Source organism: Netta rufina (assembly GCF_964035555.1).
Source record: "Netta rufina genome assembly, chromosome: Z".
NCBI classification, from domain to species: Eukaryota; Metazoa; Chordata; class Aves; order Anseriformes; family Anatidae; genus Netta; species Netta rufina.
The window spans coordinates 12345525-12417613 of record NC_140126.1 but is presented as its reverse complement, the minus strand read 5'-3'; the positions used below and the strand labels follow the sequence as shown (position 1 = coordinate 12417613).

Below are 72089 nucleotides of genomic sequence, written 5' to 3'. Positions count from 1 at the left end.
CTGAAGTACATAAAACTTGCTATGGAATTCACGATAAAACTTAGGCTGAGAGAGGATTATAATACATCTTGGATATTTACAGGAGTTTACAAAGATGCAGCAGGATCACTTAATGACTTTTCTTCTGCAGTCCTGGAGCCCTCTTATGCAATGTACCAAGGGATACATTAAACATACATGCAGTACTTATAAAACAGAATTATGTAACTGTATACTGGTTAAACTCTCAGGTCTTGATCATTTCAATCCTGTGTGTGAGAAAAGCTATGCAAGTCAACAGACATTTCTTTCTGAATAAAACTGTTATGGTCAGTCTCTGTAATACCCATTCTCAAGCCTAAGGAAAGCTAAGGTGGAGGAACAGTCATAAGTCATACTCCAGTTGCTGAATTCTAGCAGACATACACATGAAAAAAAAAAAAAAAAAATATATATATATATATATATATATATATTTCAGATTAAAATTCCAAATATCACAAGAGAAGGCACAGAGGGAAGCAAATAGGAAGCAGAGGGGGAAGTGAAAGCATCACAGCTTTTTTAAAACTCAATATATTCCCTTGGTGCCAGCTCTGCTTGGCACTAGAATTGCTTTTGAGAATCTTGGTGTAAACCTGCAGAGTGTGGGGAGGTTATGCAGGGACTCTTGTCAAATTAGACTTCTCTTGCTGAACCTAGGCTGGCTTCAGTCAGCCCTTAAAAAAATAAAAATAAATAAATAAAAATGTTCCTGACACAACTGTTTATTTTGGCAACCTTTCTCAAATACATATAATGTATTTGAAGAAATTTGTTGTGACTTCAGTGGGAAAACTGCACTTTCGGTGTAGTTGCCTGGGAGTTCCCATCCCAGCACACTATGCTTCCTAGCTAACTGCAGTACTGAAAAAAAAATAAAAAATAATAATAAATAATAATAATAATAAGAAGAAGACCAAACATACATGTTCTGCAACAACAGAGTTATATTAATGACCACAGATCGGTAGCATTACCAGTGAAATATTCTATCTCACATATCACCACACCAACTGCTCTCAGCCTCACACATGCTTATCTGCAGTAATTGAGGAATGGAAGTAAAGCACCTTCTTTTCTCACATGCATTAAAGCCACAGGAAGTGATCTCCACCTGATCTAGTGGGTGGCATCCCTGCCTATGGCAGGGGGATTGGAACGAGGTGATCTTAAATGTCCCTTCCAGCCCAAGCCATTCTATGATTCTAAATATAAGAAAAAAGCAGAAGCATTCCTGAGAAAGGTACTTTCTTTATCACACCTTGTTTCAAAATGCAGGGCAACTGGCAGAAGGGAGTCTGACACTGCTTTTCTTCCTGGATAGGCAGGTGTTGCTCTTTCATTATAGATTAAGAAATGATTCCTGAAGCCAGAATTCCATGTACCTTTACTAGGAATTTTTATATTTTCAAAATTAATATTTCAACAATGATCTGTTTTGAGCCTTTGAATCTGAATCATCCTCATTGTCTCCACTGTGGAGTTCAAGAAGCCTGGGCATAAAATGAGCCTACCTTAAAAATAATACAATATAACCTACATGTGCATATGTTAGATTAAGACAATAGTGCAATATGTTGAATTCTTATCAGTATTTCCAGTTTATTTTTTTTAAAAAAAGGGGGGGGGGGGGGGGGGGGGAGGAGGAGGAGGAAACAAAAGGGAAGAAAAAGAAAAAAAAAGAGAGAGAAATATTTTGCCAGGAAAGGATTACAGACCAATCTAGATGCATACTCACCTCCAAATTAATACGAAAAGTAAAGGAAGAGCAGAAAAGGAATGAGGAAAGGCACTAACTAGCATCCTGGAGACAACAATTTTCAAGGGATACTTTCTCTGAAGGCAAATAGTGCAAAATAAAGGTATTCTGAATATAATGCAAAAAGAAAAAAAAAATAACTTAAACTGAATTAGGTTTCTAAAAGAAAGGTAATCATGAATTCAATAACTGTCAACTGCTGAGATAATATTTGATTGGTTTCTGAAAGGGATCCATGCTACCTGCAGTAGCAGAGTGAACTCAATGACCTCGAAGAACTGTTTCAGCCCCATGTTTCTTCATAAGCAGATATTGTATGACAACGATAATGGCCAGGAAATTGTAAAGAATGAATGTTGTTAAAAGAATGCTGCTATTGAAGAATTAAGGAATTAAAGGAGGTAAACACTTGTGTACAGGGACTTGAGCTTGTTCGGTTGCCATGGCAGACACAGTAGGAAACACATGTCAAAGTTTAGAAAATACTGACTGAGAAAAAGTAAAAGCAATCAAAACAAGACACACTTTTCTGAATTTGAAATCAAGTGATTAACTGGAAAAAAAAAAAAAAATCTTTCTTTTCTTTTGTTCAGTTGTAACAGAGTTGCACTGACTGCTACACTGAAAAAGTAAAGGTTCCTATGATAGAATCACAGAATATCCCACGTTGGAAGGGACCCACAATGATCAACAAGTCCACATTCCGGGTTCCCAAAGGACCACCCAATAAATCAGACCATGCATGTGAAAGCTTCCAAACACTTTTGGAATACTGGCAGTCTCGGTGCCATGGCCACTTCCACTAACCACAAGTTAAAGCAGGGCTGATCTCATGTACCAAAGAATCAGCTCAGTCATTCAGTCTCCATTCTTCAAGAGTGCACTGTCCTGTTCTCCTTCCCCTTTCTATTGCATTTCAGTGTAACATATATGGAACTGACTGTGCATGCAGAATAGAAGGTTAAGAACATTGGCTGTTACATAATTTGAGTAATGAAGGCTTGAATAACTTGTATCCATAAAAACTGCTCACACAGCAAACTTTAACAAAGTTACACAGGAACCTAGGATGATTAACAATATTCCCCCACTGCAAGATTTTGTATAAAAAATCCCATTCCAAAAAAATGCATCTTACAAGACAACACTCTTTCCAAGGGGAATTCAGAACACATTGTTGCTGCTGACTCATTACATTCTCTGTTCTTGCAAAACAAAATGTTGCTTTGGTCACCTTCAGCATCAGAGGTTATAGTGCAGCCCAGTATGGACAAACTTTGTTTGCTTTAAATTAGCTAGTTCAAATAATGATGGAGCTTTTGATGGCAGGCTGCAGCTCCATGCAAACTAATGGCATAGGTGTTTATCTTACTTCTCAACTGAATTCTGCAGACCTGTTAAGCTCTGTGTTCTTCTGTTGATGTTGCTCAGGTACCATGGCTAAACAGTTTAAAGTCAGTTCAGGTATATACCTTTATTCATTTTAAATTGTAAATCATGTCTGCTGTGTTAAATATTCTAGAAAAAGTATTCAGAAAGACATTTCTGAGCAAAAAGTAATAGTTGTCATAGTAAATAAGCATATGCATATATGTGTTCAAATTAAGTTAGAGTTCAAAGGGGAGACAGTCTCTCTCAGAAGTTGCTTGCAATCTGCAAAAATAGTTTTGAAATTACAGAATTGCAACATTTAAAAAAAAATCAAATATATGAGTACATTCCCCTTTATTAGTCCTACAAATTTAAATGAGTACAAGAATCTTTTATTCACGATTATTATTTTATTATAATTGCTTTTTTTTTATTTTGCAAAGTTTAGCAAACTTCAGATGCCCTATGTACTCTGATTGCTACAATTGTTTCTGAAAACAGTCATCTATTTTATTTAAAGAAGTTTAAATGTGAAAATGTGAGTAAACAGGCCTCTGATACTTTCCATATACAGTACTGTATGTACTGTACATACTTTGAATTTTGTAGAAAATTCTAAGTCTTAGCACAACACACATGAACAAAAATTAATGGGAATATAAGCCCAGAATGCCTTGCTCTTTTTACATAGGAAACATAGTTACTGTTGTGATCTTCTGTGCAACTAAAGTATTTCTAGATGGGAAGCAAACTCCAGTGGTTTCAACATTTGACAGCATCACCTTGAACCCCATACAGGCCCAAAACTCTTTATTAAGGTTTTATAGCTAAAATAAAAGAGGGAGTAGAGAAATAGATAATGGCCATGTAGTAAGCTAGCAGGCTTTAGTATATACAGTACATATATCTGAAGGAAATAAAAATGTCCAATGTCGTGTTAGACATTTATTAGACAATGAACAACCAGTAACAGAATGCTGGATAACATCTCTGATACTGTTTAAAGGTGTGTCAATAACACTTGGATGACATTTTTTTGGCTGTTTATTCAACAATATACAGCATTATGTTTGTGATTTTCTATATCACCTAATATATATAAATAAATAATAAATCTGATCTTAAACTACGTTTGTTCTTAAAATACTTTGTCATTAGTTATGGTCCTGTCCAGAATGGAAGCATGATGATCAGAGCAGTCATAAGCTATTCTTATGAGAGCTGAGACCGGGTGGCAGCCCTCGGCATGCCAACTGTAGGGGTTGAGAAAGATAGAATCTGGACAACTGGGCGCTGGGTAAGTTTGGGTCATATCCTGCTCAGCCCTTTTTACAGCATTGATGCAAGTCCTTAGTCATAGATACCATCAACAAAATAGACGTATGCATTTATGGTGAAAACGGATGAATAAATTCATGGTGAAGACGGATGTATAAATTCATGATGAAATCTTAATTTCTTGGTTGACTTCTAGTCTCTGTATATCTATACCCAACTGCAAAGACAAACAACATGCCCACCTCAAAGACTTTGCAACATTTTCCAATACTCTGAAAATAAAGATTAACTAAAGGAACTTAGTACAAAAAATATAGAGTTTATATATTTATATTTGTATTAACAAAATGTTGTTTCACTAAATTTCCCTGATTGTAGGTTTGTGAACTAAAAATTATCTTCTATGAATCTAGAAAAAATATTGCTTTAGAGTTTATTGAGTAGCTGTTCACTGAAATAGCTTCAGTATACCCATGTATTTTATTTTTGTTTAGGAATTCCAAAACAAAACAAAACAAAACAAAGAAAAACACACGTAATCATCTGGCCTTCTAGTGGGAGAAAGCAACAGGCTAGATCTATGAAATGATATTGGGTTTTGGTGCATATGTAATCTGTCCTTCCCATTACTATGAAGTTTCTATAAGGACAAGTACGCACAGTATGTTTGTGTGTTGCCACAAATAGGGTTAATTTTTACTTAATATAATTACTATTTAATAAGATAGTTTCTTGGGAATCATTTTTGGTTTGAATTGACCATAATATAGTAAATTGAGAACAAAACAAAACAAAAAAATCTTCCTGAAGAATTCTAAAAATAACAAAGAATGTACTAAACCCTGAGAAGTCCCTACGACCTAAAGGAGATATGTTAGAATAACATAATAAGGGACTTTAACTGGCAGAATAACCTACTACCAGGACTAAAATTTGTTCTTTTTACCATGGTTAATATACTTCCTTCCCTCCTCCCTCCTGAAATACACTTTCCTTTGCCCCACTCCTGCACTTACAGGAGAGCACCTTCCCTAAGTTTGTTCCAGTCAGATTGTGTTTTCTATATAACTCACCTGGGAACATGGGATTCTATGAACTATTCTGGTTCTCTGATGTATCTAAATCAGACACAGTCTCAGAAAGTTGATGATAGATTTAGCTTCTGCAAACACTTCATTTTTCAAAAGTGACAGTTAATTTGACCACGTTAAACAAATATATATGCGTGTGTGTGTACATTGGCCTTGTAGCTGCACAGCTTAAATGTAAGCACAGGATTAACTATTTTCAGAGCTTGTCCTTAAATTAGTGAAATTTCTTTGTTCTATAAATAAAAATAAAATTTAAAAAAACAAGTAACACATTTCCAAGAAGATCCTTTGGATCTCCAAGAATTCCCCTATACAGGGAAGAGATTAACTGGATATAATAATATAAAATAAATTATACCAGTTAATTCCATTAGAAGCATAAAGGTTACAACATCTGTCATGTGCTTGTTAGTAGCCCAAAAGAGTGCAAAGAAACAACAGCATCTGCTGCTATAATTCCTTCCAGCTACTTGTTTGCAAGTGAGAATTGCTAGATAGAAGCATGCAACCAATGATTTTAGTACTGTAAAAGTTAGTTAGACATGCCTCTTTCCTCTGCTTTTTGTATGTATGCAAAAATGCAAGTGATTGTTGTTCTTATTTATACAATACAGAAGGCTATGAATATTTCAGTATGCAGCCAAATTAACATCATACCACAATTACAGATTCCTCTCCAAATGCAGTCTATTTTGGACCAATTTCCTTTTCAAAAGTGGCTAATAAGTACTTTTTTTCAAGGAGTTACCTTTCCAGAATTCAATGTTCTTTACCTAGGAATCCAGGAAAAAAAATGCATCTAAACACAGTGTACAAAAGAGAATTTCTCTAGTTGTACAGTTGTACTTGAAACATTAGTTGTCAGGTGCATACCTACTTGAAAAAATAGCATGTCATTTAAACAAAATCACCAGAAAATAAAGAAACATAATGCAAGTGAAGAAAGTTATCAAAAATGAAAGTTTCAACAAATTTTCAGGTCTGAAAAAACATACAGAAATAGGTTGTTTGGAGGATTCCTGGACATTTGTCTTTTTTTCATTAAAGGTATATTATGCAAAGACTATTTTTCTCTTAGGAGACAGGTATGTAAGATTTAATCACTTCTTTATTAAAGTTACTGGCTCTAAAACACACAAGGCTCAAGATCAATTACAGATCTGCAACATAAGTATTTACGTACAATATATCTGGGACCATTCAGTGATAGGTATGTCCTTGATGATGAAATCACTGGAATTAATGAGTGACATAAAGAAGCAATGAAATCAATATCCTCAATACAATGAAGAGATACAGACTTTTTCACTTTTATAGTTCTTTTGTTTTTGTTTGTGTAGACAGCTGGATTTTTTGTGTTTTTCTTTTCTAGTTTGTGCCAGAGTGTGATTCAGTTGAGCTTTGCAATATTTTTGCCTGGACCTTGTGTTTAGAAGACTCAGAGTACTTATTAAATAATGTAATGGGCACTAGTGTTAACCATGTTAAAATGTCCATAACTTCTATGTGTATTTTAATTTCTACAGCTTGGTTTCATATGGGAGCAAGACTTATGCAACTACTTTGTGTGTTATTCTAGTCCCCATCCTCCCCACATGATGTTTGAAACCCCTGGCCAGTTTCACCTGAAGCTGCTGGAGTCAATGAAGTCTCAAGGTTAATTAAGCTCCTAGTGGCCTTGTAAGACCGGATAGATTCAAAATTACTAACTTTTGATTTTACAGGTCTACTGCTACAGCTAAAATCAGCAACACTGACAGAGGTAAGTGGGGCTATGCTCTCAAAGGGAAAGTAATAAGTAAATATAAGTACAACACAGAATCTTGCTATAATTTAAATCAGTAACTGATTAATGAACAGTCACCAAGGAAAACCAGCTTTCCCTGTTTCTGGCATTCATGTATCTCGTTTATTTATTTGGGTCAGTAATGAATTCCCATGAGCAAAAACAGTATTAGTTTTAGATTGGAAGCATTCAGACCTGCACACTGGAATGTGCTTAACTGAAATGCATGTTCACATCCCCTTTAGTCCAAAATTAACCGTGTCCCCAAGTCACTGTAATCAGCTCTCTGAGCATAAATGTACCATCACCCTCTGCTGGAAAGACTTTAACCTACACTTAGAGATGAGTGAAAATGCTAAATCCAGAACACAACATGGGAACTCACTGGCACACAAGGCTAAATGTTGCAACACCTGATTTTTTGGATAATTATCACCTACAATGGGATGCAGATCAGTGCACTGGTTACATAGACTTCCTACCTAGCACCAAGGCAATGTTGGGCATATCAGAACAGGAATTGTAACCAACACTCCTCAGAGGAAATTAACTAGAAATGATAATGACAGAGACATGTTTTCAGTCTGTCTTCACAACATTTATGTGTGTGTGTGTGTGTGTGTGTGTGTGAGAGAGAGAGAGAGAGAGAGAGTTTTTTTTTGTTTGTTTGTTTGTTTATATTATTTATTTATTATTAGTGGTGGTGGTGATGATTTGGGGGTTTACTGATGTTAGAAAGAAAGAGTGGAGATCCAAAGATCTTGATTTTGTGAATGAAGAACCAAATTTTAATTCTGCTGATAGTGCAATATTTAAGAGCTCCACTCTGCGCAGCATAACATGAGTTCTAAGAGCCAGTGATGTGTTCTACCATCTCTTTAGCTTCCTGTGTATCATAAGAAATAACAGGCAAAAATCCTAGTGAAATCCTTTTGGGCTAGGAAAATCTGCAGGATCATGCTACATGTTTTGGATATCATTTTGTTATTTGTTAATACGAAAAATCTGTTAAAGAATTCTCACCTAGTAGTAATTTTACAAATATTTCACCTCAGTCACAATTAAGCAAGATCCTCTGTCCTTAAAGAACATGTAAAGGGCTTCCACTTCCTTGGAAATCAAATATTTGAGTTCCTATTTCTTTCCTTATACATGTTATTGGTTTGTTTAAATATAAATAGAGCTAAATTAATATGTTTACTTCCCTAGTGATTAATTGCCATAGTAAGCACAGAATTCTTAATGATTCTAATGCAACTACCAAAAAGAAAAAAATAAATCACTTACACATTAGGAAAAAAAAAAAAAAAAAAAAAGCCAGATGCTCAAATACCAAGGTCAAAAGAGCTAAATGAATAACAGATGGTACAGACTACCTTTGGCCATCTAAATCAAGCCCAACCAATATACTGTCTAGTTGTGCAGAAGAGTGGAAATGCAGATAGATTCATGTGAAGGGAGCACATAATGGCTGGTGGGTTCTAGCAATGAACTTCTTTTAGTTAAGTAATGTTATTGGACCACCACCTCCATCACTGTGAATCTTTTGTTTCAGACCCATAAGCAATAAAAGTTGTCCACTCTCTGGAAAAATAAATAAATAAATAAATAAGCAAGATAAAATGAGAAAACAGTTACATTTCTGCTGCTAAAAATCATAGTGATTATGTGTCTTCACATGGAAAAATGCATGCATATCTTGTCACTCTCTCAGGATGTACTAACTGTACTAACTGCATGGATTCAGAGGTATGACAAAAAGATACTGAGAGCACAATCAGCATAGTATAAGAAAAAAAAATAAAAGAAAAAAAAAAAAAGAAAAAAAAAAGAAAAAGAAAAAAAAAGTTATTTTTAATGGCATCTTTTAACCTGAGCCATTCCATGATTCTGTGATTCTTTGATAAGATCAGACTACTCTCTTTGATAAGAGGCAGACTACGAGGCTAGACTAGTCTTTCCCTTGATTAGATATAGTACCTTGCTTTCTAAAATCAGTCCAATAATGTTTGCTCCTTGCTCAGACTCTGTCTAGTTCTTCTGGTGCTCAGAATTTACCATAGCTTTTGTAAAATTTCCTACATATCTAAATGTCATCTTCTGCACAGACAGTTATGAGTCTTGACAACACCATGCAACACATCCGTATCCTTTCTTCCCTCCCTCCACCATCTGATTCTCACTCAGAGCACAACCTAGAGGGACCAGGCGTCAGTAGTTGATTGTAACACCATCCTATCTCACAAGCTCTCATATATTCAGGAGTCCAGTGGCAAGAGATCAACAAGATCACCACTCACCAAGACAGAGAAGGCAGAATAAAGTTTTATTCCTGGCCTTGTCGAGTAAAGGTTGAAACATAACCACTAGAAGGAGCATGAAGCTCTCTTCATTATCATAGAACCATAGAATCATAGAATGGCTTGGGCTGGAAGGGACTTTAAATATCACCCAGTTCCAACCCCCCTGCCATGGGCAGGGATGTCACCCACTAGATTGGGTTGCTCAGGGCCTCATCCAATCTGGTCTTGAACACCTCCAGGGATGGGTCATCCACAACTTCTCTGGGCAACCTGTTCCAGTGCCTCACCATCCTATGAGTGAAGAATTTCCTTCTAACCTCTGAGAACATAAATCTCACCACTTTAAGTTTAAAATAATTCCCCCTTCTATTGTCATTATCTGACTGAGCAAAAAGTCACTCTCCATCTTTTTTATAACCCCCCTTTTAAGTATTTAATAGGTGCAATAAGGTCACCCTGGAGCCTTCTCTTCTTCAGACTGAACAGGCCCAGATTTCTCAGCCTGTCTTGGTAGGAGAGGTGCTCCAGCCCTCTGAACATTTTTGTGTCCCTCCTCTGGACCTGCTTTAACATGCCCCCCCCCCCATCCTTCTTGTGCTGGGGGCCCCAGGACGCAGCACTCCAGGTGGTGCCTCACAAGGCAGAGCAGAGGGGCACAATCCCCTCCCTCCACCTGCTGCCCACCCCTCTGTTGGTGCAGCCCAGGACGCAGTTGGCCTTCTGGGCTGCAGGCACACACTGCTGGCTCGTGTCAAGCTTTTCATCCACCAGAATCCCCAAGTCCTTCTCTGCAGAGCTGTTCTCAGTGGGTTCTTCTCCCAATCTATGCTCATGTTGGGGATTGCCACAACCTAGGTGCAGTACCTTGCACTTGGACTTGTTGAACCTAATCAGGTTCAAAATTCTCAAGCTTGTCCAGGTCCCTCTGGATGGCACCCCTTCCTTCTGTTGTATCAACTGCACTGCTCACCTTGGTATCATCTGCAAACTTGGTGAGGGTGCAGCAAATTTATCGCATCCCCTTCCCTTCCCTTCCCTTCCCTTCCCTTCCCTTCCCTTCCCTTCCCTTCCCTTCCCTTCCCTTCCCTTCCCTTCCCTTCCCTTCCCTTCCCTTCCCTTCCCTTCCCTTCCCTTCCCTTCCCTTCCCTTCCCTTCCCTTCCCTTCCCTTCCCTTCCCTTCCCTTCCCTTCCCTTCGATTTTTCTTTGTCATGTCTCCAATAGAGTAGACTTAAAATTCACTGTTTAAAATAACCTGGTTCATTCTGACTGCAACAAAATGAAATACTATAGCAGCCTTCAGCCACCATAATTTTGTGAGGCAAACTTTCACAAAAGAGGTGGTCTGGGGACAGATAGCAGTATTTTCTTCAGTCAGCACAAATGCATCTGGAAAAGGACACATGCCACAGTCAAAATGAGAGATGAAATAACGAAACTACCAGACGGGATGAAGAATTGAGCAATAATAATTTAAAAAAAAAAAAAAAAAAAAAAGTTCGCTTTCAGAATATTAGGTTTGAACTGAGAAAAGGACATCCAGAAAGACAGGCTGAAATGTGAAACTAAATTGAGAGAGACAGAATGGGGTGAAGAGGTAGGCTTGGGAGCTGTCTGCAGAGAGAAGCTAGCAAAAGCCCTCACAATGTTTTATATCTTTCAAATACTAAGAGTAGAGATGGAAAGGAGAGGGAAAACAGGACCCCTGAATGTATGTGTAAGTGTTTAAATAAGGAAGAGAAAATGTTAAAGGAGATTCTTATGTAGCAGCCAGGACAAAAAAAAAGAAAAAAAAAAGGTACAGATTTATTAAAACAATGAAGAGGAGGAATATGCAAAAACGACAGCATTATCTGTGCCAGAAGAAATTGATTGACTAAATATGATGTGTCCATTTAATTTTTGCATTCATTATACTTTTTTTTTTTTTTTTTTTTTTGACCATGTCAATGAAGTTAAAAACAAACAAACTATGATTATTAGAAGGCCTGGAGAAGTCCTACTAGATGTTGTCTTGCACTTTCAAAGGAAAGTACTGATGAATTATTTATTTATTTTGGTGTCTTCCAGAAATCTGGATGGCTCATGTCTACATATATGCGTACGTTTTATACTTCATTACAGGACCCCAGTATACCATACTACCTCTCAACTCAAATCCTGGCTATACTGAGTTCTAGCTATTATTTAACTATACATTTATAATTTTGCAGTTTTCCTTTCATATTTTTTTTCTGCAAAAGCCTGTTTCATATATAAATAAGGTCACTTCAGGTTCAACTTCAACAAATTAGTAGTTGTTATGCCACTATTAGTCATTGACAAACCCAGGCTCTTCCCTCATCAAATTACACTGCTTCCAATTCCATTTCCTGGATTTTCTTTTCAACCAGTGCAAGCATCTCAGGGAAATTTCCTCTTCTTTTCTCCTAGAGACCTACTGATACTGCATCACATCCCTTTGACCTTAGAAAATGATGAATAATCACTGATCAACAATACAGATGCATTTCAGCATAAACGAAATGCCTGTCTCAGGGTCCATATTACTAACAGATCACAGCTAGGACATTACAACATAGCTTTTAACAGAAATGGAGTGGAAAAATATTGCTATTTCCATTTTTTTCCCTAGTTAAGTCCTGCCTACCAACATAAAAATAGTATATCAGCCTACATAATCCTGCATCAGAAATTCATATTAAGACGTAATAAATTGAGACAGAAAGTCTATATATAACTCAGACCAACCACATATTAAAACAAAATTAATGTGTTAGAATTCAGACTGCTTTAAGATAGATCTTTTACTTGTACAATTAATATCCTATCCAGACAACTTACATACCACTTAAGCTCCCATTCTTAATTAACACGGACAGTTAAAAGCAACATTTACTTTGTAATAGCCTAATTCTCAAGTACTATCTGGAAGCCTATCTGCATCATTTTTACTAATACTAACCTAAGTTTTGCAATTCCTACACTAATCTCCTTCTCCTCTTGTTTAAGTAATAGCATCATAGCTGTTACTATATCAAACACCAAAAAAATGTGGGCAAGCTCCTTGTTTATCAGCGAATCATTTAAACAGGAAAAACATTAAGCTAGTGAGATGTGATTTATCTTTTGGTAAATAAAATTGGGTGAATTATGATATATGTTCATCAATCACTATTTACTTCATTTTTTTAATTTTTTTTTAAAACTTAGCATTGGAATAATATTACAAGACTGTAATCACCTAAACCCTTTCTTCTCCCTTCCCTTTTATCTGGAAACTCTGTTTTTCAATCCTTAGAGGCTAAACTAAACTAGTGTTTCTGCAAAAAATTCCAATATCCCTCATCTTTGTGGAAAGAAGCTAACCAAGCTCCCTCCTTCCTCTCTGGCAGTTAAATATTTTTTCTCATCACGTTCTGATACAGTCCATGTCCTCTTCTATGTCCTTAAAAGTTTTTTCTTCATTTTAACATTTGTTCAAATTACTTCGTGGAAGAAAAGCTATCGGTTTACCTTTTTCTGTCCTGAGTATCTTTAGCCTTGGCCCAGTTGTCCTCCTCAATACCTTCACTTGCTCTTCTCTTGTTGCCTTTTCATATATATATGAAAAGAAAATACTATTTGCTTTAGTTTTCTTTGTAAGGTTAAACTCATCTTGACTTATAATAGCAATCTCATTTTATCCCTGACCTATCTATGATGTAACTTTCTTTACCTATCAGATTCTTTTTCCATTTCTCTATTTGATTCTTTTCAGGACATAATTCAAGGAAGCTGGACCTGCTTGGCTTCTCACAGGCAGCACTCAGTATAAATCATATCCTGCAATGGAATAAGTTGGCCTAAATTTACTGCATAAATGAAGACTTCAGCTGAAACCAATGTTCTTGATGCATCAAAGAAATCATGTTCTGAAAATCTTTTCCAATAAAGGCAAAAAATCATGAACTGATTTTAGAAATAAAATTTCCTCACAATGTGGAAGAAAGTTATGTTATAAATAATCCTGCTTCTCCTCAGAGTGTACTTCCTTACTGTAAATAAGACTGTCAGTTCTTTAACAAATGAACATACGGAGATATATTCAATCACTTATTAGCATCTCTTACAAGTAGAGAAGTAGAGAAGTAGAGAAGTAGAGAAGTAGAGAAGTAGAGAAGTAGAGGAGAAGTACATCAGTCCTCAGAAGATCAGAGTCCCAAAGAAGCTGAGATTTATCAAGGTGCTGTGACTACATACTTGTATTCAAAACGTCACAGAATCACAGAATAACAGAATTTCTAGGTTGGAAGAGACCTCAAGATCATCGAGTCCAACCTCTGACCTAACACTAGCAGTCCCCACTAAACCACATCCCTAAGCTCTACATCTAAACGTCTTTTAAAGACTACCAGGGATGGTGACTCCACCACTTCCCTGGGCAGCCTGTTCCAATGTCTAACAACCCCTTCAGTAAAGAAGTTCTTCCTAACATCCAACCTAAAACTCCCCTGGCTCAACTTAAGCCCATTCCCCCTCGTCCTGTCACCAGGCACATGGGAGAACAGACCAACCCCCACCTCGCTACAGCCTCCCTTGAGGTACCTGTAGAGAGCGATAAGGTCGCCCCTGAGCCTCCTCTTCTCCAGGCTGAACAAGCCCAGCTCCCTCAGCAGCTCCTCGTAGGACTTGTTCTCCAGGCCCCTCACCAGCTTCGTCGCCCTTCTCTGCACCCGCTCAAGCACCTCCATGTCCTTCTTGTAGCGAGGGGCCCAAAACTGAACACAGTCCTCGAGGTGCGGCCTCACCAGAGCTGAGTACAGGGGGACGATCACCTCCCTAGCCCTGCTGGTCACACTGTTCCTGATACAAGCCAGGATGCCGTTGGCCTTCTTGGCCACCTGAGCACACTGCTGGCTCATATTCAGCTGACTATCCACCATCACTCCCAGGTCCTTCTCTGCCTGGCAGTTCTCCAACCACTCATCTCCCAGCCTGTAGCTCTGCTTGGGGTTATTGCGCCCCAGGTGCAGGACCCAGCACTTGGCCTTGTTGAACTTCATGCAGTTGACCTCAGCCCATCGGTGCAGCCTATCCAGATCCTCCTGCAGAGCTTTCCTACCCTCAAGCAGATCGACACACGCACCTAACTTGGTGTCATCTGCAAACTTACTGAGGGTGCACTCAATGCCCTCGTCCAGATCATCGATGAAGATATTAAAGAGGACCGGCCCCAGCACCGAGCCCTGGGGAACGCCACTAATGACTGGCCTCCAACTGGACTTGGCTCCTTTTACCACGACTCTTTGGGCCCGGCTATCCAGCCAGTTTCTAACCCAATAAAGTGTGCGCCAGTCCAAGCCAAGAGCAGCCAGTTTCTTGAGGAGAATGCTGTGGGAAACAGTGTCAAAAGCCTTGCTGAAGTCAAGGTAGACCACATCCACAGCCTTTCCCTCATCCACCCAGCGCGTCACTTTGTCATAGAAGGAGATCAGGTTCGTCAGGCAGGATCTGCCTTTCATACACCCATGCTGACTAGGCCTGATCGCCTGCTTGCCCTGCAAGTGCTGCATGACAACTCTCAAGATAATCTGCTCCATGAGCTTCCCTGGCACTGAGGTCAAACTGACAGGCCTGTAGTTTCCCGTGTCAGTCCTCCGGCCCTTCTTGTAGATGGCACAGGATTTGCACATCTTCACATCAGAAAAGACTACAGCAATTGCTTTTTATATAATTTATATATCTGGCCATAAAGAAAAAAAAATTGATTATTATGCATAGTCACCAACTCAGATCTTTGTGTTCACCCTGTCCGTTCCATAAAAAGGTAAGTAAATTGAATACAGCGTGGTGTGTATAAGCATGGCTTATACGATGTGCTACATATCCTCAATTATCATACTGTGGCCTCATTGGGAAAAAAATGGGTTTGAGCAATTGTCTAGACCAAGTCTTCACACTTGCATCTCTGAAATTTGTTACTGTTTAGCATTTCCAATCAAAGAGAGCTCTGAGACAAGGAACATGTATGTCATTTGCTTACAGACAAAAAATGTATACAAGACTGTATAAATAACAGAGCTGAAAATAAGTTTATTTTACATGAGTATAAGACACATTCAAGTACCACTTTAAAAGCACACATTATGTTGGAGTGCTGCTTTAAAAAGAAATTACTTCAAATCCCCAAATCCTTTGGAATTCATACATATATCTAGCTGAGTTTGGGTACAGATATATCAAATTATATTTAATAGGCTTACTATTGATAGTTAATAAAGTAAAGGTAAAAGAATAAAAATTCAGACTCGAACTTTCATTACTTCCCCCTTCACATATTCAGACAGCAATACAGGAGTTGACTGATTTATTAAGGATGACAGAGAAGATGCGAGAAATCCTTCTTTGAGTGCTGAATGGTCAGAGTTCTTTCTCTGCAGTTTTGATTTTGATTCTTCTTTCAGAGACAAAAAATGAGCAGTGTTACGCGTAAAAAAAAAAAAAAAAAAAAAAAAAAAAAGTGATGATTGTTTGCACCTTTATCTAGAACCATGAAAGCAAGCTGTAAATTGCAGGCAGCAATACAGCAATAAGAACACCTTGTTCTTAGATAACAGAAATGGCTGCACTTGGTATAACAACTGTAAAAAATACCAGCTTTTAAATGTGCAATTATATTTAAAAGCCATGCCAAAAATATGTATATATATATATTCAGAAAAAGGAGAAGAGAGGGAGAGGGAGAGGGAAAGGGAAAGAGAGAGGGAGAGGGACAGAGGTTGGGAGAGGGAGAGGGAGAGAGAGGGAGAGGGACAGAGGTTGGGAGAGGGAGAGGGAGAGAGAGGGAGAGGGGAGAGGGAGAGGGAGAGGGAGAGGGAGAGGGAGAGGGAGAGGGAGAGGGAGAGGGAGAGGGAGAGGGAGAGGGAGAGGGAGAGGGAGAGGGAGAGGGAGAGGGAGAGGGAGAGGGAGAGGGAGAGGAAAGAATTCCTTGAGAATCTCAACTATCAATGCTTATTACAGATTATGGATTTTGATTCACTGATGACTGATTTAGGTGTCTAAGATATATTCATTAAAGATTTGTGGATATTCCAAATGCTGGTCTTTCTAACAATAAACCAATCCTGAAAGTTTTTCATTTGGTTCTTGCATTTTTTGTCTCTCTGTCCTCTGCTGAACTTCCTATTTCACAGAAGTTGAACTTTATTGTCTAATTTATTTCAATCCTTTCATACCCATGTTATTTTGACATGCATACTTATTGTGATCACATAAACCTAGTTTCTACAGGGAAGAAACATATTTCAGGATGTCTTCCTTTCTTAAATCCAGAAGCTAACCATTTTAGAGCCAGGAACAGAAAGAAAGGAAGGTGAGACCTGCTTCAACCTAAGCTTTTTAAAACTACTACTGTTTTTAAGTGTTTTATTCCTAACTGCACAATTACAAAGATTAAGTTTCTGTCAAGTCATATACAACTAAAACCTGATATTCTGAAGTCTTTCCTTTCAATCCATTTTTTCTATACAGCTATGATCATTCTTAACATTTTCTAACCCCAATTTTAGTATATCTTTAGCTTGCTGTTTTTACTGGTATATATAATTTCTTCTGAGAAATCAGAAAAGGGAAAAAAAAAAAAAAAAAAGAAAAAGAAAGAGAGAAAAGAAAAAAAAAAGAAGAAAAAGAAAAGTACTTTATGTTTTCATCAGTACTAGTGCAGGCAAGTTGAACTGATATTTTCTCACAGCATGTGAGTCAGATGCAATTAAAAAGCTATTGTATATTTTTTAAAGATTTCAGAGAACAGTTAGGAGTCATGAATGCTTGAAAATATCTATAACGGTGAAAATGTTGGTGTTTGATACCGATAAACTATATAGGTGGATGGACTTTGTAGATTTGCTCAGAAGACATATCTATAAAGGTATGGATGTGGTATTAGTGGATCTGATTTATTGTATCAGAGAAAGATTGTTTTTTTGCAGAGGGAAGGGTGAAAGGGAGGGGGGGGGGGAGGGAGGGAGGGAGGGACATTTTTTTTTTGTTTGGAAGGGGAAGTTAAGGAATGCTCTTACCAAGCTAACCCAAAATATAGCCCATGAGAAGACTTCACCAGTGCAATGTGACATTTTAAACAATAGAGAATTCTAAGATTTGCTCCTGGATAAAATGAATTCTCTTCTCAAAGTCAACACAGTACATTAGCATCTGGAAGATCAGACTGCATGATACTGCATATTTATCTCAGCTTCTAAATATTTTGCTTTCCCACTTTTGATTTGAAAACAAAACAAAACAAAACAAAACAAAATAAAATAAAATAATAAAATAAAATAAAATCCAAGTGTCCATTTAAGAAAATGTGAGTTATATTTTATGAGTTTAGGACAATCATTAAGTATTTATATGTTACAGAAACAGAGAATCACAGAATGTTTGAGGTTGGAAAGAACCTGTGAAGATCACCTAGTCCAACCCCCCTGCCAAGCAGGATTACCTAGAGCATATTGCAAGTTTTACATATATCCAGAGCAGGAGACTCCACAGCCTCCCTGGGCAACCTGTTCAGTACTCTTTCACCCTCACAGAAAACACAGAAGAGTTTTCTCATGTTCTAAGGCCTTCTTTCAACTCATGCATTATCTTTAACTGGATGAGCTTAAGAAACTTATAGTTTCACTGGAAGCTTATTTAATGACAGAAAAACTGTCTCTCCCTTGTGTTATCACAGTGTAAAATATCACTACACTCTAATGTAAAACCAATAAAAATGAAATATCTCATTTTTGGAAAGAATTACTTTTCTAAAAACATTTCCTGTTCCTTAACCAAGGATAAAAGGCATAAAAAGAGCCCAATAAATGCATCTGCCCTACGGCCTTCAGGAAGGTATCCAAAACCATCCTATGCTTCCTAACCCAGTGAGGGATCTTCAGCGTGAGGATAGGAGAAGCTTGCTAGCAAGGAGGGTCCACAAGGCTCTGTGCTGGGAGGGCTGCAGGCAGTGTCACATGCAGGAGGGCCTGGCTTGGGAGAGCCTTCTCTGCAAGGGATGGTGCCTGCAGGACCAGGCCACCTGCAACACTTCTGTTCTCCTCACTCACTCTGGCCCACAGCATGCCTCAGCTGGCCCTTGAGGGAATGCACTGCAGTCTTCTTCTGTTTATGTACATTCAATAAGTAATTAGAAACTCTTTTTAATTCATCACTATCAAAATATCTCCCTCTTCAAACAGGGGAATAGAGAACAGCACATCCAGACAGACACGCAAAATAAGATGAGCTGTTCCAGCTTTCCAGCAGTGAGTCTGTCAGGCATGACTTCTGCATCTCTGACAAATAATAACTTGAAGCACTTGAGAAAATTACTCCTGACTATTACTGTCAGCAGTGACTTTAAGAGGTACCTATTATTTTCAGTCACTGAAAATATGTCTATAATATGTTCTTTGAAGACCTCTGGTGGCAAAGCCTGGGCACTGACCTTCTCTCTCTAATTTGAGCACAAACATGAAATCCCCACTGGAGAGAGCCTCATGCAGTGATTTTGAATAGTAATCCTATGCACCTTTGCACATCTTGTACAGTGGTTGACTCCAATTTTGCGGTAGGACACCGAATTCCTGGAACTAATGTGTTTCTGCAGTCACAATATCCAGCATCACGAACAATTGCATAACAAGAGCTGAACAAATAATTTCTTTTGATTCTTTTTATGCTGCATGGAGTTATCTATAAACTGTAACTACTGTAAACAATGTTAGAGGAAAAAAATGAAATGAAGTGATTAGCAAATTACAGTGTATGTGCCCATAGCACTTTTATCAAAGTGAGTCAATGGGGAAGAGTTGTAGAGGACTATTTCAGATAGAGTTAAGTGGCTGAGCTGAAGCACAAATTGAGTGTGGTTTTTTGTTTGTTTGTTTGTTTGTTTGTTGTTTGTTTGTTTTTCCCCTGGATATGAGGAAGATCTTCATTTGTCTTTATTCTTGACTTTTCTAAAGAGGCAAAAGCAAGAATATGATCACAGATGGGTTTAGAATGAAGTCTTTATCTACAGTATTATGTGGAAAGAGTAACAAGAGCTGGGGGTGTTTAAGGAAAGGTTGGATATGGTACTTCGGGACATGGTTTAGTAGGTAATATTAGTAGGGGGACAGTTGGACCAGATGATCTTGAAGGTCTTTTCCAACCTTAATGATTCTATAATTCTATATAGAGTAAGAACATCCAAATATTAATCGTGATTTCAGCTTCTTTTGCCTTCCTACCTTCTGAGCTACAGGGCTAAAGCCAGAAAGGATGAATTTTTCTTACTTTTCTACTTCTCCAGCCCTCTAAGAAAAATAAAAATTAATATTCTGTTTTCCTTTTGTTTTCTCTTTCTCCTGTTGATGTGGTCAAAATAATTGAAACTACTTTAAGCAGTTGTACCTGGTTGTAGATTATTCTGGACACTATACACTAATTAACTACATATTACTTTCCAAAATGTAAAACTGCCTCTCTGAATGTCCCAATTTCATATAAGAGCTCTTCTTTTATAAATTAGTTTGTTATCTTACAGTTAACACTTGTCCAAAACAGTTTTATTTCTTGCACTTTCCCTAAATTGGGACATTAACATCTACAAAAAAAAAAAAAAAAAAACAAACAAACACAATATTAATGTCATTAATGGTTAAATTGGCATCTTAGCATTTTCAGCTGTTTAAAAATAAATTTCAGTACAGTTAATTCTCCCAGACAGTAACAACCATATACCATGAAGAAAAATATGTCCCAAGTAAAAGGAAAGATTGTCTCAATTTGAAGCTGGATTTCACAAGAGAAATAAAAATTAAAAGTTAAATTTAAATTTAAAAAAAGATAGGTCATATTTACTTCTGAAATTATATAAAAGTTCACCAAAAAAAGGCAGTCCTATTGCCTTTAACAGCAAATTATGTCCATTAACTGGAGCATTCACAAGCTAAAAGGAGTTGTGCCAAATTCTACTTGAATATGAAAATAGGGAACTCCACTTACTCAAGATTTTTACTACCTTTCAGTGCTCAAACACTATATTGTAACATTGGTAGGCAGAGATGGAAAGATTTCCTTCTTTATACGTTTCTTCATTCATTGGCCTCGGCCTCAAAGGAAAACATATTTTTAACTTTTAGGCAACTACAGATCTGGCTGTAATATAACATACAGACCCCAACAAAAAGCTGTAAGGAGGACTTGGAGAACTATAGGCCAGTAGTTCTGTATTCAGTACCAGGGAAGGTTATGGAGTATATCATCTCTAGTGCCACCATACAGCACATACAGGACAAACAGATGAACAGGCCCAGTTTGTGTTTGCCAGAGAATCATAGAATCAGGTTGGAAAACACCTTCAAGATCATCTGGTCCAACCATCACCCTACTGCCAATGTCACTAAACCACATCCCTAAGCACCATGTCCAACATTTCCTTGAACACCCCCAGGAAAGGTGACTCCACCACCTCCCTGGGCAACCCATGCCAATGCTTGACTACTCTTTCTGAAAAGAAATGTCTCCTCATTTCCAACGTGAATCTCTCCTGGTGCAACTTGGGGCCATTCCCTCTAGTCCCGTCACTAGTTATCTGCAAGATGAGGCCGACCCCCAGCTCCCCACACCTTTCTTTCAGGTAGTTGTAGAGAGCAATAAGGTCTCCCCTGAGCCTCCTCTTCCCCAGACTAAACAACCCCAGTTCCCTCAGCCGCTCCTCATAGGACTTGTGCTCCAGGCCCTATGAGGATTGGCTGAAGGAACTAGGGCTGTTTAGGCAGATTCTGCTTAACTGATCTGATCCCCTTCTGTGACAATGTGGCCCTCTTAGTAGATTAGGAAAAGGCTGTGGATGCAGTCTACCAAGTAAAGATTTTTACACTGTTTCACACAGAATTCTTCTGGAGAAACTGAGTGCTCATGACTTTGACCGGCGTATGCTTTGCTAGGTAAAATTTACTGGGTGGCTGGGTCCAAAGAGCTGTGGTGAATGGAATTGGAGGATGATCATTAGTGTCCCCCAGGGCTCAGTACTGTGGCCAGTCCTCTTAAATGTTTTTCTCAGTGATCTAGATGAGGAGATCAAGTGCACCCTCAGTAAGTTTGCAGATGACAACAAGTTAGGCATGAGTGTTGATCTGGTTAAAGGTAAGAAAGCTCTTCAGAGGCATCTGGATGGGCTGGAATGACTGGCGGAGCCCATGTGTATGAGTTTCAACAAGACCAAATGTCGGGTCCCAAACTTGGGGCACAACAACCCCATGCAATGCTATGGGCTGGGGGAAGGGATGCTGGAAAGCTGACCAGAGGAATGGGAAGGAATGGGACCTGGGGGTATTGGTCGATGGCTGGCTGCATATGAGCCAGCAGTGTGCTCTGGTGGCCAAGAAGGCCAACAGCATCCTGGTTTGGATCAGGAACAGCATGGCCAGCAGCACTAGGGAAGTGATTGTCCCCCTGAATTTGGCTTTGGGGGGACCACACCTCAAATACTGTGTTCAGTTTTTGGCCCCTCCTTACAAGAAGGACATCAAGTTATTGGACAGTGTCCAAAGAAGGGCAATGAAGCTGGTGAAGGGCCTAGAGAACAAGTCTTACGGAAGGGTGGCTGAGGGAACCGGGGTTGCTAAGTTTAGAGAAAAGGAGGCCCAGGGGAGACCTAATCACTCTCTACAACAAACTCAAAGGAGGTTATAGTGGGGTGGGGTTTGGTCTCTTCTCCCAAGCAACAAGCAATATGACAAGAGGAAGTGGACTCAAGTCACAGCAGGGGAGATTTAGGTTGGCTATTAGGAAAAAAATCTTCACTGAAAGGGTGGTGAGATATTGGAACAGGCTGTCCAGGGAAGTGCTTGAGTCACCATCCAAATAGTCACCAGACAAAATAATTCTGCTCCGTATTCACCCATTGTGGTCCATGCAATTTTATACAAACTATATAATGTAAGTAATAGGTTTTGGTTGGTTGGTTGGTTGGTTGGTTTTGTTTGTTTGTTTACTTGCTTTTACCTTTGCTTCATCAGTAATCATGAAAACTGCTCATTTGGATTCTTCAAATACTTTCAATACCCTGGCATAAATCCAAAAAATAAATAAATAATAGTGGCCTAAAACAAATATTTCCTTTGAATAATTTATAGTACTAGTTACAAACATATTACAGACTAGCTTATTTTCTTTCAAAAAAAAAACATGGTTATAATATTATGAAGAGTTCAGGTTATAACTCCAAGCATTGTATTATGCTACTGTTCTGTGGTGTTTTTTTGTTTTGTTTTGTTTTGTTTTTTGTTTTTTACAGATATAAATGCAATTGCACAAGCCTATAACATACATTATATTTAAATGAACTTACATATATTTAAATGCTGTGTTTTTCTGTGTTTGGTTTGACTCAGTTTACTAAATAGGCCTTCAAACTACTTAAAGACTATATTTCTTCTGCCCATCTCACCCTCATTGTTCTTGAAGCAACTAGGCTCCTAAATAGGAAACCTGAGTTAGACAAGCTCCTAAATAGGAAACATGAGTTAGACAAGCAACGGGTTTCAATCGCAGGTCATAATCTCCCCACCAGCCTCATCTTGCTAAACCCTCCTAAATCCTCCAGCTTCTGCTCCTCTAATCATGAGGGTTAGAAGCTGCAAGGGCTGCTTTTCACCTCATTAAAATTTCCTTTTAATCTTTTATAATCTCTTACTACAGTACATAAACACCCATCAGAAGCTTATTCCCTCTAATTTCACAAAAGGGGATAATTTTACTATATATTACATATTTGCAAAGTTAAGCTTCATTTCACACCACTATAAACCTTGGTCAAAAGAAGGAATAGTTAAGCAGATGAGAAAATGGCATTTACAGCTACAGCTGGTTGCATTATGCATTGTGAAGCGTTTATTTGGTGAAATTAAACCTTGGTTTTGCTTATGAAACATCTGAAAGCTGATCCCAAATGATTTCATTGGGCTGTTTTCAGAATGTATATTTTGGACTGTGTTGCCTGTGTGCCCCTTGCGTGACTGACTGTCTAAATCAAACTAGATTAGTTTTCTTTTAGACCAGTAGCTGAGGAAGAGATAGCAAGTGTTCCCAGGAGGATGCCTAGGGCGAGGAGGTCGACTCCACGCCTCAGGACTGCCTCCACCAAGAAAGACGGGAGGGTTATTGTTGTTGGAGACTCGATTCTTAGGGGAACAGAGGGCCCTATTTGTCAGCCTGACCCTACCCGTAGGGAAGTCTGCTGCCTCCCTGGGGCCAGGGTCAGGGACGTTGCCAGGAAGCTTCCCAACCTGGTACGCCCCTCTGACTATTACCCTCTTTTGATAGTCCAGGCGGGCAGTGACAATATTGAAGAGAGAAGCCTGAAGGCTATCAAACGAGACTTTAGGGGGCTGGGTCAGTTAGTGGATGGAGCGGGAGTGCAGGTAGTGTTTTTGTCCATCCCTACGGTGGCAGGGAGGGGTTCAGAGAGGACACGGAAAGCCCACCTGTTAAACACGTGGCTCCGGGGCTGGTGCCAACGCAGAAATCTTGGGTTTTTTGATCATGGGGCACTTTACTCAGCACCTGGCCTGATGGCCACAGACGGGTCCCTGTCTTTTAGGGGAAAAAGAATCCTGGGCCAGGAGCTGGCAGGGCTCATTGAGAGGGCTTTAAACTAGGTAGGAAGGGGGATGGGGCTGAAGCTAGGATTGTTGGGGCTGTGCAGGGGGGAACAATGGCAAGGCCGGAGGATAAGGCAATGGCCCAGCTGAAGTGCATCTACACCGATGCACGCAGCATGGGTAACAAACAGGAGGAGCTGGAAGCCATCGTGCAGCAGGCAGGTTACGACTTGGTTGCCATCACGGAGACGTGGTGGGACCAGTCTCATGACTGGAGTGCTGCAATGCCTGGCTATAAGCTCTTTAGAAGGGACAGGCAGCACAGAAGGGGTGGTGGTGTGGCTCTCTATATTAGAGAGTCTTTCGAGGATGTAGAACTCGAGGCTGGGAATGACAAGGTCGAGTCCCTTTGGGTTAGGATCGGCAGGGACAACAAGGCTAGTGTCCTGGTTGGGGTCTGCTATAGACCGCCGAACAAGGATGAGGAGACGGATGAGGAGTTCTACAGGCAGCTGACAGAAGTTGCGAAATCGTCAGCTCTTGTACTCGTGGGGGACTTCAACTTCCCTGACATATCCTGGAAGCACAACACAGCCCTGAGAAAGCAGTCTAGGAGGCTTCTGGAGAGCGTGGAAGATAGCTTCCTGACGCAGCTGGTTAGTGAACCTACCAGGGGTGGTGCCCCGCTAGAACTTCTCTTCACAAACAGAGGACTGGTGGGAGATGTGGTGGTCGGAAGCTGTCTTGGGCAGAGTGACCACGAAATGGTGGAGTTCACTATTCTTGGCGAGGCCAGGAAGGGGACCAGTAAAACCGCTGTATTGGACTTTCAGAGGGCTGACTTTGAGCTGCTCAGGACACTAGTTGGTGGAGTCCCTTGGGAGGCGGTTCTGAAGGGCAGAGGGGTCCAGGAAGGCTGGGCGCTCTTCAAGAGGGAAATCTTAATGGCGCAGGAATGGTCTGTCCCCACGTGCCCAAAGACGAGCTGGCGGGGAAGAAGACCAGCCTGGCTCAACAGAGAATTGTGGCTTGATCTTAGGAGAAAAAAAAGGGTTTATAATCTTTGGAAAAGTGGGCAGGCCACTAGGGAGGACTATAAGGATGTAGCGAGGCTGTGCAGGGACAAAATTAGGAAGGCCAAAGCTCATCTGGAGCTCAATCTGGCTACTGCCATTAAAGATAACAAAAAACGTATCTATAAATACATCAACACAAAAAGGAGGACTAAGGAGAATCTCCATCCTTTACTGGATGCGGGGGGAAACTCAGTTACAAGAGATGAGGAAAAGGCGGAGGTGCTCAATGCCTTCTTTGCCTCAGTCTTTAGCGGCAATACCGGTTGTTCTCTGGATACCCAGTACCCTGAGCTGGTGGAAGGGGATGGGGAGCAGGATGTGGCCCTCACTATCCATGAAGAACTGGTTGGTGACCTGCTACGGCACTTGGATGTGCACAAGTCGATGGGGCCGGATGGGATCCACCCAAGGGTACTGAGAGAACTGGCAGAGGAGCTGGCCAAGCCACTGTCCATCATTTATCAGCAGTCCTGGCGATCGGGGGAGGTCCCAGTTGACTGGCGGCTAGCAAATGTGACGCCCATCTACAAGAAGGGCCGGAGGGCAGACCCGGGAAACTACAGGCCTGTCAGTTTGACCTCAGTGCCAGGGAAGCTCATGGAGCAGATTTTCCTGAGAGTCATCACGCAGCACTTGCAGGGCAAGCAGGCGATCAGGCCCAGTCAGCATGGGTTTATGAAAGGCAGATCCTGCTTGACGATCCTGATCTCCTTCTATGACAAAGTGACGCGCTGGGTGGATGAAGGAAAGGCTGTGGATGTGGTCTACCTTGACTTCAGCAAGGCTTTTGACACCGTCTCCCACAGCATTCTCCTCAAGAAACTGGCTGGTCTTGGTCTTGGCTTGGACTGGCGCACGCTTCGTTGGGTTAGAAACTGGCTGGATAGCCGGGCCCAAAGAGTCGTGGTGAATGGAGCCAAGTCCAGTTGGAGGCCAGTCACTAGTGGCGTCCCCCAGGGCTCGGTGCTGGGGCCGGTCCTCTTTAATATCTTCATCGATGATCTGGACGAGGGCATTGAGTGCACCCTCAGTAAGTTTGCAGATGACACCAAGTTAGGTGCGTGTCGATCTGCTTGAGGGTAGGAAAGCTCTGCAGGAGGATCTGGATAGGCTGCACCGATGGGCTGAGGCCAACTGCATGAAGTTCAACAAGGCCAAGTGCCGGGTTCTGCACCTGGGGCGCAATAACCCCAAGCAGAGCTACAGGCTGGGAGAAGAATGGTTGGAGAGCTGCCAGGCAGAGAAGGACCTGGGAGTGATGGTGGATAGTCAGCTGAATATGAGCCAGCAGTGTGCTCAGGTGGCCAAGAAGGCCAACGGCATCCTGGCTTGTATCAGAAACAGTGTGACCAGCAGGGCTAGGGAGGTGATCGTCCCCCTGTACTCAGCTCTGGTGAGGCCGCACCTCGAGGACTGTGTTCAGTTTTGGGCCCCTCGCTACAAGAAGGACATCGAGGTGCTTGAGCGGGTGCAGAGAAGGGCGACGAAGCTGGTGAGGGGCCTGGAGAACAAGTCCTACGAGGAGCTGCTGAGGGAGCTGGGCTTGTTCAGCCTGGAGAAGAGGAGGCTCAGGGGCGACCTTATCGCTCTCTACAGGTACCTCAAGGGAGGCTGTAGCGAGGTGGGGGTTGGTCTGTTCTCCCACGTGCCTGGTGACAGGACGAGGGGGAATGGGCTTAAGTTGAGCCAGGGGAGTTTTAGGTTAGATGTTAGGAAGAACTTCTTTACTGAAAGGGTTGATAGGCATTGGAACAGGCTGCCCAGGGAAGTGGTGGAGTCACCATCCCTGGTAGTCTTCAAAAGACGTTTAGATGTAGAGCTTAGGGATATGGTTTAGTGGGGACTGCTAGTGTTAGGTCAGAGGTTGGACTCGATGATCTTGAGGTCTCTTCCAACCTAGAAATTCTGTGATTCTGTGATTCTTTCCTAAGTGGGTGAATAAAACTTTTAAATAGAACTGTTTACCCCAAGCACACATTGAATAGGTCAGCCTCTGTTACAAATTTTCAATAATTCAGCAAGTAAATTTGCAATTATCTAAGAATTGAGGCCCAAATATTAATAAAAACATATTTTCCCTAAATTCAGTGGATACCTTATAGCTCTGCATAACTTACATATATCTTAACAGTCTTAGAGCAGATGTGCCTTTAAATAAATTATCTAGGAAACCACAATGTACCTACAATATAAGTTTACAACTAATTAGTAAAAGATATCAAAAATGGCTTTTATTTCAAACTGTGTAGGGTGAGAATTAACGAGAGTGGTCTTCTCATGAGTGAGAGTAGAAATTACTTTCCGTCTCCTACCTTTACAGAAGTACGGAAAGATTTAGATCAGAAGCGACCTCTGGCGGTTAACTAGTCATAGTATCATAGTATCATACAATAGCCTCGGTTAGTAGGGGAGCTTAAAGATCCAACCCCAAACCCCTGCCATGAGCAGGGGCACCTCCCACTAGATCAGTGTTGCCCAAAGCCCCATCCAGCCTGGCCTTGAGCACTTCCAGGGATGGGGCAACCACAGTTTCTCTGGGCAGCCTATTCCAGTGCCTTACTTTTGAGTAAAGAATTCCTTCCTAATGTCTAATCTAAATCTACCTTATTTTAGTTTAAAGCCATTACCCCTTGTCTTATCACTACATGCCTTTGTAAAAAGTCCTCCTCCAGCTTTCTTTTAGGCCCCCGTGTAAAGCCACTCTAAGGTCTCCCCAGAGCCTTGTCTTCTCCAGCCTGAACACCAACTCTCTCAGTCTCCATAGGAGGGGTGTTCCAGCCCTGTGGTCATCCTAGTGGCCCTCCCCTGAACTCATTCTAATAGCTACATCTATTGTGTGGTAGGCTATAAAGCTGAACACAGGACTCCAGGTGAGGTCTCATGAGAGCAGAGGGGGAGAATCACCTCCCTCAACCAACTGGCCACACTTCTCCTGATGCAGCTCAGGATACAGATGGCTTTCTGGGCTGCAACAGCACATTGCTGGCTCATGTTAAGCTTCTCTAGTTCAACACCTCCTGAAAGGGCTAACTTCAAAGTTTTACTCCATTCAATTCATATTCTAACCTTTCCTTATTAACATGTTCTGTCATGAAGTGTTTATGTTCAAGAAAAATGGAACCAGAAAATTTTGCTCTGTTGATGGTTATAGCTGATTTATTCTTTTCTTTAGGTTTCTCATTTTTTTTGGTTTTGTTTTGTTTTGATTTTGTTTTTGTAAACACAAAGCATTGATACCTTCTGGTTTTTAGTAGACACAAACAAACATGAATATTAAATTAATACTTTATTCTCTGTACCACTATAAACAACAGCCATCACTCACTCATAAACACTGGCCAGATCCTTGCCTCCAAACAATATCATCTGAAAATACATAAAACTGTGAATACAGCTGCCACTTGCAAGTTTGATGAGATACTGTTTTAGCAATTATTTGTTCGTGAAGGAACCGAGAAGCCATTTGAGCTTGAGTTACCTGTCCAGTTACGGTGCCACTAGTCACCTCCCTCAGAAACATTTTTAAACCATATATAGCTTTAATATATTAAAAAATAAATGGGTTGTTAGTTATCTTAAGTATGGTCAAGTACGAAATTACATGGTGCTGCATTCTCCCAAATATTTTATCCTACATTGTTTATTTTGCCACTTGCTGTTTTGTTTAATGTTCTCATTTCTGTTCTATATTTTGAGTTTTACTACACATGTCCGTATTTCTACTATGTATAAAAATTGCCTGGTCTTCATTGGCATTTCTGAACACAGAGTGTGCTTCCTCACTCCCAGATTTTTTTCCGCTAGCAGAAGTCAACAACTATTAGGCTTTATACATTCATATACAGTAGTGCAGAAGCCAGTGTATTACAATTGCTACTTTAGCAAAAGCTTCAACAGAGTCACTCCAAATTTATACCAGTGTAACTGAGACTACAATTTGCATTCTATTAACTGCAGCTGAAGCTTTTCAGAACAGCTTTCCAATAAAAAGCAAGTGACAGTGAAGTAAAGAACACAAAGTTAAGCTCCATCTGCAAAGCAGCTCCTTACTTCATTTTGTGGTACTCAAAATAAGCATTTCCTTACTACACTTTAGGCTTGATTTTCTTTTCCCCCAAAACCAGTGAAATGAGACAATGTTTATTTGAAGAAAAATCACTCTTGCTCAAGGAAGGGCACTGCTTCAATTACATATGCATCTGAAAATCATGCCACAAATACTTCTTCCATTCAAATCCTTACATAGTATAAAGGGCAGCACCTGAATTTAAAAGTCATCACTTCTTTTCCATGCATCACAATGAGGAATCAACATCAGATTTAAACAACAGGAAGCAAGCTTTGAAGTAAACTCTAAGTGACACCAGGGGAAGTGATTATGAAGTTATAACAAATCATTAAAATTCATCTGTAAAAGCTCCATGGAAGTATTGTCATGCTCTTTTAAATCTTCCATCATTGATTTCAACATAGCATCCCCCTAGAATTCAGCTCCGGTACTGTACTCCATTTGTTCATGCTCTCACTCTATCCCTCCTCCTGTCTGACAACCACATTATATATCCTAACAAGTATTTTGTCCTCCATAGAAAACAATAACTGCAACATTAAAGGATGTTTTAAAACCACCTACCTCAAGACTGTTTAAAATTAAATGCTTATTTCTGTAGATAGGAACTAAGCACATTTATTTTGAAGTATTGAAAGTACCTAAAAACTCCCTTTACTTTCCCTAATGAAATTCAGTAGTCTCTTCCCAAAACACAATAGAAAGCTTTCAGTTTACTATAATGCCACATCCCTATTCCTTCAAATATTGCTAAAGTCTGCCAAGAGAAAAAATTAAATGTCAAAGAAAGTACCAAGTCATGAAGCTGAAAGAAAGTACACAGGCATGAAGTTGTAATAACAAAAAAAAACAAAACAAAACAAAACAAAAAAAAGCGACTTAAGTCCATTCAACTATTCCTCCTACTGTCTGAGATGAAGACAAAAAATACCCTTCCAGTCAGATACTATTAAAGGTTTTTAAAAATAATTGTTACATTATCTGCATATTACAGTGTTTGATGTTCTGAAGGGTATAGAAAAGGGGAAGTCACCTTGACCACCAAGCCGAATCTCATTTTCAAGGAGCAGTGAGCTGGGTATCTTGTTCAGAAGGATATATAAAGCATCTATTCCATTTCCTATCACATCTTAAATGTCATTGAACACTTTAACAAGCTAAGACATGTAGGAAAGAATCAAAGCTACAGCCACTGAAAGAAAGAGGGAGACTTCTCAGTATCACTGTGAATCTGCAGTAGCAGAGACTTAGTTATATTAATTGTTAGCAGGAGTAAGTGGTTCCTCCTGGGGATTTGTTCCTCCACTGGCTTCAAAAGAGATGAAGCTACTACATATGACCACTATACTTTATTCAAAGTGCCACCATTGGACAATGTAATTCTGCTCTCCATTAACTATTTCCAAAGTTTTCCTTAGAAACAATATCTAGACACCAAAAATTTCAGTTGAGGAAGTACTTTAAAAGCATGGTAGCATAAGAGTTCCCTGCAGTACTTACAAGCCTAAGCTGTCAGCACTGACCCAGCTTCTATTGGGATTCACACAGGAGGCTGTTGCCCTAGTTTCCATACCCAAGGTGAAACTCTGGGTGCACAATTCAGAGTCACATACAAGTGCTTGCCCAGAAGTTTGGGAGAAGACAGGTATGTGATCTCAGTGGATGACTAATTACAGACAGTAAGGCTACAGAAGGCTGGAAAGCTCCAGCAAAGTGAAGAAAAAACTTTTTCTTCCTCATAGTCCTGTAGTCCCACAGTACTACAGGCTCACCACTCATGCCCACCACCCCACTCACAGTACCCAAATGCTCCAGCACTTGCCTTTATCTGGACATATACCTGTTAGCAGGCCTCTCTTTCATACAGTCTTCTCCCTAGTGTGTGCCAGTAGAATCATAATTGCAAGTCCAGAGGTGCTTCATCATGGCAATTATTGTTAGTATCAAATAAATATATTCATTGTTAATATTAGTTAAATATATTTCCAACTAACCAATGGAGCTACACAGTTTGCATTAACTTAATCCCTTCAGCAACAATTTGCAAAGTCATCGTTTTTATACCATAATCTATCCTCTCCTGTGAAGACATATCTGTTTATAGTTTGAAGATTCACAATTCACTTTTACTCCACTTAGCTCAGTTTCTTTTAGGAGATAAAAAGATTTCTGCTTTCCCAATTGTTTACTTACATTGTCTGGCTCAACTGGTACTCAGTGAGGTGTTTCAGTCCACCTGCCCTTTCCTTGATATCTTTTAATGCAGATGGTAAAATGGCAACATCACACTTGACATTTAAACTTCAGTCCCAATTGCTTCTAGTCACCCACAGATTCAGGGTATTGCAATAGTCTGATCCAATGGTTTGCAACAAAAATACAGTTGATTTATTTAAGCCATAATTCTTTGTGCACATATGACATTTTCAGAAAAGCCCAGTAGGTATGTCTCCAGAGAGGGCAAATGTCCAAACACGCTGTCATTATGTTGATTTTGTTTAATGTCTTCTCAATGCCATTCCAGCCATGTGCTAATTCAACTCATGGTCAACATAATATTATGTTTACAAAAATGAAAAGCAGTACTCTTCAGAATTTTGGTACTTTCAAGAGCAAGTCTGCTTTATTTAGTAGATTTACATTTCAATGAAATCTTGCTGATTTTTTTTTAAAGGCAGGTGAGCAGTTTTAGAAAAATCATCAAAATACTCATGCACCTTAGGAACCTAGATTCAAACTCCATTATAATTAACAGGATTTAAGCATCTAACCTGTTTAGATGTTTCAAAAATCCTTTCCTTAATGGAAATAAATCCCCTCCTTAATGGAAACCTATCTTGCTCCAAGTACGTACACATTTTTTCTAAAACATCCAATCCAAAATTATATTCATCAAGAATAACATGCTATGAAGGGGAAAAAAAAAAAATACATTATGGCTTATTACTTTCAAAAGTATATAAAGTCAACTAATAGTGAAAATCCCTCGTGTAGACCCAGTTACACCCTTAAATCTTGTTCCCCTACCAAGGAGAGAATCTCAATTTCTCTTTCTCTCCATTCTTCTTTGATTTCCTTATAAACTTGAGAAACTTTTCATGGCAGGGTCTGCCTGTGTATTTACATAGGATTTCCCAAAGAGTTTGTATGGGTATATCTGCCTTATTAAAACAAAAATAAAATTTGACGTGAGCTTCTTAACAGCAGATGGATTATAGTTAGATATGATTTACACAGGTAAAACCCTACATACCTCCAGAAAGAAGGGCATCCTACTGTGGTAGTTATCAGGAGTATTCAGGAAAAGCTTGAATTCAATACCTATGCTTATATACAAAACAAAGCACCTACATACATCTACAGACAACACAGGCTGAATCACCACTGCCTCACTGCCTACTGTTGACTTCCAGTAGAGACAAGACAGTTTGGCACGTCAGAGCTCTAGTGTAAGGAATTAATATATTGATAGGTATACTGAAAGGTCCCTACTTGGCATCACAGGCAGGCCTCCTGCCTACCTGCCTTGCCTCCTCAGGTGCCCTTACACAATAGGTTTGAGGCCCTGGAGCTTGAGGGACAGGGTATTGAGGATGTGGGGGAAAGTCCACACAGGAGGCTGACTAGAGCGAGGAAGTCAACTCCACACCTCTAGACTGCCTCCACCAAGAAGGAAAGAAGGGTAATTGTTGTAGGCAAGTCCCTTATGAGGGGAACAGAGGGCCCCATATGTCAGCCTGACCCTACCCATATGGGAATCACAGAATCACAGAACTGTAGGGATTGGAAGGGACCTCAAAAGATCACCAGGTCCAACTCCCCTGCCAAGGCAGGTTCCTCAGAGCAGGCTGCCCAGGTAGGTGTCCAGACAGGCCTTGAATATCTCCAGAGAAGGAGACTCCACAACCTCCCTAGGCAGCCTGTTCCAATGCTTCGTCACCCTCACTGTAAAGAAGTTCTTTCGCATGTCAGTGTGGAACTTCCTGTGCTCTAACTTGCAGCCATTGCCCCTTGTCCTATCCCCACAAACCACTGCAAAGAGGTTGGAAGTCTGCTGCCTACCTGGGGCCTGGGTCAGGAACATTACTAGGAAACTTCCTGACCTTGTTCGCCCCTCCGATTATTACCCCTTAGTGATAGTTCAGGCTGGCAGTGATGAAATTGCTGAGAGAGGCCTGAAGGCTATCAAAAGGGACTTCAAGGTACTGGGGAGCTTACTGGATGGAGTGGGTGTACAGGTGGTATTTTCTTCCATCTCTTCAGTGTTAGGGAGGAATATTGAGCAGACCAGGATAGTCTGGCTGTTTAATACATGGCTGAGAGGCTAGAGCCATCTCATGAATTTTGGGCTTTTTGATCAGGGGGAGGCTTACTCAGCACCTGGCATGAATGCTGCCAATGGGTCCCACCTGAGAACCATCCCAAATGAGGAAATGGATTCTAGCCCAAGAACTGGTGGAGCTCATTGAGAGGGCTTTACACTATGAAGAGGACTGGGGGGGAAATGAGACTTGATAGAGATGAGCCTGATGGGGGCAATGCTAGTGTTGGTGGTGAGGGCAGTGACACAACTGAAGTGCTGCTAAAACCAATGTACACAGCATTGGCAACAAACAGGAGGAGCTGGAAACCATTCTGTGGCAAGCAAATTATGACCTAGTTGCCAAAACTGGAACATGATGGGACCACTCCCATGACTGGAGTGCTGCAATGGATGGCTACAAGCTCTTCAGGAGGGACAGGCAACTAAGGAGGTGCGGTGGTGTGGCTCTCTTATATTAGAGAGTGTTTTGACGTTGTAGAGCTTGTGGCTGGGAATAATAAGGTAGATTCCCTGTGGATAAGGGTCAGGGTGTTGGCCAACACGGCAGACATCCTGGTGAGGGCCTGTTACAGACCGCCCAACCAGGATGAAGAGACAGAAAAGACATTCTATAAGCAGCTGGCAGAAGTTGCTCAATTGTCAGCACTTGTTCTCATGGGGGACTTTAACTTCCTGGACATATGCTGGAAATAGAGTACAGCCCCGAGGAAGCAGTCTAGAAGGTTCCTGGAGGGTGTGGAAGACAGCTTCCTGACTCAGCTGGTTAGTGAGCCTGCCGGAGGGGGTGCCCCGCTAGGCCTGCTGTTAGGAACAGAGAAGGACTGGTGTGGGAGATGTGGTGGTCGGGAGCTGTCTTGGGCAGAGTGACCATGGCATGGTAGAGTTCTCTATTCTTTGTGAAGTCACAAAGTTACTGACCTCAGGGCAGGCTTTGGACTGTTCAGGACACTGGCAGGGAGGGTCCCTTGGGACTCAGCCCTGAAGGGCAGAGGGGCTCAGGAAGGCTAGAGCTCCTCAAGAAGGAAGTCTGAAAGGCGCAGGAGCTGGCTGTCGCTGTGTGCCGTAAGTCTGGCTGGTGGGGACGAAGACTGGTGTGGCTCGACAGGGAACTTTTGCTGAGTCTCTGGGAGAAAAAGAGAGCTCATGTCCAGTGGAAGAAGGGACAGGCAACTTGGAGAGTGTACACAGAAGTTGCTAGTGTATGTAGGGGACAGATCAGGAAGGCTAAAGCCCAGCATGAGCTCAACCTGGCTACAGTGGTTAAGGATAACAAAAAATGTTTTTATAAATATATTAATGGCAAGAGGAGAACCAAGGAGAATCTCCATTCTTTACTGGATGCAGGGGGAAATATGGCTACTGAGGATAAGAAAAAGGCTGAGGTTCTTAATGCCTTCTTTACATCTGTCTTTAATAGCCAGACCACTTATCTTTGGGGTACTCATCCTCCTGACCTGGAAGTCTGGGACAAGGAGCAGAATAAACCCCTCACAGTTCAAAAGAAAACAGAGACCTGCCGATCCACCAGGTCTGTCACAACTCTTTGGGGCCAGATGGGATCCACCTGAGGGTGCTGAGGGAGTTGGTGGATGTGATTGCTGAGTTTTTTCCATCATCAATCAGCTGTCATGGTCATCTGGAGAGATCACAGATGACTGGAGATTTGCTAATGTGATGCTCATCTACAAGAAGGCTTGTAAGGAGGATTCAGGGAACTACAGGCCTGTCAGCCTGACCTCGGTGCAAGGACAGGTGATGGAACAGGTCATCGTGAATGCAATCACACAGTACATGTATATATGGGAAAGCTGGGGAACCAGGCCAACTCAGTATGGGTTGATGAAAGGCAAGTCCTGCCTGAACAACCTCACCTTCTATGACCAGGTGACCCGCCTGGTGGATGAGGGAAAGGTTGCTGATGTAGTCACCTAGATTTCAGCAAAGCCTTTGACAAAGTCTCCGTAAGTATTCTCCTGGATAAGCCTGGACAGGCTTGGACAGGTACACTCTTTGCTGGGTTACAAACTGTCTGGGTGGCTGGGCCTGGAGATTGTTGGTGAACAGAGTAAAATCCAGCTGGCAACTTGTCAACAGTGGTGTTCCCCATGGGTCAGTGTTGGGGCCCATCCTCTTTAATATCTTTATTGATGACTTGGATGAGGGAATTGAGTGCACACACAATATGTTTGCAGATGATACCAAGTTGTGGGAAAGCATTGATCTGCTGGAGGGTAGGAAAGCTCTGCAGAGGGACCTGGACAGGTTGGATCAATGGGCAAAGGCCAGTGGGATGAGGTTCAACACAGCTAAGTGCTGGTTTCTGCACTTCAGCCACAACAACCCCATGGAGCGCTACAGGCTTGGGGGAGAATGGCTGGAAAGTTGTGCAGAGAAAAAGGCTCTGGGGATTGGGTTGATGCTCACCTGAACATGAGCCAGCATTGTGCCCACACGGCCAAGAAGGCCAACAGCATCCTGGCTTGGTGCAGCCAGCAGGACCAGGGAGGTGATCACCCCCCTGTACTGTGCTCTGGTGAGGCCGCACCTCGAGCGTTGTGTTCAGTTTTGGGCCCCTCATTACAAGGACATCAAGGCCCTGGAGCAGGCTGCGAAGCTGGTGAACAGCCTGAAACAGAAGTCCCATGAGCAGCTGAGGGAACTGGGGTTGTTTAGTCTGGGGAAGAGGAGGCTCAGGGAAGACCTTATTGCTCTCTACAACTGTCTGAAAGAAAGGTGTGGGGAGCTGGGGGTCAGCCTATTCTTGCAGGTAACTAGTGATAGGACTAGAGGGAATGGCCTCAAGTTGTACCGGTGAGGTTCAGGTTGGAAATGAGGAGACATTTCTTCTCACAAAGAATAGTCAGGCACTGGCACGGGTTGTCCACGGAGGTGGTGGAGTCACCCTCCTTGGGGATGTTCAAGGAAAGGTTGGACCTGGTGCTTAGGGATGTGGTTTAGTGAGTGACATTGGTAGTAGGATGATGGTTGGACCAGATGATCTTGAAGGTGTTTTCCAACCTTAATGATTCTATGATTTCTCACTGTTCCCCATCTGTTACTTACACCCATTGATAAATTGTCTTCTGAACTTTCTCCAGGCTAAACAATCCCAGAACTTGTTTTTTAAAACTCCAACTCCTGATCACCTCCAATTACCCAGAGAAATTTCTGCTGCAGAAATTGCTGCAAAAAACAGAAATGTAGCCTTCAGAGGCTGAAATTTAAACCTGCTCTGGGATGCATGACTGAGAAAAGTATACATATTTGCAATACAGATGCTCTTGTCTTGGAGGCCAACAGTGAAAATGATCATGTATGTCCCTTGGGAGCAGTACTTACTTGATTATAGGTTAAAGGAATATTAAATAAAGAGTAAGAAAATTGAAGCAAGATTTCCTTTATAGGAGGCATCAACTCTTCTTCCTATACAAGAAAAGATCTAACCCACAAATGAAATCAAGCGTAGCTTAGTAGGGACAAGACAGAAGGTACAGAGAAGATTCTGTAGCAGGATAAGTTGTAGGTCAGTAAACTGAATTTTAAACAGAAATTAAAAGACCAAGAAGAAATACTGAACAGTAACTCAAACAATATTTCAGCTAAAGATATAAACATCAAATTAAGCAGAACCAAATAAAATAAAATAAAATAAAAAGAGAGGAAAGATAAAGAAATAATTGCGAATAGCTACAGGTAAACACAGTTGAGCAGATAATATAAAGCTGCCTGTCCTGTCTGGAAGAGCAATTATGTTTCCAATAGCAGAGGTTAAATAGCACTTAGTCCTACAGACATTTTAATAAATACGTGAAATAAATGAATATAAATAAATAAATAAACAATAAAGCCTGTTGAGTGTCCTTCTACCTCTTTGCCTTTTTCAAAGATGTTTAGAAAGATTGTAAATAAGCTCCTCTTAGGGTATCTGGTACTGGTTATAAATGGCATAACCACTCATCAATAAGTCTGAAGGTTTCATGATCCTGAAATATGATTTCTGACTCACTTAGAGCTCTTGAAGCCTGCAGTAGGTTTTTGTTGTTGTTTTTGTCAGTCTTCCCTGACTCACTAAAAGCTTATCATATTCACATCATGCCACAGAAACTTATCAACCAGAGACCAAAGCCCTCCAAATTTAATTTATTAATTTACACTTTCATCTGATCCTAACTCAAAGTAAAGCAGGGAAAAAATATGGCAGATGTTAAGGCTTTGATTTATTCTGCAAAGGTGTAATTTATTTATTTATTAGAAATATTTATTTACCATCTGTGCAGCTGCACCTGGGAGTACAGGTTGTTCACTCCCAGAAATGTGCCATATTGGCCACCATGGCTATTCCATCTTTCATATGTATTAAATCAATTTGGGGGATTCATTGCCATCATCTCTGAAATGAGGCTCACAGTTCACTGCTTCTGCAGCTTAGCTTCTTCTATTAGCACATTACTCAGCTTATTGACTATGCCCTGACAACTCCACAGATGCAAAAATAGATCTCATGAGTTAATCCATGACACCTACAAAGAGGTCAGTGCGTTGGTGACCTCTAGACCTCTAACTGTAATAATCAAGTACAGTCAAATGTTGCACACAGAGCTTGGAAGATAGAGCCATTCCTCACAGGTTTTCCAAAAAGGGTGGCATCCAAGAATGACAGTGCACCCTTTCACACCCAAGTGAAAGTGGCAGGACCAGAAAAATATTCAAAAGCTGTGGAAAAAATTGTTGACCTCACAGAAACAGTCATCTTCAAATTCCAGCTTCAAGACCAATGGATTAGTCATCAGGCTGAATAGCAAGGGAAACTTTAGATTGCCTTCCTCCACTTTAAATTACATATAAATAAAAGCTGTCATTCCCTTTAATTCTAAATTCCTGTTCCTGTAGGAGTATGTACTGAAGTTCACAATATACAACGGACCTTTCTTTATTTGCATCACAACATGCATTAGTAAATATTGCAGTAGTGTATACTTCCAGTTTGTAATTATTCTTAGCCTATTTCTAGATGAGCTGTAGGACAGCCAAGTTTTCCAAGAAATTCAGTTATGAAAATTAATTTTGTCATATTTACCACGTACACTTTACTTAATTTGTCAGTGTATTAGAGAACAGCTGCAGCACAATAACCATTACTGGCCTGGGTGATTGCTATCATCCAACAGTTTCATGGTCCAGGGTTTCTGCAATCTGAATTGGATGAATTTCCTTAATGTTATCAGTAACCACTCCTGTAGCTAATCGGCCACAAAATACCAGCCCTGCCAGAAACTCCCCTTCAGGATCCTCTTGAAAAGTGCATCTCAAATTAAAACTGACTAGACCTGGTTAAGCTCCTTCTCGTATCTGCTATGTTCTTGACAAAAACCTTAGCCCATATTAGATTCTCATACACAGTACTACCTACACTTTCCATCCTTTTCCCAAAGCCAGCAAAAGGAGAAAAGTTTGCTATTCTCCCTTATTAGTCTCCTAAATCCATTGTGGATTCATTTATATCAACATTTGGTATTGGCAAGGAATACCAAAGTAAGCTTAAGCAATGGAACCTGCCTCAGTGGCATTCTGCTACAATAACTACACAGAGTATGCAGTCATATGATTCTTGCAACCAGCCTGATTTTGAAGTAACCTTCACATAATCACAGAATTTCTAGGTTGGAAGAGACCTCAAGATCATCGAGTCCAACCTCTGACCTAACGCTACCAGTCCCCACTAAACCATATCCCTAAGCTCTACATCTAAACGTCTTTTGAAGACTTCCAGGGATGGTGACTCCACCACTTCCCTGGTGTTGTGGTTCCGCTCGAGTGGGCAGCCGAGCTCCACCACAGCCGCTCTCTCACTCCCCCTCCTCAAAGAGGAATGGGGAGAAAATATGTGAAAAGGGCTCAAGGATTGAGATAAGGACGAGAAAATCACGCAATAATTATTGTAACGGGCAAAACAGACTCGGCATAAGGAGATAGTAAGATTTATTGCCTACAACTAACAAGCGAGAGAAGTGAGAAAACAAAGGAAAAAAACCAAAAGCACCTTCCCCCCCCATCCACCCTCTTCCACCTCCTCCCCCCGAGCGGCGCAGGGGAACGGGGAATGGGGGTTATGGTCAGTCTACAGCACTTCTTCTCTGCCGCTCCTTCTCGGTCACTCTCGTCCCCTGTGCTGTGGGGTCCCACCCACGGGATACAGTCCTTGATGAACTGATCCGGCGTGGGCTTCCCACAGGCAGCAGCTCTTCCAGAACTGCTCCAGATATGGGTCCGTACCACGGGGTCCATCCCTCAGGAGAAAACTGCTCCAACCTGGCTCCCCTACGGGCAGCAGCTCCTGCCGGGTCACCTGCTCCTGCGTGGGCTCCTCTCCACGGGCTACAGGTCCGGCCCGGAATCTGCTCCGGCAGGGGTCTTCCACAGGCGGCAGCCTCCGTCGGTGCAGGGCCACCTGCTCCACTGTGGTCTCCTCCACGGGCTGCAGCGTGGAACCCTGCTCCACCGTGGTACTCCATGGGCTGCAGGGGGACATCCTGCTTCACCATGAGCCTCACCACAGGCCGCAGGGGACTTCTGCTCCGGCGCCTGGAGCACCTCTCCCCCTCCTTCTACACTGACCTTGGCGCAAGGCTGTTCCTCACTCCTCTCACTCTCCCGGCTGCTGTGTGGCGCAGCGTTTTTTCCCTGTCTTAAATATGCTCTCACAGAGGCGAAAAACAACATCGCTTATTGGCTCGGATCTGGAAAACAATGGGGCCCTTCCCAAACATGGGGCAGCTTCTAGATCTTTCTCACAGAAACCACCCCTATGGCTCCCTGCTACCAAAACCTTGCCACGTAAACCCACTACACCTGGGCAGCCTGTTCCAGTGTCTAACAACCCTTTCAGTAAAGAAGTTCTTCCTAACATCTAACCTAAAACTCCCCTGGCTCAACTTAAGCCCATTCCCCCTCGTCCTGTCACCAGGCATGTTGGAGAACAGACCAACCCCCACCTCGCTACAGCCTCCCTTGAGGTACCTGTAGAGAGCGATAAGGTCGCCCCTGAGCCTCCTCTTCTCCAGGCTGAACAAGCCCAGCTCCCTCAGCAGCTCCTCGTAGGACTTGTTCTCCAGGCCCCTCACCAGCTTCGTCGCTCTTCTCTGCACCCGCTCAAGCACCTCCATGTCCTTCTTGTAGCGAGGGGCCCAAAACTGAACACAGTCCTCGAGGTGCGGCCTCACCAGAGCTGAGTACAGGGGGACGATCACCTCCCTAGCCCTGCTGGTCACACTGTTCCTGATACAAGCCAGGATGCCGTTGGCCGTCTTGGCCACCTGAGCACACTGCTGGCTCATATTCAGCTGACTATCCACCATCACTCCCAGGTCCTTCTCTGCCTGGCAGCTCTCCAACCATTCTTCTCCCAGCCTGTAGCTCTGCTTGGGGTTATTGCGCCCCAGGTGCAGAACCCGGCACTTGGCCTTGTTGAACTTCATGCAGTTGGCCTCAGCCCATCGGTGCAGCCTATCCAAATCCTCCTGCAGAGCTTTCCTACCCTCAAGCAGATCGACACGCACCTAACTTGGTGTCATCTGCAAACTTACTGAGGGTGCACTCAATGCCCTCGTCCAGATCATCGATGAAGATATTAAAGAGGACCGGCCCCAGCACCGAGCCCTGGGGGACGCCACTAGTGACTGGCCTCCAACTGGACTTGGCTCCATTCACCACGACTCTTTGGGCCCGGCTATCCAGCCAGTTTCTAACCCAACGAAGCGTGCACCAGTCCAAGCCAAGACCAGCCAGTTTCTTGAGGAGAATGCTGTGGGAGACGGTGTCAAAAGCCTTGCTGAAGTCAAGGTAGACCACATCCACAGCCTTTCCCTCATCCACCCAGCGCGTCACTTTGTCATAGAAGGAGATCAGGATCGTCAAGCAGGATCTGCCTTTCATAAACCCATGCTGACTGGGCCTGATCGCCTGCTTGCCCTGCAAGTGCTGCGTGATGACTCTCAGGAAAATCTGCTCCATGAGCTTCCCTGGCACTGAGGTCAAACTGACAGGCCTGTAGTTTCCCGGGTCTGCCCTCCGGCCCTTCTTGTAGATGGGCGTCACATTTGCTAGCCGCCAGTCAACTGGGACCTCCCCCGATCGCCAGGACTGCTGATAAATGATGGACAGTGGCTTGGCCAGCTCCTCTGCCAGTTCTCTCAGTACCCTTGGGTGGATCCCATCCGGCCCCATCGACTTGTGCACATCCAAGTGCCGTAGCAGGTCACCAACCAGTTCTTCATGGATAGTGAGGGCCACATCCTGCTCCCCATCCCCTTCCACCAGCTCAGGGTACTGGGTATCCAGAGAACAACCGGTATTGCCGCTAAAGACTGAGGCAAAGAAGGCATTGAGCACCTCCGCCTTTTCCTCATCTCTTGTAACTAAGTTTCCCCCCGCATCCAGTAAAGGATGGAGATTCTCCTTAGTCCTCCTTTTTGTGTTGATGTATTTATAGATACGTTTTTTGTTATCTTTAATGGCAGTAGCCAGATTGAGCTCCAGATGAGCTTTGGCCTTCCTAATTTTGTCCCTGCACAGCCTCGCTACATCCTTATAGTCCTCCCTAGTGGCCTGCCCACTTTTCCAAAGATTATAAACCCTCTTTTTTCTCCTAAGATCAAGCCACAATTCTCTGTTGAGCCAGGCTGGTCTTCTTCCCCGCCAGCTCGTCTTTGGGCACGTGGGGACAGACCATTCCTGCGCCATTAAGATTTCCCTCTTGAAGAGCGCCCAGCCTTCCTGGACCCCTCTGCCCTTCAGAACCGCCTCCCAAGGGACTCCACCAACTAGTGTCCTGAGCAGCTCAAAGTCAGCCCTCTGAAAGTCCAATACAGCGGTTTTACTGGTCCCCTTCCTGGCCTCGCCAAGAATAGTGAACTCCACCATTTCGTGGTCACTCTGCCCAAGACAGCTTCCGACCACCACATCTCCCACCAGTCCTCTGTTTGTGAAGAGAAGTTCTAGCGGGGCACCACCCCTGGTAGGTTCACTAACCAGCTGCGTCAGGAAGCTATCTTCCACGCTCTCCAGAAGCCTCCTAGACTGCTTTCTCAGGGCTGTGTTGTGCTTCCAGGATATGTCAGGGAAGTTGAAGTCCCCCACGAGTACAAGAGCTGACGATTTCGCAACTTCTGTCAGCTGCCTGTAGAACTCCTCATCCGTCTCCTCATCCTTGTTCGGCGGTCTATAGCAGACCCCAACCAGGACACTAGCCTTGTTGTCCCTGCCGATCCTAACCCAAAGGGACTCGACCTTGTCATTCCCAGCCTCGAGTTCTACATCCTCGAAAGACTCTCTAATATAGAGAGCCACACCACCACCCCTTCTGTGCTGCCTGTCCCTTCTAAAGAGCTTATAGCCAGGCATTGCAGCACTCCAGTCATGAGACTGGTCCCACCACGTCTCCGTGATGGCAACCAAGTCGTAACCTGCCTGCTGCACGATGGCTTCCAGCTCCTCCTGTTTGTTACCCATGCTGCGTGCATCGGTGTAGATGCACTTCAGCTGGGCCATTGCCTTATCCTCCGGCCTTGCCTCCTCCTTGCCTTCCTCCTGGGAACACTTGCTACCTCTTCCTCAGCTACTGGTCTGTCGAGCTCCAGGGCCTCAAACCTGTTGTGTAAGGGCACCTGGGAAGGTGGGGCCGGAAGGGGAGGGCGTCGCCTGCGATGTCGAGCAGGGACCTGTTTCCATTCCTCCTCAGCTCCCAGATCCCCTCCCTCTGCCCGACGGCAACAGGGCAGGGGGTCCACCCCCATTTGAGGAGTCTCACCTCGGTACCTCTCCTTGAGGCCCTGCATGGAGTTACTCCAGAAGTCTGTCTCTCGCTCACACTCCCTGATATCCCTCAACCTCTCCACCTCCTCCTTGAGCTCTGCCACCATGCGGACCAGGTCATCCACCTGCTCGCACCTCACGCACGCAGTTTCTCTGCCTCCCGCTGATGGCAGCAACAGGCTCAGACACTCCCTGCATCCAGTGACCTGAACTGCGGCATTTTTTAACGGGTAGTCGGTCTGCGTGTGTACCGACTTCCTGGAGAGCGCACTGTGCCTGGTGGAGACCATTATCACCTAACTAACGCCTGTCGTTAAGGAGGTGTTCGTGTGGGCGGGGGGAGCGCTCTGCCCTTCCTGCGCGCCCTGCCTGCGCGAACTGCCGCGCCACTCCCTTCTGACGCGCCACGCCCTGTTTGCCCCGCTCCTGGTCGCTCGCGCTCCCTAGGGGCAGCTTTTGAACGGCCGGGGAGGGGGCGCTGCTGGCTCCGCCTTCGCCTCGTCAGCCTCCCTCACGAGGGCTGCCGGGTCCTGGCGGCTCCCTCAAGTAGGCTCGATGCCGGAAAAAATTAGCCCTGCCTGGCCCGATCCCCCACTCCGCTGCAGAACGCGTCTGCCCCGCAGCCGATCGCCTCGGCAAATGAGCCGATCGCCTCGGCAAATACCTTAGGTTTTATCATTCCTAACTTCATGGTCTCGTTGTGAGCTTGTTGATGTTCCATTTACTCTGAAACTTCTACACATTGTTAAGTTTTTACTGCATGGAAAACAGCTCTTGTACAAATTCCTCCCCAAGATTTCTTGGGGTTTGCTATGCTTACTACAAGGTTTTGATCCACAAGACATTATTCATTCATACCAGACTATGCCTTGCGGTAACTCAGTGCAAAGTAGGCTACCTTTGGTTACAAAACTGATTAAGGATGGCTCGTTTTGAATGAGCTCTCGTATCCCACGCATTGGAAAGAAACATCCATTGCTTCAGGGATGTCCATATGTACAGACTCCACACAGCCAGGAGGCCAAGTTGTCAATAGACTTTCTCAGAAACAACTAATTTCAAGAGTTGCTCTTGTCTCTGCAAAAACCTCTCAATAGTGCTTCAAAACAAGGCAAGCTTCATCTGCTTCTAAGATAAAAGGAACAGGGGTCTTTTATGACAATGAATCAGGAGAAAAATCTGCATGCCAAGCAGTTACTATAAGGCACTGAAGCTATTTGTCCAATCCAAGAAGAAAGAGATCTACCCTGAGAGCTTGGTGTAATATGACCCTGACAGATACAAGAAAGTTCCAGTCTCCTCATCTCCTCGTTTCCACTTTACATTTTGTGATGCTGCTTAAGCAGTTCAATTCCAAGTCACCACTTGCAGTCTCATAATCAAAAAAATAAAATAAAATAGGAAGTATCACATTTCAGATCATTCAATCACTTTAAGGTGATACAAGTTTTAAGAAGAAATAGTTCAGTATTAAAAAAAAAAAAAAAAAAAAAAAACAAGCAAACAAAAAAAACTTGCTTCATTATGCAAAATCCAAATTCAATTTTTAGATTTTCCATTTGATCTGAACCAACAGACTGAAGCATAAAATAGTAACAGGAAAAAGGATCTAAGTTCATAGATTTCCATCCTACCTCCTTTGAATTGCCGTTCTTTGTGTTAAAAAGCAAAATCAACAGAACGCTAGAGAATGCTGCTCCCACGGGACAAAGCAGTAACATCACAAAGTTTCTGCCGAACAAAGCTCAAGCGTAGGAATGCTGCAGCTTCTGTGTTTTCTGCTTTTAAACACTTAGTAGTTATACAACCTCAAAAAAGCTTTTATCATTGTACAGAAGCATTAAACACCCTGAACAGATGAGTACAAGATGAAAGATTGCTGTAGAAAATTGCATGCATTATGACGCCTCAACTTTGCCAGGCAGTACAAAGAAGCAGAACAAAACCCATCACGCTTTTTAATCTGTCGAAGGGAAACAGTGACACCCACTGCTTTTCCAGGGGATCTCCTTGCCTTTTGAGAGCCACAGAAAGCTGCACTTGGTACTTTACAATTACAAAATAGCCAGCTCCTGCTGTCTTGCCCTCCTCTCTCACTCCAACACTGGGTTCTTCTACCAGGCTACACATCTACACCAGTATTTCAGACACTAGTAAAGCTGCACAGAGGAAAATCACCCTTCTACAGACTTGTTCTACTACAGCTGGACCCTTAGCATAGACAAAGGCTGAATCACAGAAAAAATTAATTTGTTTACCTTTGGAGCAGGATTTTCTTTGATTTTACATCAGGTGTCCACAGACATTACTTACAATGCAACACGCACAGTTTCAAGCTGTAGGTGAAAAAACTGTACCAGGCCAATTTGGGAAGATTGCCTGCCAGGTCACAATATGCAAGTGCCTTTTGAGTGTTCTTCCATTGTTTGCATCACCCCTTCACCACACCAGAAAACAAACGCTATCAGTCACTCACTTCCAAGCTAGGTCACAGGTCACTCTTTAAAACCAACATGCCTACCCAGCAGTTTATCTTCTGTTCCCACTTGGGACAGGCAGAATTTTAATCCAAGGAACAGCAGTTACCAGAATTAGAAATACTCAAGCTTTGCTAAACAAGAAAGTGCTGAAGGATTTCACTTCCATCAAAAAGAAAGCTGTACTGAGGTACTCAGTGCCACGGCTGGGTGCATATTTCTAGATTATCATTTAGATTACCTTATCATACTTTTAGATTTTATAACTGGTGGAGAAAGTCAAAGCCCTGTTTTTTCCGAACAGAGCAAAGCACCGATTACATAACTCTCTACATCTAACTAGTCTCCCATTAGAAAAATAATCTCCAAGCCAGTTTACAACAGAAAGAAGGATCCCTGGTTACTTGGTCTGAAGGACGCGCAAGCATGTACTTCAAACCAAGTCATGTGTGATTCAGTACTCTCTCTACAAAAGCAAGCTGGACTCAATCATTTTTAATGACACTGGAAAAATGCAAAGAGGACAGTGGCAGCATATAAAACTATAGAAAATATACATTTCAATATCTGAAAGCCAGATACTTTGTTAAGTATTCCTAAGCAGTCCTGACACTGTCGATCTTGTTATCAGGGATCCCACTCATTCGGAGTGGCCTCAGCAGTTCCAGAGGTGACAAGCTCTAATATGTGTATGCATGTGCATAAGACAATCATGGTCTGCAAGTTTTACTATGCCTGTACTACTGCTCAATAAATGCCTACAACTTCATCAGACATGCAGCAGAAGTGCTAGCCCTTCACCACTAAAAAATCACTTTGTAGACTGAGCTCACTTTCTCTTAAAAACATAAGGGCAAGGAAGAGTTCTTTTTTCAGGCACAGAATTAGCAGTTTTTCCACTACACTCTTTCCAACTCAGTGTGTGTTGCTGTGCTTCCAATAGAGCTCTGGGTAGAAACCATCCACCTGACTTTGAATGAGGAATAATATGCTTTTCATAGGAAATACACAAGGGGCAAAGGTATTCCAGACATTTATTTTTCAGTGTACAGTATAATACAGTTCAAGTCAAGAAATAAGGCCATGAAATACATGTATTGCGTTTGCTAGGCATAGTTGACTAAGAGCAAGGCATATTCCAGCCCGTATTCCACAGAGTTACAATGAAGTTCAGGCACGTGAACAGCAAGTTTAGTTTCATGATTTACAGCTCTTTGGGTCTGTTTAACAGAAAACGAACCAACTGAAGCAGAACTTCATCATTAAAGCCTTTCACACTGCCCTCTTCAACAACATCATATAATGGCTTACTGTCTGTTCCCCAACAGATATTCTTCCGAGGGTTATTTTTAACAGTTTCTGCAGTTAACGCCAAAGTATTCAGCTGGAAACAAAAGAAAGCAAAGTATTTGCCATCAGTCACTACCGCCTGTGATACAAAAGGACGCGTCACATCCGCTTCATTCCAGAATCCTGCAAAACAGAGAAACAACACTAGTTACACAGCACTCAATTCTCATCGGCACGGATGTGATCTAACCACCCACCCACACCTTCTGGGATTTTTAAACAAACAGGCATGCGATCCTGAAGTAAGGCTGCTGACATTTTACTTTTGCTCTCACTGTAGTTTCATTGAATTCACCGGGCTGAAAGAAGACACCAAGACACTTAGTTGTCTCATAAAATTCCTGACATTACACCGCTCGAGACCTAACACCTTTCCTTCTAAGGACTGAGGAGCAGCCGACTGCAGGACTGAGGTTTGGGCATATTTTCTTCTGTAATAATGTTTCTGCATAATTAATTCTCACGGATCAAAAGCACTCAAAGGCTTCAAAGGCAAAGTTTTAAATAACGCCCTTGTATAAGCTCTGGTTCATCTGTGGTTCAATTAAATCTTTAGGGACCTGCTTTTAAGGATGGCCTTCAGAAGAAAAAGCACAAAAATGACTGCATGAGAGAAAAGGTCAGAACACTAGAGCAAGCGTTCATCATGAGGACAAGAGAACTTACACGGATTGACTGTCTTACCTTGATACATTGCTTGAGCTGCTGTCCAGGCAAAGAGACTTGCGACACCATTAGCTCGATAAACAACTTCAATCTGATCCTCAAGATTCGCTTTTATAAATCTTTCCCTCTTGAGTTTATCAGGAATCAGGTGAAACTGTGTGTGGCCGTAACAGCATGGGTCTGATACCTTCGACCCTATGACCACCCCAAAAGAAAACAAAATAAGGAGGCAGGGTCACATAACATTCCTTATGATGCACACAAACAAGTTTTTACTGTCAGGCTCCAAGCAGATGAAAATTAAGACCTCTGCTGTGGAGGCATGCAAGTGCAGAGTCATACATTTCTCTGTGAGAATGGAGGGCTTGCTGAGTCCAAAAAGGTAACATATTCAAATGTCTCCGAAGAACATACATCAGTTCAAGTCCAGCTTTAACTACTAGGTTTCTGTTCAGTCCAACTCCTTTAGATCAATCCTGAGACAGAGCATCATATCCTCAAGAGAATGCTACTCCCCATTACATAAGTGACATACAATCTTTATTGAGATTCACATGCTATATATAATAATTATAAGAAAATAAATATAAACACTCTCTCTGCTGAGAGAAGGTGAAAGGTCAGGTGAAATGTCAAACGTAGTTGACATTTCTTGACTGGAAACTCTTACCTATAAATACCTTGTTTTCATACTGCTTTTTGAACAGTGGCAGTTTGGATGGTTTGTGATCAATAACGGGAACATCTCCGAGATCAGACTCCAACGGTACAATCTTGAAGAAAGCAGAAGAAAGAACAGCCATCCCGTAAGTTGTGATTCTGACATCTGGCTTCATGTCATATCCCATTTCCTGACTAGACACCAAAATATACAAGCTTTCCTTACATACAGCATACACATAATTTATTTACGGAAATCAATGAATACTATTTTTGCAAGAGAACCTGTCTCACAACAACTGCTAGTACATGCTTGTTATAACAACGTCTGAGTTTTCTGCAAATTATAAACAACATTGCATGAAACGGCGCTAAGATGATCAGCAACATTTCTAGCAGCAAACTAACCTGAACCACTAGGCTGAGCTCACTCTCCCTCTTGCTTGTGTGCTATGTTATGTGTTAAGGGGCACTACACAATTTAAAAAAATACAATAGGTGCCCATTCACCTTAAGCGCTATTAGCAGGTAACAGAGCTCATACTCAAATTGTCTTCCTGTCCTTTCTTTGGCTTTTATTGCCCAGACACTTGCTTCAAGATTTTGGACACCTGACACTAATAACTTAAACACTGTACAACCACATTCAAAAGAAATGTGCAGCATCAACAGAAAGCGGTGTGGGTTTCATTGTGCAGTGGAAATGGAGACCCTTACAATTGCTGTACAGATAGCATTCAGCCAAAGTAGAAAAAAAAGACAAGGATATTGAATCAGCTCCCAGAAACCTCAGCATTCAAGAAAACAAGAGCCTTTGGTGGGTAACAGTGCTCACATTCAAACTACATGTGCTCTCTCCCACTCCAGTCCTTTCATCTCCATTTCTCACATCGCCTTAAATTCTGAGAAGACCTTACCCATCATATTTCTCACTCTTGATTCCACTTATTCCTACAAGCACAAAAGAAGTTAACAGCCCCAGGCACATAAGGGCAAGAACACATACCTAAAGCATAAGAATGATCAAAGTGAAGTTCAGAACACCATCCCACTATCTGAAAAGCACTTAACACAGCAAGGAATAAGAGCATTATCACTTGAGAAACACACCAATGCACTCATCGTACAACTCATTAACCAGGGCCTCCACATACTACCACCACCAGCAACACATGCTATGGCATAGCCCCAGCAGCAGTCAGAAGCTGAAGTGAAAGAACCCGTTAGTAAGTTGCTGTTGAAAATATCCACACCTCTGGAAGTTGCTTCGGTACACGCAGCTGCAGGTGCGGCTTATCATCTATCTGAAACCGCACAGGATCGACTCTACCTTTTCGATGTCCATGCACAACAACCTCCTCACCATGATGCCAGTAGTAGTTAACCTCAGGGTTTAGGTCTGAAACAGAACAGAGAGGGAGAGGTAAATAGAGATCACACTTCTACATTTTCAACCACCCCAGTTCTGCACTGTCGCTGCAGCAAAATCGGAGAACCACAACCCACTTATACCATGTGTCAGCAGCAATGATGTGAAACAACATCCTTGCTGATGGACACCAGGCAGCAACACCAAGCACACTCATGCAGGCAGAGCTCACTGCCCAGCCCCACCACCTAGCATGCCCATAGAATCTTTAAGGTTCGAGAAAACCTTCAAGTTCATCTGGTCTAACCATCAGCACACTACTAAGGTCACCCACTAAACAGTGTCCCTAAGCACGACATCCAACCTTTTCTTAAACATCCCCAGGGACGGTGATTCTACTACTGCCCTAGTCAACCCATTCTAATGCCTGACTGCTCTTTCTGTGAAGAAATGTCTCGGAATTTCCAACCTAAACTTTTCCTGGAGCAACTTGAGGCCATTCCCTCTAGTCCTATCACTAATTATCTGAGAGAAGAGACCGAGCCCCAGCTCCCCACAACTTCCTCTCAAGGAGCTGCCGGACAGCAAAAAGCTCTCCCCTGAGCCTCCTCGTCCCCACACTAAACAAGCCCAGCGCCCTCAGCTGCTCCTCAGTTCCCTCACCCCCACCGCCCCCGCTGCGCACCAAGGGACGAGGCCGCCAGCAGCGGGTTGCGGCCGCACAGGGAGGCGGCGAGGGAGGAGACGAGCTGCGTGACGAAGGGCCCGGGCGTGTGCTCCTGGTCGCGGTACAGGAACGGCCGCCGCTTCTTCTGGTAGAAGCTCTCCTGCAGCAGCGCGTCGCACGCCAGCGAGCGCAGCGCGCCCAGCTCCACGCCCGCCTCCTCCGCGGGCCCCGGCTCCTCCGCGGCCTCCGCCGGCAGCCCCGGCACGAAGGCGGTCCTGGTGAAGCTCCGGTACCAGCGGTCGGCGTTCAGGGCGAAGGTCTGCGGGTGCACCGTGTACTTGGGCCGCTGCAGCTTCCCGTACAGCCGCAGCTTCTCCTCCACCGACGCCGCCTCGTGCACCTGCCGCTGGAAGTGCTCCAGGCGCCGCCGCCGGGCCGCCTTGCTCCGGGCCGTGTGCGAGGCCACCACGGGCGGGTACAGCGGCCCGGGCGGCGGCGGCGGCGGCGGCGGCGGCACGGCGGGCTCCTGCGACAGCCAGCGCCGGCCCAGCCGCAGCAGCAGCCGGCAGCCGCCGGGCGCCGCCATCTCGCAGCGGAAGGGCGCGGGGCGGGGGCCGCGCCGATTGGAGGGCGGCCCCGGTCACGTGGCGCCCGGCGGCCAACCGAGCGAAGGGCTGCCGGGAGGGGAAGGGAGCGGCCTCTGCGGAGGCGCCGCTGGGGCTCCCGGGGGGACTGCGCATGCGCCGAGGCTTCCCTCCGGCTTCCCGGGGCGGGAACTACAGCTCCCAGGAGGCACTGCGGGAGGAGCGGCGGCGGGCAGGCAGCCGGGCTCGGCCCCGCCCCTTACCCGGGCTCGGCCCCGCCCCTTACCTGGGCACAGCCCCTGTGTCTCCGAGCCGTGCCCCTGAGCCCCGTGCCCGCGCGTCTGACCAGTACCGCCGGGGAGCGTGGCTCGAGCGTTTCTCTGGGGTTTTCCCCCAGCCTTTCCCAATGCATCACAGCCCTTCCAATGAAGACATTTTGCCTAGTGTCCAACCTAAGTCTTCGCTAGTGCAACTTGAGGACGTTCTCTATTCGCCCGTTGCTTTGGAGATGAGACCGACCCCCATCCTGCTACAACCTCCTTTGAGGCAGTTGTAGTGAGACAAAGTCTCCCCCGAGGTTCCTCTTCTCCAGGCTAAAAAACCCCAGCTTGCCGTAAGACTTGTTCTCTAGACTCTGTACTAGCTTTGGTGACATTCTGAACAAAAAACTGAACACAGCACTTAAACCGTGCGGCCTCACCAGAGCCGAGTACAGGGGGACAATCACCTCCCTAGCCCTGCTGGCCACACTGCTTCTTACGCAAGCCTGGATACTGTTGGCCTTCTTGGCCACCTGAGCATACTGCTGGCTCATGTTCAGCCAGCTATTGACCAATACCGCCAGGGACCTTTCTGCTTCCAGTTTTCCATACTTCCTTCCCCCAGCCTTTAGCATTGCATGGGGTCATTGCATCCCAAGTGCAGGACCCGGCACTTGGCCTTGTTGACCTTCATACAGTTGGCCTCAGCCCATCCAGATCCCTCTGTAAAGCCTTCCTACCCTTGAGCAGATCAAAACTCATGCCTAACTAGGTGTCATCTGTAAACTTACTGAGGGTGCACTTGCTTCCCTTGTCCAGATCATTAAGAAAGATACTAAAATAACTGGCTGTGGTGGTTTTACTCAGGTGGGCAGCCAAGATCCACCACAACCCATCTCTCACACCCCCTCCTCAAAGGGGAAGGACAAGAAAAATATGACAAAAAATGCCCACAGGTTGAGATAAGGACAGGGAGATCACTCACCAGTTATCGTCATGGGCAAAAAAGACAGCATAGGGAGATTAGAGAAATTTATTACCTATTACTAACAAGATAGACATGCAAGAAACAAAGAAAAGAAAATAAAAACACCCTATTCCACCTCTTCCCCCTGAGCAGCACAAAGGAACAGGCAATGGGGGCTGTGGTCAGGCCCTGACGCTTCGTCTCCACCACTCCTTCAGGTCCCTCTCTGCCCCTGCTCCCTGTGGGGTCCCTCCCACGGGATGCCGTCCTTCCCAAACTGAACCTGGGGGGGCTGCCCACAGGCAGCAGCTCTTCAAGCACTGCTTCCACACGGCTCCGTACCATGGGGTCCATGCCCCAGGAGCAAACTGCTCCAGCACGGGTCCCCAAGGGTGGGTGGCAGCTCCCCCCAGACCCCCTGCTCCTGCATGGGCTCCTCTCCACGGGCTGCAGCTCCGGCCTGGGGCCTGCTCCTGCGGTGGCTCTCCATGGGCCGCAGACTCCTCCAGGCCACATTCACCTGCTCCACCGGGGGCTCCTCCACCCATGGGGGGGCTGCAGTGTGGAGATCTGCTCCATGTGGGACCCATGGGCTGCAGGGGGACAGCCTGCTCCATCAGGGGCCTCTCCACAGGCCGCAGGGGAACTGCTGCTGTGTGCCTGCAGCACCTCCTGCCCTCCTGCTGCACTCACCTGGGGGGGGGTTACAGGGCTGGTTCTCACTCCTCGTTCTCCCTAATGCTGTTCTGCAGCAATTTTTGTTTGTTTGTTTGTTTGTTTTACTCTTTCTTCAGTCTGTTCTAACAGAAGCACAAACAACATCGCTTACTGGCTTGGTTCTGGGCAGCAGCAGGTCCTTTGGAGCCGGCCAAAATTAGCCCTTATCTAACATGGGCAGCTTCTGGATTATTCTCACAGAAGCCACCCCTTCAGGCCACCACTATCAAAACCTTAGATGATTAGAAGAAAACTTAGATGATCTTTAAGGTCTCTTCGAAACCAGACCATTCTATAATTCTATGATCCTATGAAAACCAAAGTTTGGGGCTGAGATTTTCAACTACATTAATGCATAGATAGTCAAAAGCTGTCCTTTGGTTTAGAGGATTTTAAAGTCTTCTCTTTGTCATATGCATAACTTCTCCTCGGAATTCCAGACTTTTTTTTTTTTTTTTTTTCCCACTTCTCTCTAGGTATATGCATGGAATTTGAGTCCTCCTTTGGGAAGCATGCTTCAAGCTCAAGAGACAAGAGCTTACATTTAGATGATGGACCGTTTAGTGATCGACCTCCCTCTTTTCCCCATGCAGCAAACTCCAGCCATATCTAGAAGCCTTTTTCTCCTCTCCTTGTTCAATAAAGGACACTGGCCACGTTTAGCCAAGATAAAGCTCTTGAATCTGCTTCCTTGCAATGGAAACACAGACAGACATATAAGCTCAGACAGAAGCTTCTCTAAAATCACCATTCCCGTTCTTAGATATTTTGCTGCCGCATCTCCTGCTTCAGAACTTGTTTCCTTTGGTTGTTAGAAATGTTCTTCTCGTTTCAGGTTTGAATATATTAATGGTCAGTTTACACCTGTTTGTCCTCATGCCAGCATTGTCGTTCAGTTTAATTAGCTTTTTTTCCTTTCCAGTGTTTGCCTGCTAAAATATTGATGGAGACCAGCCATATCATCTCTCGATTAGAGAGTCTGAACAAGCTTCTCTCACACAGACACGTCTCCATTTCCCTGATCATCTTAGCAACCAATTCTTGCATTTCCTCCAGTTTTGGATTTCCATTGCACGTGACCAGACGCTACCCCTTATTTCACACTAGGGTTTTTTTTTTGCATCTATTAGGGTTACTAATCGTCTACCACAGCTGGAGACCTTTCTCATCATGTTGTCAAATCCAAATCACCTGCCTTGCAGCTGTACAATGCCATGAAAAATTTTTGCATAGGGTATTTTAAGGCTTTGGAAATACAATACAGAACAGAATGTAAGTCATGAAGCAAGTGAATGTGTAAAGGATTGTTTTTACTTCCTGTAAGGCTATTCAAAGGCACTGAATGGTTTCTGCATGCCGATACTGATGACACCAGTAGAGAAAAGCTGTAAGGAACCAGTGCAATGCTTTAACCTACACAAAAAATCTGTGAGCTGCCTACTGATGTTCTTACCACAGGCCCACTTCAGTTGGTTGGTGTATATTGTGCTACCATTCTTCTTGCTTTTGGAACTGCAAGGGCTTGGATGAAAGGGTCCAATAGACAGTGTGGTGACAGATGCTGACCTGCTTTGCTGACAGCTCTATAGGAAGGTTTTGTTCATAATATGTTACCCAACCATAGATCTCTCTGTTCTCAAATGCAAACTGACGGTTCAAAAAGGATCTATTTTCTTTCTTTACTGAGAGAACCTCTCTGATATATCAAAAGTATCCTAAACTGATAAAGCCATAACACCTTTTACTTGCTTAACCCATTCCACATATACATGCAGTAGAGAAATGCTGTTATCATCTTTCCTGACTGCAATCCACTAACAAAAACATGTATCTTTGAGCAAATACGCAAATATTTTTATAGGGATGTAAAGTGCATGTGTAGGTTGAACTCTTTATTACACATCCTTCAAAATGAAAGTGCTTCTGCAATTCTATAGCAGTCCAAGCAGCACCAATCTGAATGAAGTTTGCATTGTCTCAACTGCTATTTTAATGTAGTCTGTCAAAAAAAAAATAACTTTAAGGTCTAGAATTGGCTATGTTCATGTGTACATCAAAGATCACACTCCCACTCCTCACCTTAGGATAAATAAATAAATAAATAAACAAATAGGTGTGTCTTCCACTTAACTGAGAAAAAAAAATTAAAAGAAGATACCTCAAAGATGAGCTACTTTCTAGTTTTCGTGTGAATGTAATGAAAGCCCCCTACATCGTTTCAAAGCAAGGAACATCCAACTGCGAATTTGAAAGATGCACAGGCAAATTCTACCTTCTGTGGCTCCAGAAACCATTACTGCAGGGCAGCAAGAACGGCAGTGGCTTTCAAGACCACTCTGGCTTCACAGGTTTGTAAAGATAAAAAGCTGAAAAAGCTTACCTTGAAGACATGCTTTTAGCAAGCTTCACTTCACTAAGCTTGCCCATCAGCAAAAAAAAAAAAAAAAAAAAAAAAAAAAAAAAAAAAAAAGCCAGAAATCCTTTGTGAAAAGTAGATTTCTTAGTCACTTTGATATAGTACTTCAGTGCTATTGTAGCAATTACAAACAGTACCTCACACATTTCTCACGCATCGGGGGGAAAACCAGATAGTGGGCATCCAATATATGCCCTTCTGTGCCACTGGGTGCACACAAGACAAGTTTTTATAAGGATTGTTTTGTTTCATCAAAAATGCAGGAACATCAGCTAATTTTAACCCTTACCCATTGAGATATCTTGCAATTGAATCAAAAAATCTACTTGTGAAATTAGAGATTCATCTCCTAAAAGAAAGAGAGGTTGATCGACTGGAGGAAATAGTATACTGTCATTTTGAAAAGAAAGGAGAGCTATTTGGGTTCTGAAGCAACCGGTAAGTGACAATTCAAACATTTGCATTAAGAAACTTCATCATTCACTCAATTACAATATTCAGCTGCTGAAAGATGTATGCTTTTATGAGGAAATTTGTAGGGTCAGCTCCATTGTTCCAATGACTTAAGATATGTGAAAGACTGTTGAATAGACTCGTCTCAGTATGAATGTGAAAGACTGGATGAAGACCACAGGTATTGCAAAAGAAAGCTAGTTTATATAAATGTTTTTATAATACGGTATTGACAAGAGGCAAGTATTTATGTTTGTCTTCAAAGGTGTCATGAAGCTGAGAAGTGAGGAATGGCAGACACTCCACTTTCTCTTTCCTTCTGCTGTCACGGAAGCACATTTTGTTGTTGTTTGTTATTTGTTTTGTTTTCTTTTTTCTTAAGTGTAAATGGCATACATGTCCAGTTATAGGCAACTGCTTGTGTGCATTTTAGAGGCTTGGAAACTTAACCTCAGGTGTCATAATGATCCATAGAATTCTTTTGACAAACAATTATTGGTGATAAAGTATTTCTTTTCTGCTTAAAAAAAATAATAATAAAAAAAAAAAATTAGATGGTGAGAAACAATTCTAGCCCTTCGAAGGTGAAAAGTGCTGGTAGAAAGCACACAGACTTTCCAATGGCCATCAAAACCTAAAGACTCTGCCTCTACAAACTAGATATATCCCATAATAGTTCTTTGGCTGCACAAAAGACATGTTTTCCTCAGTAGGTGAAAAGTGAGCCTTGCAGCATAACATGAAACAGAAGTTATTACAAGCCAAGGGAAGTAGATCTTCAGATCTGAATGATACAATGTGCTAAATGAGGACTATACAGACCTCTACATCATATGCCATTATTTCCAATCTGAGAAGCCCTGAAGGAAGACAGCACAGGAATGAAGAGCTCGAGAAAGTCATGGGTCTGCGGGATAAGTATATGACCTGGCATACAACTCACAACTGAGTTGTATGCACAGTCAAACAGTTGCTAAGACAGTATTTCTAAAGAGAAGAATAACGACAAATAATTACAGGTTTTCTATTTTCTCTCTGCAGATACCTTAAACACCAATTTCCTGACTTCTGGAAGGGTCGTCTTCCTGCATCGCGGAGGCATGCAGGCTGGAGGGCACCACAGACCAACCTTACTCAAAGCAGGGCCAGTTAGCTTAGGCTGCTCAGGGCTTTGTCCAGTCAATGAATGGATACCTCCAGAGATGTAGAATGTAGGGCTCATTTGGATCTCCTATCCAGTGTTTGGACATCCTCATGGTAATTTTTCTTCTTATATCAAATAAGAATTTCCTGACTTCCATCTTGTACCTATTGCCTTTCTGCCTTTTATGCTGGTCCTCTTCCTTCTTCTCCCCCACAAACAGTAACAACACCACCAAGAAAAAAGCTGGCTCCATTTTCTCTAAGCTCTCCATATAGGTAACTGAAGAGAGCAACTCTAGTTCTGATGTGAGTTTCTCATGAACTTAAGCCATGAATTGAGAGGGAAAGAAATCTAAGCTGTTACCACAATATCTACAAAATATCTACAAAGCAAATAATGCTGTATCATAAAGCAGAATCACTCCTTTATGACAACTTTTGTATTTCGCTACAACAACAAAGAAGGCAATTGCATTTGAAAAAAATCAGAGGACAGTGTGTTTGGTGAAAAGCTGACACTACATAAAGTACTTAAGCTGTCAAAAAGCACATGCATTAAAAATGCAAAAGAAAATAATGCCCTGCTTTGCCAAGATGCTTTGAGGCACATTGTGAAGGAAAGTGCAAAGAGCAATACCACTAGATGTCACCCTCCTTCCACTGAGAATTCAGAAGCAGTCTTTTTTTTTTTTTTTTTTTTTTTCCTCCAGTTTGTGATTTTACAAGTATTGCTGGTTGAACTAGTAACATGCTGATTGCAATTAAGCTTTGCCAGATGTGTTGATTTGTAATCCAATTAAAAACTATTTGGTGGTGGTGGTGGTGGATGTAGTAGTAGCAGCAGCAGTAGTAGTAGTAGTGGTAGTAGTAGCCTTGTGCTCAGTTTTAAAAGACTAACTCTCAGGTGAGAATCCAATTTGGGATTTGCTGCTAATCTAAGATGAAACATTGCCAGTTAAGTTCATCCGATGCCACTGTAGCACAGCAGACACTGGATTGGGAGGGAGGGCACGAAGTCAAGGTCTTATTCCCATATATGTTACTGACATTCTGTATGGATTTGATACTGACATTCTGTATGGATTGGGCAAGACATTTCACCTCAGCTTTTCAGTTTTCCCTCTGCTGTTGACAGAATAGATTCCTCAGTGTAGTCTCCAATTATGATGGTTGCATTACCCTTGAAATTAGTGGTAAATGTTAATAATGTGATCTGCTCCAGTAGGCCTGAATGTAAATGAATCATAGAATCATAGAATATCCTGAGTTGGAAGGGACCCTTAAGGATCATCAAGTCCAACTCCATAGTCCAACTCCAAATCATAGAATCATTAAGGTTGGAAATGGCCTCCAAGATCATCAGGCTCAAACAATCCCTCCAGTCATTGTTACCCACTTAACGTTCTCTGTAAAGACCACATCCAACCTTTCCCTAAATACCCTCAGGTATGGTGACTCCACCACCTCCCTGGGCAACCTGTCCCAATGCCTAACCACTGTTTCTGAGAAGAAATATTTCCTATTTTCCAACGTGAACCTCCCCTAGTGCAACTTGAGGCCATTCCCTCTAGTCCTATCGCTAGTTAACTGCAAGAAGAGGCTGACCCCCAGCTCCCCACACCTTTCTTTCAGACAGTTGTAGAGGGCGATAAGGTCTCCCCTGAGCCTCCTGTTCTCCAGACTAAACAACCCCAGTTCCCTCAGCCGCTCCTCACATTACTTGTGTTCCACACCCTTCACCCTCTTCCTACCCCTTCTGTGGGTAAGTTCCAGGGCCTTGATATCTTTCTTGTAGTGAGGGGCCCAAAACTGATCACAGCGCTTGAGGTGCGGCCTCACCAGAGCAGAGTACAGGGGGACGATCACCTCCCTGGTCCTGCTGGCTGCACTATTCCTGATACAAGCCAGGATGCTGTTGGACTATTCCAGGGGGTTGCTTTGACAAAAGCAAAGGACCTAGCCCTTACCATGCCGAACCTTGTCCCATTGGCCCCTGCCAACAATCCAGCCTGTCCAGGTCTCTCTGCAGGGCCTTCCTACCCTCCAGCAGATTGACACTTCCCCCCCAACTTGGTGCTATCTGCAAACTTACTGAGGGTGCTCTCAATTCCCTCATCCAAATCACCAGTACATATATTAAAGGGAATAGGTAGGCCCCAACACTGACCCCTGGGAAACACCACTGGTGACCAGTCGCCAGCTGGATTTCACTCTGTTCACCACTACTCTCTGATTCCAGCCATATAGCCAATTTTTAACCCAGCAAAGAGTGTACCTGTCCAAGCCATAGACTGCCAGCTTATCCAGGAGAATACTTAGGGAGACTTTGTCAAAGGTTTTGCTATAGTCTAGGTAGACTACATAAACAGCCTTTCCTTCATCCACCAAGCAGGTCACTCGGTCATAGAAGGAGATGAGGTTGTTCAGGCAGGATTTGCCTTTCAGCCAGCCATTCTGACTGGGCCTGATTCCCCAGCTGTCCTCCACATGCTGTGTGATTGCATTCACGATGACCTGTTCCATCACCTGTCCTGGTACTGAGGTCAGGCTGACAGGCCTGTAGTTCCCTGAATCTTCCTTACAACCCTTCTTGTAGATGGGTGTCACATTATCAAATCTCCAGTCATCTGGGACCTCTCCAGTTGACTATGACTGCTGATAGATGGTGGAAAGCATCTTGGCAATCACATCCAAGGGCTCCCTTATCACTGCTGTGTGGATCCCTTCTGGTCCCATGGACTTATGGCAGTCCAGGTGGAGGAGCAGGTCTCTAACTTTTTCCACCTGAATCGTGGGGGGTTTCTTTCTCCCAGACTTCCAGGTCGGGAGGATGAGTATCCCGAGAGTAACTGGTCTGACTATTAAAGACAGATGTAAAGAAGGCATTGGGAATCTCAGTCTTTTCCTTACCCTCAGTAGTCATGTTTCCCCACCACATCTCCCAGCAGTCCTTCTCTGTTCCTAACAGCAGGCCTAGCGGGGCACCCCCTCCGGCAGGCTCACTAACCAGCTGAGTCAGGAAGCTGTCTTCCACACCCTCCAGGAACCTTCTAGACTGCTTCCTCGGGGCTGTACTCTATTTCCAGCATATATCCAGGAAGTTAAAGTCCCCCATGAGAACAAGTGCTGACAATTGAGCAACTTCTGCCAGCTGCTTATAGAATGCCTTTTCTGTCTCTTCATCCTGGTTGGGCGGTCTGTAACAGGCCCTCACCAGGATGTCTGCCATGTTGGCCAATACCCTGACCCTTATCCACAAGGAATCTACCTTATTATTCCCAGCCACAAGCTCTACAACGTCAAAACACTCTCTAATATAAGAGAGCCACACCACTGCACCTCCTTAGTTGCCTGTCCCTCCTGAAGAGCTTGTAGCCATCCAGTCGTGGGAGTGGTCCCATCATGTTTCAGAGTTGGCGACTAGGTCATAGTATGCTTGCCACACAATGGATTCCAGTTCCTCCTATTTGTTGCCTGAATCACTGAAAGTACTTCAGCTGAGCCATTGCCTGCACTTCCAACACTGCCATTGCACTCCCAGGCTCATCTCTAGCAAGCCTCCTTTCATCCCCATCCTCCTTCATGCCTAGCCGAAAGCCCTCTCAACAAGTCCTGCCAGTTCCTGGTCTATGATCCATTTCCCCACTTAAGACAGGTGGGACATGCAGCCATCAGCTCAGCTGCCACAAAAGCTGCCCCATGTTCAAAAAAGCAAAATTCTTGCAATGGCAGCAGTCTTTCAGACATGTATTTCTCAGCTGGGTTTTCTGGGCCCGCTCAGTAATAACATGAAAAAGGATGCAAGCTCGTAGTTTTGTGTAGTTTTGTGTTAAAAAGCAAAATCAACAGAACGCTAGAGAATGCTGCTCCCACGGGACAAAGCAGTAACATCACAAAGTTTCTGCCGAACAAAGCTCAAGCGTAGGAATGCTGCAGCTTCTGTGTTTTCTGCTTTTAAACACTTAGTAGTTATACAACCTCAAAAAAGCTTTTATCATTGTACAGAAGCATTAAACACCCTGAACAGATGAGTACAAGATGAAAGATTGCTGTAGAAAATTGCATGCATTATGACGCCTCAACTTTGCCAGGCAGTACAAAGAAGCAGAACAAAACCCATCACGCTTTTTAATCTGTCGAAGGGAAACAGTGACACCCACTGCTTTTCCAGGGGATCTCCTTGCCTTTTGAGAGCCACAGAAAGCTGCACTTGGTACTTTACAATTACAAAATAGCCAGCTCCTGCTGTCTTGCCCTCCTCTCTCACTCCAACACTGGGTTCTTCTACCAGGCTACACATCTACACCAGTATTTCAGACACTAGTAAAGCTGCACAGAGGAAAATCACCCTTCTACAGACTTGTTCTACTACAGCTGGACCCTTAGCATAGACAAAGGCTGAATCACAGAAAAAATTAATTTGTTTACCTTTGGAGCAGGATTTTCTTTGATTTTACATCAGGTGTCCACAGACATTACTTACAATGCAACACGCACAGTTTCAAGCTGTAGGTGAAAAAACTGTACCAGGCCAATTTGGGAAGATTGCCTGCCAGGTCACAATATGCAAGTGCCTTTTGAGTGTTCTTCCATTGTTTGCATCACCCCTTCACCACACCAGAAAACAAACGCTATCAGTCACTCACTTCCAAGCTAGGTCACAGGTCACTCTTTAAAACCAACATGCCTACCCAGCAGTTTATCTTCTGTTCCCACTTGGGACAGGCAGAATTTTAATCCAAGGAACAGCAGTTACCAGAATTAGAAATACTCAAGCTTTGCTAAACAAGAAAGTGCTGAAGGATTTCACTTCCATCAAAAAGAAAGCTGTACTGAGGTACTCAGTGCCACGGCTGGGTGCATATTTCTAGATTATCATTTAGATTACCTTATCATACTTTTAGATTTTATAACTGGTGGAGAAAGTCAAAGCCCTGTTTTTTCCGAACAGAGCAAAGCACCGATTACATAACTCTCTACATCTAACTAGTCTCCCATTAGAAAAATAATCTCCAAGCCAGTTTACAACAGAAAGAAGGATCCCTGGTTACTTGGTCTGAAGGACGCGCAAGCATGTACTTCAAACCAAGTCATGTGTGATTCAGTACTCTCTCTACAAAAGCAAGCTGGACTCAATCATTTTTAATGACACTGGAAAAATGCAAAGAGGACAGTGGCAGCATATAAAACTATAGAAAATATACATTTCAATATCTGAAAGCCAGATACTTTGTTAAGTATTCCTAAGCAGTCCTGACACTGTCGATCTTGTTATCAGGGATCCCACTCATTCGGAGTGGCCTCAGCAGTTCCAGAGGTGACAAGCTCTAATATGTGTATGCATGTGCATAAGACAATCATGGTCTGCAAGTTTTACTATGCCTGTACTACTGCTCAATAAATGCCTACAACTTCATCAGACATGCAGCAGAAGTGCTAGCCCTTCACCACTAAAAAATCACTTTGTAGACTGAGCTCACTTTCTCTTAAAAACATAAGGGCAAGGAAGAGTTCTTTTTTCAGGCACAGAATTAGCAGTTTTTCCACTACACTCTTTCCAACTCAGTGTGTGTTGCTGTGCTTCCAATAGAGCTCTGGGTAGAAACCATCCACCTGACTTTGAATGAGGAATAATATGCTTTTCATAGGAAATACACAAGGGGCAAAGGTATTCCAGACATTTATTTTTCAGTGTACAGTATAATACAGTTCAAGTCAAGAAATAAGGCCATGAAATACATGTATTGCGTTTGCTAGGCATAGTTGACTAAGAGCAAGGCATATTCCAGCCCGTATTCCACAGAGTTACAATGAAGTTCAGGCACGTGAACAGCAAGTTTAGTTTCATGATTTACAGCTCTTTGGGTCTGTTTAACAGAAAACGAACCAACTGAAGCAGAACTTCATCATTAAAGCCTTTCACACTGCCCTCTTCAACAACATCATATAATGGCTTACTGTCTGTTCCCCAACAGATATTCTTCCGAGGGTTATTTTTAACAGTTTCTGCAGTTAACGCCAAAGTATTCAGCTGGAAACAAAAGAAAGCAAAGTATTTGCCATCAGTCACTACCGCCTGTGATACAAAAGGACGCGTCACATCCGCTTCATTCCAGAATCCTGCAAAACAGAGAAACAACACTAGTTACACAGCACTCAATTCTCATCGGCACAGATGTGATCTAACCACCCACCCACACCTTCTGGGATTTTTAAACAAACAGGCATGCGATCCTGAAGTAAGGCTGCTGACATTTTACTTTTGCTCTCACTGTAGTTTCATTGAATTCACCGGGCTGAAAGAAGACACCAAGACACTTAGTTGTCTCATAAAATTCCTGACATTACACCGCTCGAGACCTAACACCTTTCCTTCTAAGGACTGAGGAGCAGCCGACTGCAGGACTGAGGTTTGGGCATATTTTCTTCTGTAATAATGTTTCTGCATAATTAATTCTCACGGATCAAAAGCACTCAAAGGCTTCAAAGGCAAAGTTTTAAATAACGCCCTTGTATAAGCTCTGGTTCATCCATGGTTCAATTAAATCTTTAGGGACCTGCTTTTAAGGATGGCCTTCAGAAGAAAAAGCACAAAAATGACTGCATGAGAGAAAAGGTCAGAGAACATTAGAGCAAGCGTTCATCATGAGGACAGGACAACCTTTACAGACTGATTGTCTTGTAGTCCCAAAGCTGTGAAAAAAAAAATTAAAATTTGAAGAAAATACGGATCCCTGTAGCTTACATAGGCTTTCAATTGCTTGTGAAGTCTTTTAGATGAAAGTAAGAGACTGGTAGCAGAAGCAAGGAAGATAAGGGATAAAAGGTAAAAAACAAGGAAAAAAACAGTTCGAGGCCTTTTGCTCATTTAGGGTCATTAACATTAAAAATCACACTCTTCAAAATGATGATATATGGTAACGTGGGATTTGGTGTGTGTCCTCCGCCCCCCATCCACCCCATTCCTCTGTAATGCTCAGTAGAGAAAAGTTAAGCTATAACTATAATAACTTAAGTAGCCAAACATAGTTTTCGGAAGATGGCTGTGTATAAATTATGGTGATTCGAGTCAAAGGTGTGCTTGCTTTGTGAAAGATTGCCAAGCACCTGACTCTACAGAGTTACGTATCTGATTATTTAATTAAAAGACCTTCATGTGGATTCCAACTCTGTGTGCTAATTGGCACAGCACACCAAGCACGAACCTACGGACAACAGTCTTACCTTGATACATTGCTTGAGCTGCTGTCCAGGCAAAGAGACTTGCGACACCATTAGCTCGATAAACAACTTCAATCTGATCCTCAAGATTCGCTTTTATAAATCTTTCCCTCTTGAGTTTATCAGGAATCAGGTGAAACTGTGTGTGGCCGTAACAGCATGGGTCTGATACCTTCGACCCTATGACCACCCCAAAAGAAAACAAAATAAGGAGGCAGGGTCACATAACATTCCTTATGATGCACACAAACAAGTTTTTACTGTCAGGCTCCAAGCAGATGAAAATTAAGACCTCTGCTGTGGAGGCATGCAAGTGCAGAGTCATACATTTCTCTGTGAGAATGGAGGGCTTGCTGAGTCCAAAAAGGTAACATATTCAAATGTCTCCGAAGAACATACATCAGTTCAAGTCCAGCTTTAACTACTAGGTTTCTGTTCAGTCCAACTCCTTTAGATCAATCCTGAGACAGAGCATCATATCCTCAAGAGAATGCTACTCCCCATTACATAAGTGACATACAATCTTTATTGAGATTCACATGCTATATATAATAATTATAAGAAAATAAATATAAACACTCTCTCTGCTGAGAGAAGGTGAAAGGTCAGGTGAAATGTCAAACGTAGTTGACATTTCTTGACTGGAAACTCTTACCTATAAATACCTTGTTTTCATACTGCTTTTTGAACAGTGGCAGTTTGGATGGTTTGTGATCAATAACGGGAACATCTCCGAGATCAGACTCCAACGGTACAATCTTGAAGAAAGCAGAAGAAAGAACAGCCATCCCGTAAGTTGTGATTCTGACATCTGGCTTCATGTCATATCCCATTTCCTGACTAGACACCAAAATATACAAGCTTTCCTTACATACAGCATACACATAATTTATTTACGGAAATCAATGAATACTATTTTTGCAAGAGAACCTGTCTCACAACAACTGCTAGTACATGCTTGTTATAACAACGTCTGAGTTTTCTGCAAATTATAAACAACATTGCATGAAACGGCGCTAAGATGATCAGCAACATTTCTAGCAGCAAACTAACCTGAACCACTAGGCTGAGCTCACTCTCCCTCTTGCTTGTGTGCTATGTTATGTGTTAAGGGGCACTACACAATTTAAAAAAATACAATAGGTGCCCATTCACCTTAAGCGCTATTAGCAGGTAACAGAGCTCATACTCAAATTGTCTTCCTGTCCTTTCTTTGGCTTTTATTGCCCAGACACTTGCTTCAAGATTTTGGACACCTGACACTAATAACTTAAACACTGTACAACCACATTCAAAAGAAATGTGCAGCATCAACAGAAAGCGGTGTGGGTTTCATTGTGCAGTGGAAATGGAGACCCTTACAATTGCTGTACAGATAGCATTCAGCCAAAGTAGAAAAAAAAGACAAGGATATTGAATCAGCTCCCAGAAACCTCAGCATTCAAGAAAACAAGAGCCTTTGGTGGGTAACAGTGCTCACATTCAAACTACATGTGCTCTCTCCCACTCCAGTCCTTTCATCTCCATTTCTCACATCGCCTTAAATTCTGAGAAGACCTTACCCATCATATTTCTCACTCTTGATTCCACTTATTCCTACAAGCACAAAAGAAGTTAACAGCCCCAGGCACATAAGGGCAAGAACACATACCTAAAGCATAAGAATGATCAAAGTGAAGTTCAGAACACCATCCCACTATCTGAAAAGCACTTAACACAGCAAGGAATAAGAGCATTATCACTTGAGAAACACACCAATGCACTCATCGTACAACTCATTAACCAGGGCCTCCACATACTACCACCACCAGCAACACATGCTATGGCATAGCCCCAGCAGCAGTCAGAAGCTGAAGTGAAAGAACCCGTTAGTAAGTTGCTGTTGAAAATATCCACACCTCTGGAAGTTGCTTCGGTACACGCAGCTGCAGGTGCGGCTTATCATCTATCTGAAACCGCACAGGATCGACTCTACCTTTTCGATGTCCATGCACAACAACCTCCTCACCATGATGCCAGTAGTAGTTAACCTCAGGGTTTAGGTCTGAAACAGAACAGAGAGGGAGAGGTAAATAGAGATCACACTTCTACATTTTCAACCACCCCAGTTCTGCACTGTCGCTGCAGCAAAATCGGAGAACCACAACCCACTTATACCATGTGTCAGCAGCAATGATGTGAAACAACATCCTTGCTGATGGACACCAGGCAGCAACACCAAGCACACTCATGCAGGCAGAGCTCACTGCCCAGCCCCACCACCTAGCATGCCCATAGAATCTTTAAGGTTCGAGAAAACCTTCAAGTTCATCTGGTCTAACCATCAGCACACTACTAAGGTCACCCACTAAACAGTGTCCCTAAGCACGACATCCAACCTTTTCTTAAACATCCCCAGGGACGGTGATTCTACTACTGCCCTAGTCAACCCATTCTAATGCCTGACTGCTCTTTCTGTGAAGAAATGTCTCGGAATTTCCAACCTAAACTTTTCCTGGAGCAACTTGAGGCCATTCCCTCTAGTCCTATCACTAATTATCTGAGAGAAGAGACCGAGCCCCAGCTCCCCACAACTTCCTCTCAAGGAGCTGCCGGACAGCAAAAAGCTCTCCCCTGAGCCTCCTCGTCCCCACACTAAACAAGCCCAGCGCCCTCAGCTGCTCCTCAGTTCCCTCACCCCCACCGCCCCCGCTGCGCACCAAGGGACGAGGCCGCCAGCAGCGGGTTGCGGCCGCACAGGGAGGCGGCGAGGGAGGAGACGAGCTGCGTGACGAAGGGCCCGGGCGTGTGCTCCTGGTCGCGGTACAGGAACGGCCGCCGCTTCTTCTGGTAGAAGCTCTCCTGCAGCAGCGCGTCGCACGCCAGCGAGCGCAGCGCGCCCAGCTCCACGCCCGCCTCCTCCGCGGGCCCCGGCTCCTCCGCGGCCTCCGCCGGCAGCCCCGGCACGAAGGCGGTCCTGGTGAAGCTCCGGTACCAGCGGTCGGCGTTCAGGGCGAAGGTCTGCGGGTGCACCGTGTACTTGGGCCGCTGCAGCTTCCCGTACAGCCGCAGCTTCTCCTCCACCGACGCCGCCTCGTGCACCTGCCGCTGGAAGTGCTCCAGGCGCCGCCGCCGGGCCGCCTTGCTCCGGGCCGTGTGCGAGGCCACCACGGGCGGGTACAGCGGCCCGGGCGGCGGCGGCGGCGGCGGCGGCGGCACGGCGGGCTCCTGCGACAGCCAGCGCCGGCCCAGCCGCAGCAGCAGCCGGCAGCCGCCGGGCGCCGCCATCTCGCAGCGGAAGGGCGCGGGGCGGGGGCCGCGCCGATTGGAGGGCGGCCCCGGTCACGTGGCGCCCGGCGGCCAACCGAGCGAAGGGCTGCCGGGAGGGGAAGGGAGCGGCCTCTGCGGAGGCGCCGCTGGGGCTCCCGGGGGGACTGCGCATGCGCCGAGGCTTCCCTCCGGCTTCCCGGGGCGGGAACTACAGCTCCCAGGAGGCACTGCGGGAGGAGCGGCGGCGGGCAGGCAGCCGGGCTCGGCCCCGCCCCTTACCCGGGCTCGGCCCCGCCCCTTACCTGGGCACAGCCCCTGTGTCTCCGAGCCGTGCCCCTGAGCCCCGTGCCCGCGCGTCTGACCAGTACCGCCGGGGAGCGTGGCTCGAGCGTTTCTCTGGGGTTTTCCCCCAGCCTTTCCCAATGCATCACAGCCCTTCCAATGAAGACATTTTGCCTAGTGTCCAACCTAAGTCTTCGCTAGTGCAACTTGAGGACGTTCTCTATTCGCCCGTTGCTTTGGAGATGAGACCGACCCCCATCCTGCTACAACCTCCTTTGAGGCAGTTGTAGTGAGACAAAGTCTCCCCCGAGGTTCCTCTTCTCCAGGCTAAAAAACCCCAGCTTGCCGTAAGACTTGTTCTCTAGACTCTGTACTAGCTTTGGTGACATTCTGAACAAAAAACTGAACACAGCACTTAAACCGTGCGGCCTCACCAGAGCCGAGTACAGGGGGACAATCACCTCCCTAGCCCTGCTGGCCACACTGCTTCTTACGCAAGCCTGGATACTGTTGGCCTTCTTGGCCACCTGAGCATACTGCTGGCTCATGTTCAGCCAGCTATTGACCAATACCGCCAGGGACCTTTCTGCTTCCAGTTTTCCATACTTCCTTCCCCCAGCCTTTAGCATTGCATGGGGTCATTGCATCCCAAGTGCAGGACCCGGCACTTGGCCTTGTTGACCTTCATACAGTTGGCCTCAGCCCATCCAGATCCCTCTGTAAAGCCTTCCTACCCTTGAGCAGATCAAAACTCATGCCTAACTAGGTGTCATCTGTAAACTTACTGAGGGTGCACTTGCTTCCCTTGTCCAGATCATTAAGAAAGATACTAAAATAACTGGCTGTGGTGGTTTTACTCAGGTGGGCAGCCAAGATCCACCACAACCCATCTCTCACACCCCCTCCTCAAAGGGGAAGGACAAGAAAAATATGACAAAAAATGCCCACAGGTTGAGATAAGGACAGGGAGATCACTCACCAGTTATCGTCATGGGCAAAAAAGACAGCATAGGGAGATTAGAGAAATTTATTACCTATTACTAACAAGATAGACATGCAAGAAACAAAGAAAAGAAAATAAAAACACCCTATTCCACCTCTTCCCCCTGAGCAGCACAAAGGAACAGGCAATGGGGGCTGTGGTCAGGCCCTGACGCTTCGTCTCCACCACTCCTTCAGGTCCCCCTCTGCCCCTGCTCCCTGTGGGGTCCCTCCCACGGGATGCCGTCCTTCCCAAACTGAACCTGGGGGGGCTGCCCACAGGCAGCAGCTCTTCAAGCACTGCTTCCACACGGCTCCGTACCATGGGGTCCATGCCCCAGGAGCAAACTGCTCCAGCACGGGTCCCCAAGGGTGGGTGGCAGCTCCCCCCAGACCCCCTGCTCCTGCATGGGCTCCTCTCCACGGGCTGCAGCTCCGGCCTGGGGCCTGCTCCTGCGGTGGCTCTCCATGGGCCGCAGACTCCTCCAGGCCACATTCACCTGCTCCACCGGGGGCTCCTCCACCCATGGGGGGGCTGCAGTGTGGAGATCTGCTCCATGTGGGACCCATGGGCTGCAGGGGGACAGCCTGCTCCATCAGGGGCCTCTCCACAGGCCGCAGGGGAACTGCTGCTGTGTGCCTGCAGCACCTCCTGCCCTCCTGCTGCACTCACCTGGGGGGGGGTTACAGGGCTGGTTCTCACTCCTCGTTCTCCCTAATGCTGTTCTGCAGCAATTTTTGTTTGTTTGTTTGTTTGTTTTACTCTTTCTTCAGTCTGTTCTAACAGAAGCACAAACAACATCGCTTACTGGCTTGGTTCTGGGCAGCAGCAGGTCCTTTGGAGCCGGCCAAAATTAGCCCTTATCTAACATGGGCAGCTTCTGGATTATTCTCACAGAAGCCACCCCTTCAGGCCGCCACTATCAAAACCTTAGATGATTAGAAGAAAACTTAGATGATCTTTAAGGTCTCTTCGAAACCAGACCATTCTATAATTCTATGATCCTATGAAAACCAAAGTTTGGGGCTGAGATTTTCAACTACATTAATGCATAGATAGTCAAAAGCTGTCCTTTGGTTTAGAGGATTTTAAAGTCTTCTCTTTGTCATATGCATAACTTCTCCTCGGAATTCCAGACTTTTTTTTTTTTTTTTTTTTTCCCACTTCTCTCTAGGTATATGCATGGAATTTGAGTCCTCCTTTGGGAAGCATGCTTCAAGCTCAAGAGACAAGAGCTTACATTTAGATGATGGACCGTTTAGTGATCGACCTCCCTCTTTTCCCCATGCAGCAAACTCCAGCCATATCTAGAAGCCTTTTTCTCCTCTCCTTGTTCAATAAAGGACACTGGCCACGTTTAGCCAAGATAAAGCTCTTGAATCTGCTTCCTTGCAATGGAAACACAGACAGACATATAAGCTCAGACAGAAGCTTCTCTAAAATCACCATTCCCGTTCTTAGATATTTTGCTGCCGCATCTCCTGCTTCAGAACTTGTTTCCTTTGGTTGTTAGAAATGTTCTTCTCGTTTCAGGTTTGAATATATTAATGGTCAGTTTATACCTGTTTGTCCTCATGCCAGCATTGTCGTTCAGTTTAATTAGCTTTTTTTCCTTTCCAGTGTTTGCCTGCTAAAATATTGATGGAGACCAGCCATATCATCTCTCGATTAGAGAGTCTGAACAAGCTTCTCTCACACAGACACGTCTCCATTTCCCTGATCATCTTAGCAACCAATTCTTGCATTTCCTCCAGTTTTGGATTTCCATTGCACGTGACCAGACGCTACCCCTTATTTCACACTAGGGTTTTTTTTTTGCATCTATTAGGGTTACTAATCGTCTACCACAGCTGGAGACCTTTCTCATCATGTTGTCAAATCCAAATCACCTGCCTTGCAGCTGTACAATGCCATGAAAAATTTTTGCATAGGGTATTTTAAGGCTTTGGAAATACAATACAGAACAGAATGTAAGTCATGAAGCAAGTGAATGTGTAAAGGATTGTTTTTACTTCCTGTAAGGCTATTCAAAGGCACTGAATGGTTTCTGCATGCCGATACTGATGACACCAGTAGAGAAAAGCTGTAAGGAACCAGTGCAATGCTTTAACCTACACAAAAAATCTGTGAGCTGCCTACTGATGTTCTTACCACAGGCCCACTTCAGTTGGTTGGTGTATATTGTGCTACCATTCTTCTTGCTTTTGGAACTGCAAGGGCTTGGATGAAAGGGTCCAATAGACAGTGTGGTGACAGATGCTGACCTGCTTTGCTGACAGCTCTATAGGAAGGTTTTGTTCATAATATGTTACCCAACCATAGATCTCTCTGTTCTCAAATGCAAACTGACGGTTCAAAAAGGATCTATTTTCTTTCTTTACTGAGAGAACCTCTCTGATATATCAAAAGTATCCTAAACTGATAAAGCCATAACACCTTTTACTTGCTTAACCCATTCCACATATACATGCAGTAGAGAAATGCTGTTATCATCTTTCCTGACTGCAATCCACTAACAAAAACATGTATCTTTGAGCAAATACGCAAATATTTTTATAGGGATGTAAAGTGCATGTGTAGGTTGAACTCTTTATTACACATCCTTCAAAATGAAAGTGCTTCTGCAATTCTATAGCAGTCCAAGCAGCACCAATCTGAATGAAGTTTGCATTGTCTCAACTGCTATAACTCTGATATATCGAAGTTATCCTACACTGATAAATGCATAGCATCTTTATATTGCTTTACCCATTCTGCGTATACATGGAATAGGGAAAGGCCATTATCATCTTTTCTGACTGCAATCCACTGACAAAAACATGCATCTTATAGGACTTCATAGAAACATAGAATGGTTTGGGTTTGATGGGACTTTAAAGATCATCTAGTTCGAACCCCTCACCATGGGCAGGAGAATCTTCCATGAGACCAGGCTGGGACTTTGAGCAAGTATGCAAATATTTTTAAAGGAATGTAAAATGCATGTGTAGGCTGAACTCTTAATTACACATCCTTCAAAATGCTTCAGTTTCAAAGTGCTTCTGCAACTCTATAGCAGTCCAAACAGCACCAATCTGAATTAAATTTGTATTATGTTTCACCTACTATTTCAATGCAGTTTCTGA

The 72089-nt window shown here is 43.7% G+C and overlaps 2 protein-coding genes across 2 annotated transcripts; both read right to left on the bottom strand.

Annotated features, from left to right (window-relative positions):
* Positions 1–46995: 46995 nt before the first annotated feature.
* Positions 46996–51295, bottom strand: LOC311221199 (large ribosomal subunit protein mL65-like). Its single transcript, XM_084305039.1, has 5 exons — positions 50709–51295; positions 49908–50053; positions 48665–48767; positions 48013–48189; positions 46996–47451 (listed from the first exon to the last, which is right to left on the bottom strand). The coding sequence occupies exons 1-5, from the start codon at positions 51274–51276 to the stop codon at positions 47183–47185; spliced, it is 1263 nt and encodes a 420-aa protein (XP_084161165.1). The 5' UTR covers positions 51277–51295; the 3' UTR covers positions 46996–47182.
* Positions 51296–62894: 11599 nt separating this feature from the next.
* LOC311221157 (large ribosomal subunit protein mL65-like) lies at positions 62895–67737 on the bottom strand. The gene is made up of 5 exons (XM_084304972.1): positions 67151–67737; positions 66350–66495; positions 65107–65209; positions 64455–64631; positions 62895–63350 (listed from the first exon to the last, which is right to left on the bottom strand). The coding sequence occupies exons 1-5, from the start codon at positions 67716–67718 to the stop codon at positions 63082–63084; spliced, it is 1263 nt and encodes a 420-aa protein (XP_084161098.1). The 5' UTR covers positions 67719–67737; the 3' UTR covers positions 62895–63081.
* Between the last annotated feature and the right edge of the window lie 4352 nt (positions 67738–72089).

What these genes read in the sequence shown, in the direction of transcription:
- LOC311221157 (XM_084304972.1), bottom strand. Translation starts at nt 67,718, where the DNA reads ATGGCGGCGCCCGGCGGCTGCCGGCTGCTGCTGCGGCTGGGCCGGCGC. An exon ending in GCTGGCGGCCTCGTCCCTTG is followed by an intron (nt 66,496 to 67,150) that starts GTGCGCAGCGGG and finishes GTTCTGTTTCAG; the next exon opens with ACCTAAACCCTGAGGTTAAC. An exon ending in AGCTCAAGCAATGTATCAAG is followed by an intron (nt 63,351 to 64,454) that starts GTAAGACTGTTG and finishes TCTGTTTTGCAG; the next exon opens with GATTCTGGAATGAAGCGGAT.
- LOC311221199 (XM_084305039.1), bottom strand. Translation starts at nt 51,276, where the DNA reads ATGGCGGCGCCCGGCGGCTGCCGGCTGCTGCTGCGGCTGGGCCGGCGC. An exon ending in TGAAAACAAGGTATTTATAG is followed by an intron (nt 48,190 to 48,664) that starts GTAAGAGTTTCC and finishes GGGTGGTCATAG; the next exon opens with GGTCGAAGGTATCAGACCCA. An exon ending in AGCTCAAGCAATGTATCAAG is followed by an intron (nt 47,452 to 48,012) that starts GTAAGACAGTCA and finishes TCTGTTTTGCAG; the next exon opens with GATTCTGGAATGAAGCGGAT.